The sequence below is a fragment of the Spea bombifrons genome, chromosome 4 (genome assembly GCF_027358695.1).
Source record: "Spea bombifrons isolate aSpeBom1 chromosome 4, aSpeBom1.2.pri, whole genome shotgun sequence".
Classification (NCBI taxonomy): Eukaryota; Metazoa; Chordata; class Amphibia; order Anura; family Pelobatidae; genus Spea; species Spea bombifrons.
In genome coordinates, this window is record NC_071090.1 from 30,907,142 (window position 1) to 30,974,443 (window position 67,302).

A 67,302-nucleotide genomic window follows, 5' to 3' on the forward strand; every position below is an offset into this window, starting at 1 on the left:
TTGCCCCCCAGGCCGCCCTGAATCTACATTAAACGGCCGCGCGGCCGCCCATTTAAGTGGCCGATTTGGCCACGCCAGGGCCGTCTTTAATTCCCGCAGCATCCGCGGTGGGCCGGCCAAACTGGCCGGCACACCGAGATGCCATTGCAGCCGATGTGGCTGTGACACTTAAAGTGGCCGTAAGACACGCTGGCCACTTTAAAATCATTAAGCGGCCAGTGTGCCTGCACAGTGCCGCCCAGTGTCCTGTTCCAGCGTCAATGTGATGGGTCACTCAAGGGGGCGGAGTCACACGGAACAGCTTCTCGTGACAGGGAGAAGAGCATGCTGGAGGACAGCAGCAGTGAATGATGGCAGCAAAAACGTAAGTATTAAAAAAATAAAAAAAATAGTTGGGGTAATAGGCGGAAGGGGAGCCATATTCAAAGGGGGGGCTGCATTGGGACAAGAATTAAATGCAAAATGGGGGTGGCTAGGGGGTATAAGTACACAACAGGGTGGTTGGGGCGCCACATAAATCATTACACAAAGGTGGGGGTGGGTAGCTGGGTTCAATATACATGGGTCATTGACAATGCAAAGGGGGGCATCAATACACAAGTGAGGGGGGCTGGCCGGGGACATCACATAAATCAATACACAAGAGTGTTGGGGCATAATGTTCAAAGGGGGCTGGCTGGGGGCACAAATCCACATGGGGCAATACACAAGGGGCATAATGTACAAAGGGGGCTGGCTGGGGGCACAAATCCACATGGGGCAATACACAAGGGTGTGGGGGGAAAATACATTAAAACCAAAGGGGGGGGCTGGCTGGGGCATCAATACACAAGGGGGGAAAACAAACAAACAGCAAACCAGTGTGGAAAGCATTTTGGATGTGGGTGTCTGTGTCGCAGAGCCTGTCCTGGTGTGTGTGTTTGAGTGTAGGTGTGGCAGAGGCTGTCCTGGTTTGTGTGTGTGTTTGGATATCAATGTGGCAGAGCCTGTCCTGGTGTCTGTGTGTTTGGCTGTCTGTGTGGCAGAGCCTGTCCTGGTGTGTGTGTGTGTGTGTGTGTGTGTTTGGGTGTCGGTGTGGCAGAGCCTGGCCTGGTATGTGTTTGGGTGTTGATGTGGCAGAGCCTGTCCTGGTGTCTGTGTGTGTTTGGGTGTCAGTGTGGCAGAGCCTGTCCTGGTGTGTGTGTCAGGGTGTCGGTGTGGCAGAGCCTGTCCTGGCGTGTGTGTGTTTGGGTGTCGGTGTTGCAGAGCTTGTACTGGTGTGTGTGTTTGGGTGTTGCAGAGCTTGTACTGGTGTCAGGGCGGGCTGTTTGGGGACAAAATTGGCTCACGCTGGGCTGTTTGGGGACAAAGTGTAAGGACTTACCTGCCTCTCCGGCCCCGCTCCATGGCTGCTCCCATGACGCTTCCTCAGGCGGCTTCCCGGGCAGTGAGTACCACCGCTACCCGGTCGGCGTCTTCACCGCATGGCCGACCACGCGGTAAACGGGTACCACAGCGCCACCGTGTGGTCAAAAGTTAATATTGCACGTTACATTTGTAACATGCTTTTATAACCTTGGCTGACCTCTTAATGCAGGACACGCCTCCTCCTCTCCCTATTTAAACCCGGAATTCCTCTTCTGGATCACCCTTGGTTGGTGTATTTTGCTATTTGCTTGTGCATTGCTTGTGACTACTGCTCCGGTTTGACTTGGCTTGTTGACCTCGTTCCTGTCTCCTGATTCGGCTCCTGATTCCTGCTCACCTGGTATTGATTCGGCTTGTTGACCTCGTCTCTGGATTCTGATTTGGCTTATCCTGATTACCTGTCTGACCCGGTTGGTTCTCTGACTTTCTGGCTCCTGTTTGGCCTGGCTACCTCCGCCATCTGGGGTCCTGCCTCATCATACCATTACAGTACCAAGGGTCACCATGGACCCCGCGGAGATTGGCCAGAAGATGTCTACCTGTGAAGCCCGTATTGAAAGTCTGGATCATCGCATGGACCAGTTTGCTCAGGCTTTGCAAACTAGGGCTGCAACAACTAATCGATAAAATCGATAATAATTAGTTGAATCGATTATTATCGATTATAAAATGAGGGTTTTTTCAGAGCAAACGCTCTGAAAAATACCCCTCATTATATAATAGTTTAGTCTGACTCACCGTCTCACAGCAGCAGCTCCTACTTACTCCCCCTCCCTGTAATCACTGTGACAACTGGCCCCGCCCCTTCCTTCTCCCAGAAGGCCAGAACCACATGGCTGTGACACTCATCTAACTGTAAGTATAATATTAATATTTGGGCTACTGAAAGTTAGGGGAGGTGGGGGTTAATTTAGGGGCAGTTATGGTTAATGGGGTGTTTAGGGGCAGCTATGGTTAATGGGGTGTTTAGGGGCAGCTATGGTTAATGGGGTGTTTAGGGTTAATTTAGGGGCAGCTATGGTTAATGGGGTGTTTAGGGTTAATTTAGGAGCAGCTGTGGTTAATGGGGTGTTTGGGGTTAATTTGAGGCAGTTGTGGTTAATGGTGTGTTTAGGGTTAATTTAGGGGCTGTTGTGGTTGACAGGGTCTTTAGGGTTAATTTAGGGGATGCTGTGATTAATGGGGTGTTTAGGGTTAATTTAGGGGTAGTTATGGTTAATGGGGTGTTTAGGGTTAATTTAATGATGAGTACTGTGGGTTAATTTAATTAATTTAATAAAGTTAACTTAAGGTGCAGTTAGAGATAAAGGGGGGCAGACTAAGGGAAATCTAAATCCTGGGGGTAGTGAAGATTAACCCAGTACTTATTTATAAAAGTATGGTGTCAGTGTGCTGTGAACAGGTCTGTGACTCTGAGGGGACTATGAGATATCGGGCATATCTGGGGAGGACAGAGTGACATATCTGGGGGTATAAGGCATATACAGTATATAAGGCATATGTGGGGAGGGCAGTGTGGCATGTCTGGGGAGGACGGAGTGGTGTATCAGGGGGTATAAGGCATATCTGGGGCCACAGTGGCATATCTGGGGGTAGAGTGGAGTGGCATATGTGGGGAGGGCAGCGTGGCATGTCTGGGAGGCAGTGTGGCATGTCTGGGGAGGATGGAGTGGTGTATCAGGGGGTATAAGGCGTATCAGGCACAGTGGCATATGTGGGGGTGGAGTGGCATATGTGGGGGTGGAGTGGCATATGTGGGAGGCAGCGTGGAGTGGTATATGTGGGAGGCAGCGTGGAGTGGCATATGTGGGAGGCAGCGTGGAGTGGCATATGTGGGAGGCAGCGTGGAATGGTATATGTGGGAGGCAGCGTGGAGTGGCATATGTGGGAGGCAGCGTGGAGTGGCATATGTGGGAGGCAGCGTGGAATGGTATATGTGGGAGGCAGCGTGGCGTGGCATATGTGGGAGGCAGCGTGGAGTGGCATATGTGGGAGGCAGTGTGGAGTGGGATGCAGTATGGAGTGGTATATGTGGGAGGCAGCGTGGAGTGGTATGTGTGGGAGGCAGCGTGGCAAGCCTGGGCTCAAATGTGCATAAATTGGGGGGGCTGGTTGGGAAATAAAGACAAGAAATGCATTTTATCAAAGTTTTTTTTTTATTCTGCCGTTTGTATTTAACATCATTTGTTTATTAAATTATTTTAAATAAATGAAAAATTTACATTAATTTTTTTTATCCGATTAATCGATTAATCGACAAAATAATCGGCCAACTAATCGATTATGAAAATAATCGTTAGTTGCAGCCCTATTGCAAACCCTCCTGGCGAGGACTGATCCAGCACGTGGTCCTCCTCCTGTGCCCGCTGCTGCACCTGTTGCTGTTCCACCGCCTGCTGACCCAGGTCTTCATACCCTCCGTTTACCTCCTCCTCCCAGATATGGAGGAGATCCTGCTACCTGTCGTGGATTCCTCAATCAGTGCTCCATTCACTTCGAGATGTCTCCCTACTTGTTTCCTTCCGACAGAGCTCGTGTGGGGTATGTCATCTCTCTACTCACTGACAGGGCTCTGGCCTGGGCAACTCCTCTTTGGGAACGCAACTCTCCAGTGGTCAACAATTATAATGACTTTGTAACCACTTTCCGTCAAGTGTTTGACAGGCCAGGTCGCGGCCATATTGCCTCGTCAAGTCTCTTCTCATTGCGTCAGGGTACACGCAGTTTATCGGACTATGCCATTGAATTCCGTACCCTGGCTGCAGAAGTGGCATGGAACAACGACGCCTTGGTTGCTGCCTTCACTAATGGCCTGTCTGACCGCCTGAAAGATGAAGTAGCAGCCCGAGACCTGCCCACGGACTTGGAAGAACTCATCGCCTACATTGGCCACATTGATCTACGCCTCCGGGAACGCCAGGTACAGCGAGATCGCCAAAGAAGGGGTCCAGTGCGTTTTGCGCCACGTCTCGCTGCTTCTGACTCTGCTTCTCTTCCGCCTGAAGAGCCCATGCAGATCGGCTCCACACATCTCTCCGAGGAGGAGAGAACCCTCCGGCGCCAACAGGACCTCTGTATGTACTGTGGCAAACAAGGTCATTACGTGCGCTCCTGCCCCGTGAAGCCGGGAAACTACAGGGCCTAAGGAGGATTGGGGAGTCTCCTCTAGGCCTTCCTGCTGTTTTTCCCCACGACCGGACATCGCGTATGTTTGTGCCTGCTGCTCTCACTGTCCAGGAGAGAACCATTCTAGCCCCAGCCCTTATTGACTCTGGGGCCGCCGGAAACTTTATCGACCGCGACTTCTGCAGGCTCCACAACATTCCCTTGCAGGAGAAAGCCTCTCCAGTTTTTGTGGAGGCAATCGACGGGCGGCCTCTCCTACCTGCAGCGGTGACCCATGACACTACACCGCTTCGTCTCCAAATAGGGGTTCTCCATAAAGAGACTGTGGTTCTACACGTAATATCTTCTCCGGCTGCTCCCATAGTGTTGGGCTACCCTTGGCTGCAGCTACACAACCCAGACATCAATTGGTCCACCCGTGAGATCACCTCCTGGCGGTGTACCACTTGCGTTTCACCTCAACCCTGTGTATTGAAGGTTGCCTCCTTAGGTACCACCATCTTACCTCCACAATATCAGACCTTTGCTGATGTATTCGACAAAAAGGAAGCTGACTCCTTGCCCCCGCACCGTCCTTACGATTGTCCCATCGACCTGCTTCCTGGCACCGTACCCCCACGGGGTAGGGTGTATCCGTTATCCCCGGCTGAAACCGAAGCTATGGAGACCTATATCCGTGAAAATCTCCTAAAAGGCTTTATCCGCCGCTCCACGTCTCCCGCCGGCGCGGGATTTTTCTTTGTTTCCAAGAAGGATGGAGGTCTACGTCCGTGCATCGACTATCGAGGTCTTAATCGAATCACCATAAAAAACACTTACCCTTTGCCACTCATCTCTGAGTTGTTTGACCGTCTAAAAGGCTCAAAAGTTTTCACGAAATTAGATCTACGGGGTGCGTACAACCTCATTCGTATCCGTCAGAACGACGAGTGGAAGACAGCTTTTAACACCCGCTCTGGTCACTACGAATATACAGTAATGCCATTCGGGCTCTGTAACGCCCCGGCTGTTTTTCAGGACTTTGTAAATGACTGTTTTCGGGATTATCTGCACCAATTCGTTGTCATCTACCTTGATGACATTCTAATCCATTCACCTGACCTGCTTTCACATCGAACTCACGTAAAGAAGGTCCTGACACGTCTTCGTGAAAACCGGTTGTACGCAAAACTAGAGAAATGTGAATTTGAAGTCAACCGTGTATCCTTCTTAGGTTACGTCATTAGCGGTACAGGGTTCGAGATGGATCCTGACAAGCTCCAGTCCATTCTGCAATGGCCTCAACCACAGGGACTTAAAGCCCTACAGAGATTTCTCGGCTTTGCCAATTATTATCGCCGATTCATCCGGGACTTTTCCAAAGTGGTAGCTCCTTTGACCGATCTCACCAAGAAGGGAGCTGACTGCCATAACTGGCCTACCGCTGCAGTCCAAGCGTTCCATACACTAAAGACCCTGTTTGTGTCCGCTCCGCTCCTCATACATCCTGATGTATCTCAACCCTTCGTAATCGAAGTAGATGCTTCGGAAATCGGGGCCGGAGCAGTATTGTCCCAACGCAAAACGTACGAAGGGCCTCTACACCCCTGTGGCTTCTTCTCTAAACGATTCTCTCCTGCAGAGAGGAACTATGACATAGGCAATCGTGAACTACTGGCAGTGATTCTCGCCCTTTCTGAATGGCGTCATCTTCTGGAGGGCTCCCGTATTCCTGTAACCATCCTCACGGATCACAAGAACCTCCAGTATATTGGCGATGCCAAGCGACTAACGCCTCGACAAGCACGATGGTCCCTTTTCTTATCCCGCTTCAATTACATAATCTCCTATCGTCCGGGGTCCAAGAATACCAAGGCCGACGCATTATCACGTATGTTCTGTACTGCCTCTGAGGAGAAACCTGACCCGGAACCCATCGTACCCACTAACTGTATCATCTCTGCTGTCACTCTTGCCGTTTCCTCTCCCCTTCTGCAACGAATTCAAGCCAGTCAACCCACTGCTCCAGCCCAGACCCCTTCTGACAAGTTGTTCGTGCCCCCTGTATACCGTGAGAAGATACTCCAGTTGCACCACACCACAAAGTTTGCGGGCCACCTTGGTCTCCGGCGCACCTGTCAGGCTCTGGGCCGTAGTTTTTGGTGGCCCTCCTGGAGAAAGGACGTTGCAGACTTCCTTAAATCTTGCCACACTTGTGCTACGACCAAGACCCCCAGGACTCCCCCTTCCGGTCTGCTATTGCCCCTTCCAGTACCCAGTCGTCCCTGGACCCACATCGCCATGGACTTCATAGTGGAGCTACCTTCCTCTCATCGCTACACCACTATACTTACTGTTGTTGACCGATTCTCCAGGATGGTTCATTTCGTGCCTCTCGTCAAATTACCGACAGCTAAGGAGCTTGCAGTCATCTTCATCAGAGACGTTGTACGACTCCACGGCCTTCCCCAGGTGATTGTCTCCGATCGTGGAGTCCAGTTTGTTTCCCGTTTCTGGAGAGCCTTCTGCAAAGCTGTGGGTATCACCCTTTCCTTTTCCACGGCTTATCACCCCCAAACCAATGGAGCGGCTGAACGATCCAATCAACGCCTTGAGCAGTATTTGCGGGCTTTCATTAATGACAACCAGAACGATTGGGCTGACCTTCTTCCACTCGCGGAGTTCGCCCTAAACAATGCGGTACAAGGCTCTACCCAGCATACACCTTTTTACAGTGTCTATGGTTTCCACCCGACTGTACTTCCTGCGGTATCCCCTGATTCGAGTGTTCCTGCGTTGGATGATCATCTTAAGCGGCTAACTTCAGTTTGGTCCTCTGTCTGTTCTGCGTCCATTGCTGCCTCTCAGGATCAAAAGAAGTACTATGATCGCAGACGGTTACCAGCCCCCACTTACATGCCCGGGGACAAAGTCTGGCTATCAACCCGACATATACGCCTACGTACTCCCTCCAAAAAATTGGCTCCTTGCTTTATTGGACCTTATTCCGTCCGCCGTCGTATCAACCCTGTTACCTATGAACTGGACTTGCCTCGCAACCTCCGTATTCCTCGTACATTTCACGTTTCCCTCCTGAAGCCGGTGATATTTAACCGTTTTTCCCGGACGCTGGCCAGTCCTGGTCCTGTTTCAGTCTCCTCCATGGATGATTATGAGATCCGTTCCATCCTGGATTCACGCTTCTTCCGGGGTACCCTCCAATACCTTGTACACTGGAAGGGATACGGACCGGAGGAAAGAGCCTGGGTGCCCGCCTCTGAAGTCCACGCTCCTCGTCTGGTTCGTCAGTTTCATGTCAGGTACCCCCGGAAACCCAGTGGGGGTCCTGGTCGCCCTTTGGGCGACTCTCGAGGGGGGGGTACTGTAAGGACTTACCTGCCTCTCCGGCCCCGCTCCATGGCTGCTCCCATGACGCTTCCTCAGGCGGCTTCCCGGGCAGTGAGTACCACCGCTACCCGGTCGGCGTCTTCACCGCATGGCCGACCACGCGGTAAACGGGTACCACAGCGCCACCGCTAAGTTAATATTGCACGTTACATTTTGCACGTTACATTTGTAACATGCTTTTATAACCTTGGCTGACCTCTTAATGCAGGACACGCCTCCTCCTCTCCCTATTTAAACCCGGAATTCCTCTTCTGGATCACCCTTGGTTGGTGTATTTTGCTATTTGCTTGTGCATTGCTTGTGACTACTGCTCCGGTTTGACTTGGCTTGTTGACCTCGTTCCTGTCTCCTGATTCGGCTCCTGATTCCTGCTCACCTGGTATTGATTCGGCTTGTTGACCTCGTCTCTGGATTCTGATTTGGCTTATCCTGATTACCTGTCTGACCCGGTTGGTTCTCTGACTTTCTGGCTCCTGTTTGGCCTGGCTACCTCCGCCATCTGGGGTCCTGCCTCATCATACCATTACACAAAGTTGCTCACTCTAGACTGTGCATCCTGTGATCTATGCCTGTAATTTAGGGGGTTTTATCTATACCTTTAATGCTTAGTTGTTATGTGATTTCCAGTTGATCTATACCTACAAAGCTGGGTTTGTGTGTTATTCTGTTGTTCTGTATCTGCTATGCTATGTTTCCATACATTATTTATGTATACCTGCAAATACAGGGTTTGTATTTCTTATTCAGTTGATCTATACATACACATGCTGTTTACATGTGTTGTTTATTTGATCTATACCTGAACTACAGGGAGTAAGTAAAACAGAGGTGTGGCTTAGTGAATGAGGGACAAAGGGACTCTGGGGATGATTACAGGCAGGGGCCCAAGGAAATGCCTAGGGTCCAATTTTTCCATATTTAAATTTTATTTTGTTACAAAGATTAGCTGTTTTTTATTGTATTAAACATAATTTTTTTTACTCCCAGTCCCATCACATTACATCAATATGCGTTAGAAAATCAGGAAAAGATGGGCGTGGATGGTGTGCTGATTCGGTGGCGCAATGGGCCACTTGACTAGACTTACCCCCCAGGCCTTAGGCTGCCAGGCCTCCCCTGCTGCCACCACCATGCTTCACTGTGGGTATGGTGTTCTTTGGGTGATGTGCAGTGTTGTTTTTGCGCCAAACATACCTTATGGAATTATGGGCAAAAAGTTCAACCTTGGTTTCATCAGACCATAACACATTTTCCTGCGTGCTTTTGGGGGACTTGATGTTTGTTTTTGCAAACGTCAGCCGGGCTTGGATGTTTTTCTTTGTAAGGAAAGGCTTCCGTTTTGCCACCCTAACCCATAGCCCATTCATATTAAGAATACGACAATATATATTATATAAGAGATTGTTGTCACATATAGCACACAGCCAGTACTTGCAGGGCTGGCCCTGCTATGGAGCAGAGTGGGGCAATTGCGGCACTTTTGCGGCCCCAAGCGCCGGAGCAGAGAGAGGGGCCCCGAGTGGTTTTCGCTTATCAGTACCGGCTCGGCGCCCCTCTCCTCTGCGAGCCCTCTAGCTCGGTCTCTGTGCCGGCTTGTAATGCTGAGTGCCAGAATAAGATATAATTTCCGGCGCTCAGCAGTGAAGCAGCGCACACCGAGGCAGAGCAGGGAGACTCTCGCCGCAGGACTGCTGGAAGGTAAGTGAAGTACAAAGGGGGGGGATAGGGTAGAAAATAGGGAGGGGGTAGATTGTGAGAAGTTAGGAAGGGAGAGGGGGTAGGTTATGGGGAGGGAGGGAGAGAGGGGTAGATTATATTGAAATATATTGAAATGAATAAAGAGTGAGATTGAGTGAGAGAATAATACATGAATTAGTGTGTGGATGAATTGTCTGAATGAGGGAGTATGAATTAATGTGCGGATTAATTGTCTGAATGAGGGAGATAATTAATGAATTTGTGAGAATGCATTAATGAATATGTGTAAATGATCTGTGTGAGTGAGAGAATAAACGATTTTGTGAATGAAAGTGTGAATTAGTGAATGACTGTAAAAGTGTATCATAGATGGATTTGTGGAAGATGGCACAGGCAGTGTTTCTGTGACAAAGATGGCACAGGCCGGGCTGTTTGGTGACAAAGTCCATTCGCGCTGGGCTGTTTGGGGATAAAGATGGCAGGTCCTATGTGCGTTATCTGGGTGCTTGTCAGGTTCTATGTGGGCAGTGTGGATGCCAGGGCTGGCTTTTTGGTATGCAACCTGTGATCTATGCCTGTAATTTAGGGGGGTTTACCTTTATTGCTGAGTTTTTATGCTAATTCCAATTGATCTATACCTGCAAAGCTGGGTTTGTGTGTTTCTCTGATCTATACCTTTAGTGCTGAGTTTACATGTGATTTCCAGTTGATCTATACCTGCAATGCTGTTTCCATGCATTATTATTGTATACCTGCAAATACAGGATTTGTTTGTCTGATTCTATGCATTCAGTGCTGAATTCGCATGTGAATTTCAATTGATCTGTACATGCAAAGCTGGGTTTGTGTGTTAATGTGTTGATCTATCCCTGATGTGCAATGTTTCCATACATTATTCATGTATGTTTGCGTAGGGTCCAATTTTTTCACTATAAAATGTATTGTAAGGTCTGATAGTTTTTTTTATATATATATATTTATATATACATATTCACACTTCGCCCCAGGCAGCACAATGTCTTGGTCCAGCCCTGAGTACTCGCCAGAAATTCCTCCAGTTCTTTTAATGTTGCAGTAGGCCTCTTGTAAGCCTCCCTCACCAGTTTTCTTCTCGTCTTTTCATAAATTTTGGAGTGACGTCCAGTTCTTGGTAGTCTTTGTTGTGCCATATTTTCTCCACTTGATGATGACTGTCTTCACTGTGTTCCAAGGTATATCTAATGCTTTGGAAATTCTTTTGTACCCTTCTCCTGACTGATATCTTTTAACAATGAGATCCCTCTGATGCTTTGGAAGCTCTCTTCAGACCATGGCTTTTGCTCTGACATGCAACTAAGCAAATATCAGGTAAATCCTACTAGAACAGCTGAACTTTGTGATTAATCAGTCACTTTAAATTATGGCAGGTGTGTAGTGACTATTTACCATGAGTTTGAATGTGATTGGTTAATTCTGAACACAGTCACAGCCCCAGTTATAAGAGGGTGTGCACACTTTTGCAACCAGGTTATTGTGTTTTTTCCCCCTCAAAGATTTCAGTTTGTTTTGTAATTGAATTGTTCACCTTATCAGTCACATTAAAGGTGGAAAAGGTTCTGACATGGTTTATCTTTGTCTCGTTCTTTAAAATCACAAGAACCTGGCATTTTAACAGGGGTGTGTAGACTTTTTATATCCACTGTATGTTTGTATGTTTTGGGGGGGCGGAGCTTCCAGTCACACCTGTTCCCCTGATTGAAGTAACAGGAGTAAAGACTCCAACAAACAGAGACAACCAGATAAGGTAGAGAGACATTACGAGTGAGAAAATATATAAAAGACATAAATTAAGGCTTTCCGATGGTCAGATGAGCTGACAATCACTGATAAAAGAGGTGGGTCTCTGAGCACGGTAAAAAGTTTCAGATTGTGTTCAGCATAGCTATGTGCTATGGGTCCCTTGGCTGACCAAAAAGAACCAGATGGAATATAGGCCGTGAGGAGCTCTTTTAACTACAGCGGCCCTAGAAGGTCAGCAGGCCAACGTTTAAATATGTCCGCTCTTTAACTGGAAGCCAATGCAGGGAGTGGAGAACAGGAACCGAGTATAAATGCACAAATAACAATACACGTTTGTGAAGAGACAGCTTTATTAAATAAAGGCAAACAGAAAAAAGGTAACAGACTGAAAAAAGAAGTTTGGAATTTATTACATTTTTTACAGTATTCTCGTATTTGCATTATACACATATTTAGTTCCAGCCACAAACAGAACTGCATTACCATCCTCATGTGAGCTTATATACAATGGGCAAAAGAACTCATACGGAGGTACACATGTCTGTATACATCACTGTACATGTACATTAACATACATAGAAAATTGTACAACTATAAACATGTACGTTGACAGGATGTGGCAAACAAAATGAACGACCCTTGACTGACAGAGGAGCCTACACCTGACCCAAGTACAGTCTCGCAGACTCTGGGAGCCAATCATTAAAACAGGTTTTCCCCAAAGTTGTTCCTTACGCCTAACCATCCAATAAGTTTCTGGAGGGGGTACACTGGTAGCCCAGTGGACTGATTAAGAGCCCATCAAAAAAAAAAAATGATGACATTCCATACCATAAAGTGACGCTTAAGTACAATGACAAAGGTTTGTTTCATCAGACAGTTATGTAGTTGAACACTATTTTTCATGGGCTTTTTATATGCAGAATTAATACCAATAACATGGGTATGCATCAACGGATTAGTAATAATCCAAATAATAATCCAAAAGACCCTTCTGGCGATAAATTTCAGTGTCAAAATACTATTGCATGCTTATGATTAAAAGTCATAAAGCATGGAAAAAAAAGTTTCTTTGTCCTGTATCTCCTCTTATATTGTATTCCATTGGCTGAATAATAAAGCTAATTCAAAGACAACTATTGCATGGAGCTTCCATTGTTGCCTGGGAACGTGCCTCCTTTCTATTAAGTACCTTATCATAATTTAAGTATGTTCAGAGAGCACCGCCAACGGCAAGAAAGCGACAAGACATGCAGCGCGTCTTGTTCCGTTGTTATATATGCCAAAATACTTTGCTTATAAACGGCCATAAAACAAAAAAGGTGGCGTGCTCATCATAACCACCAAGTATACCCATAGCAGCAAAAAACCATAGCAAATATCATCACTTTCTAATTAGTTTACAGTATTGCTGTAAAAGCAGCGGTGCTGTCACTATTATTTTAATCCAGTCCAAATTTCAATTCCAAGTCCCAGTGTTCATCCAGGGTCACTGAAATTCAAACTACAGTACAAAGAATGAAGAATGCTTGGAAAGCCAGGTTTGGACTACAATCTTACAACATCATGGCGACCAAGATAGCTGGTCATTCTCTGAACATGCCGTGAAGGAACATAAGTCACCAACTGTGTCAACTGTGCACAAACATCTGTTGGTGGAAGCCATATGTTGAAATGGAAGGTTCACGAGACCCAAACAGAACATGATCAACATACAGATCTAGAGTGTGTGTGCGTGTGTAGATTTATTAACAATTATTTGAAAATAATACTTCATATTGCAGTAAGATTGGTTTTATCAAGGAAGTTTTTGTCATCCTTACCCGCTACCTTTCCATTCCACGTAACAATGAAAAGGTGCCCAAGTACCTTCTCAGTGCAAAAAATAACCCAAGACTTTCTTCCTTGACCCACTACCTTAGGTAGCATGCTTTGCGTGAGATGAAGCTGTATCGCTCCCAAGCAGGGGAAGCCAACCCCAGATGGGACACTTCTTTTAGTTAGTTCACGTCATGCACAGAATGAAGTTTTTTTTTTCCTGAATGGTCCGAAGATCTGGGCCTAGGAGGCGCCCAGGCTAGTATTCAGAATGTACAAGTAAGGCACAGTCATAAAAGCCACATTATATACACACGGCAGGCAAGGAAAACGCATTGTAAAAGTTACGCTAGAATGAAGAAAGTACGCTTCTATGTTTATCCCAACATACAGAAAGACATTTATGAAATGTCAAATGTGCACGATGGGAAATAAAGAATACTGGAACAGACAGTGCTTAGAGACCGCTGGTTAATGACGTCCCAAGTACCTTTACGTTTTACCGCATTTATTAGGAAACGTATACTGCAGTGACCACGCTTTTCACAATCAGATCTATTTCTAATAAATATGAATAGAGCTGCCAACTATATAATCAATCCATGTGGTCACAATCTCGATCAGGCATGGAGACCAAGGAAACGCTCCATTCCGCCTGAGACACCAACTTCAGTGACATGCGTACGATGTGCAAAAAGGGGCCAGTAGAGCAATAGGAACTAGGAACAAGGAACAAGGAACAAGTGAATTACACGTGATTTAGAAGCCGCAGGAGTCGGAGCGGACCTGCAGCTGTGCAAGTAGCTGAAATCTGGCTCTCCAAGTACATGAGGAACACGCAATGCAGAAAACAAGAGATTTATATATATATCCATACAAGTATGATTTTACTTATACACTTAAAACATTGTTTTTTTTCATAACAGCAATAACTATACACTAAACAGATTTATATTAGATATAATGTATGTAATATATATGCATATATTACACACATACATACACACATTTTACATGACAATAGAGGAAGCAGAATATTACTGGCATCAAAGTAAAACCATATCTAGACTGTATTTTTGTTTAAATACCACAGAGTCTCCTGGTTAAAGTGTAAAGCCGCACAGCTTTCCTATGTCACTCTTTCATTGTGAGGAGGGTGCAAGGTGGCTCCTGGTAGTCAGGACCATAGACAGACAGTCTCATAACAAAATCCATCTTCCCAAAAAGAAATGGGGGAGAAAAAAAAAAATCTCGGAGTCATAATGGTCCCAGAGAAAAAAAACGTAGAATTTCAAACTTCTATAAATCGAATTGACTTGCGATGATCTGAAAACACATCGTAAGAATCGCAGGCTTTCCGCTAAACTATGGTTTCCATGATCTTGCTTGGCCAAGGACCACAAGAGATGCAGCTTTTTTTGTGTAGAACACTAAAGGCTAGAAGCTGCAGCCTCGGGAATGCAAACAAAAATGAAGGTACCCAACGATACTTATAGTCACCATTTTTAGTAGTAGAAAAAAAAAAAAAGTTTCTACAGATAATGACTGGATGCCACGATATTTTCAGGACCTGGCACGAAAGAACATGTAGGTTTAGGACTGTCTGACTATGCTCCTGATGACAAGAGGTCGCATGGCCAACCGCGTGAGTTAAACACGACATCAGGCATAGTTTCCCCTCTGTATCCTACTGCCAGCGGTTATTTCAGGTCAAGTAATGCCGCAGCATACAGAGGCACCCAGGAGTTATTAGCAGCAAATTGTAGGAAAAATATCTACGTAAAAAAAAACCAAAAACAACAAGATTCGATTTTTCATTTCTGAACAAAGTGCTTTTCTGAGATACTCGTATAAATTCGTAAAAAATAAAGTGTCAGTTTGGGAACAAGAACCCTAGTAATGTCAACGCCTGCACTCTTGAGTCAGGGAGCCTTAAGAGGCAGAAGTGCTACGCCTAACGGTGGGGACAACGAACACGGTGCCTGAACAGTAGACTTAGAAGTGCCGAAAACAGGGGGAGGGGATTACAAATCTGCAACGTTTTGGTGAGAAAACACTTTTCACCCCGGCGCAGAGGCCAATGTTGCCACCAGCGGCAGAAAGGATGAACGCTGTCCTAATGGCGCAGTGACATTTGTTGGATCATATCTCTTGGAACAAGTCCTGCTGATTTTGAGATCATTAACCCATGAGAGAAACCGGCTTACAAAACTGCTTTGAATTTGTCATGATAAAGCTCCGGGGGTTTGTCGCACGATTGTCTGTAATGTGGTTTGCCTTGTATTAACGAATAAATATCCAAGTAGCAGCAAAAGGGTTGTTGTAAGGCAACGGCACAGATGGACTAGATAGATAAACGTAAGTGCATTATTCTCATTATTTTAGTTGGACATTTTGGTATCATAAACCACAATCTATGATTTTTGTTAGAAATTCGCTACAAGGAACCTCTACAGAAAACCAGGCCCATCTGTAAAAGGCCACCACCCTGAGATACTTATAATATCAGACCAGAGACGATAACAATTGTGTGGAGTTGGCAAACCATCCTAAGGTTGCAAAGGAATTGTAGGAATCCGGATTGAAACTAATCTGGGAAATCAAAACACTTCATCCCAAACGGAGATGAATTAGATATATGGCCTAAGGTATGGGTTAAAGATGCTTTTAAACAGAATTCTGCGAGCCGGTTCCACCGAACCGTAGAAGAAGTTCAGAACCTGGGATCTGGAAATTTCCATATATATATATATATATATATATATATATATATATATATATATATATATATATATATATATATATATATATATATATAAATCCCTTTAAATATTAAAATACATGTTTATGTTAATGGGCACTTCTTCAAGTAAAGGGTTATTCAGACTACAAGATGGATTACCTCCTAATTGAAACATAACGCACTTTACAGACTCACGCAGCCAAGTCCACCACCTCGAAACTGGGATTTCCGATCATTCCTCAACAAGGCCCTATCACGCACGAAAGCCGTACAGATTTGCTGCTATACATTTAACTCTTTTTATTTTGAGCAGCCACTGAAATATACTGCTGGCTTGTATAAATAAGTTTCCTGAGCCTTACAAGCCTATTATTCAATTGTGCTTTGAAGGAAAGCAGAGCATATTCATTTGTGTGACGAAAAGCATAGGTAGAGAGAAGTTTATCCCATTCACCTTTACAAATAACTGGCACGCTTGGAGTGTTGCTAGCCCTGTTCATTATAAAGCAGATGCAATTAAAGAGGTCAAGATTTGCTGGAAGTCGGGATGCTTCTGTTGGTTACAGTCTACTGTTGAAATGGCTTGGAATATCGTTACAGTAGTTAAAGTCGGAGACGTTACAGTACATGGAAAGGACCCTCTTATTGTGGAAAGTGGTAAAGGGTTTTGGCATAACTGTGCATTGATAAACCCTATCACTTCATGCAAATAGATCTTATTTGCCTTCAGTTTCAGAATTGCCTTAAAATACCATTGAGGCAGAGGTCTTCAAGAAAAAAATAAATATTTGTACTCAAACACCTCTCGTTTCTCAAAAAAGGCTTTGGAGGAAGAGACTGGGAAACACAATTGTTGATAAGGCACTCCGAAACTCCTGCCAACTCCCACCTTAGTAATCACTAAAATAAAATAAAATAAAATAAAAAAGATTATTTTATTAACAGAGGGTCTGGCCTTCTACTGGACAATACGAGTGCAATAAAGTGAACAAGCACCTTCCAAAAATGTAAAATTAAAACAAAAAGAAAACAAACTCACTCACTCAACATAGCAGCAACTGAAGAGTAATACTAAGACTAAGTCTTCAGTTTATGGGCCAAAGGCATATACATATTCTTTTAAGAAACAACCCGGGCTTTGGCTAGGATTTATCAATACATCATGCGATCGATTACATGGACGCTGCATAATAATATCTGCCGCTGATGTCTAGGTAAGGTATTGTGAATTATAAGCTAGATCTGCAACACTGCACTTCTACGAAATCTAACTATGCAACTAGAGACAGAGCTATACATTAGCAACGAGTCGATAGAACGAGAAGTATTGCTACACCAGGCTATCAAACGGTCGAGAATCATTTAACTTTCAATCACAACATAACACTGACTAAAAGGTGCGGACCCCTGCGCCTGACCTCGGTTTCCAATGATGGACAACAGGGGCACACAAAGATGTAAGTAATCTCTTTCTGTATCCTATATAGCACCACTACACTATAGGAGGCAAACTCTTTTATCCTGCATTAAGCAAAAATGCTAAACAACTATGTGTCGCAGCTAAGCACAGGTCATGTAATCCAGATCTTACAAATCTATAGGAAAGCAGGGGCGAGGGAAAGAAGCAATAAGTGTACTCATGATACGAATATACAGGTACACAAGGGGGATACTTCAATAGATATTATATACTGAATCATTTGCCACACTGGATTTTTTTTTTTTTTTACTTATCTATATTACTTTAATAAACACTATTCTATATTATGACAATCCACAGAATATAGTGAATTTAAAGAATATATTTATGGACTTGAAATGGACCATTCAGAGCTCCGTTTAAGGCATGTCAGGGTTGGGTAAGATTTCACCTTGGTGATGCTCGAGTGCCTTGTGAATCATAAATATAAACTAATATAAAGGGGAGCAAGAATATATATATATATATATATATATATATATATATATATATATATAGGTCTAATTATAAAGATTCACCTCTCCATATACTCTGTAATTATATAAACAAAAACCTAGAAAGTAAATAAAACTGGGCAGAAGAAAACTCTGTAACCGGTCAGGCCACAAATCTATAGGGAATGAAATGAGACTGTTAAAGATCAATCCCTTTAGTGCTGCAACACAGCTAGGTTATCACAAACCAACACTGACATCTAGATTATTTCCATCAGTTAATTACTAAATGCAGGATAAAACAAATTCACCTCAACAAAAAAAATAAATAAAAATCAAGTTACCAAGTAAGCAATTCTTACAGAACAGGTACAAAAATATATATAGATTTTTTTTTTTGATTTTTTTTTTACTTTTTTTGTTTTCATCGATCTAAATTACTTTAAATATTTGAAACTATACCATGCTCTGTATCGTAAAGAAACAAAAAATTGGCAAATAAAGTATTGGACTCTTAGATCTTTCTCGATATATCCAGGTGCATGTTACAATAGCAAAAATATAGATATAGTATTATATATATGTATATATATAGATTTTGTATTTAATACCCAAGAGTGCCAAATGGTTTACATTAAGCTGTACACCTTCTGGAAATAATTCAGATTCTGGAAGTTTATTCAACTATTTGAAATGTAGCAGCTCAACATATTTCCCAAATATCTGAAAATATCATATCATAGCATATAAATAGCTTGTGTATACACATGCATGTAAAATACATGTATATACTTGTTCTCTATATCTACAAAAGGGAAAGAAACACTCTTTACCATAGACACGAGATTGTGAATGCACCCTCCATTATACATGTATACATACTCGTATAAATTGGACCACTAAGTAAGAAAAACAAAATATTCACAGTTTGGTATCCCTCTCTGCTTACCTCAATTATATATATATATATATATATATATATATATATATATATATATATATATATATATATATATATATATATTCTTTATATGTATTTGTTTACATTCATTACAGTATGTTATAAGCTGTGCAAAACTTTACTTTGACAGGCAATCTGCCACCTCAATTTGTTTGTCTTTGGTAGAAACCAAAAAAGAAAACAATCAAAGTAATGTGCAATTTTCTAGATTTTTTTTTTCTCTTTTCCGGCTACAAGTACCGAAGGGAACGTTTAAAAAAAAAAAAAAAAAAAAAAAAAAAAATTAAACAATATTGCGGCTAAGAAACTTCAAGAGCCACCATTTGTATACTTTTGTCAATTTTTCTCTTTTTTTCTTTTTTTTTTTTGTTTTGTTTTAACATCTATACAATTCACAGACTCTGTGGCACGTATCTACATTTGTTTCTATGTACATTCAGAAAAAAAAAGGATGTCACAGGGAGTTTGCACACTTAAGCTTTACCCTATACTTATATACTGTATTAGGAATTTTTGCCCACTACACTACAATTTTTTTTTTTTGTTGTGGTTTTTTTTCCACTTTTTTAAAAGCATAGAAAAAAACAATTTTAACGGCTTTAAGCTGTAGAAGTGTCTTCCCACTCCAAATAGTACAAGGCACGAAGATAAGTTTTCTTTAAATGATAGTGTTGCTTGCGACAAACATTTCCATAATCGCAAGAATTTGACGCTCTGTATTTAGTACTAGTTTTTACAACAGCTGTACTTATGCTAGACTATATGACGTTGGGCCCTTTAGCTAAGACCTTAAACCAAAAAAATAATATATGTCTTCTGTGGACAGAGTAGATTTGTATCACCAAAATCCCAGCAGAATCAGGTGTGAAATAGTGCCTTCCACAACAACAAAAAAATTGTGCTCAAAAGCATCCACTAGCTAATTTTGGCATTAGCTCACTATAGTAACTTAATGCATCAGTTTCTGAATCTAAAACAGAAAGAGACAAATATAACAAGGCTTTTTCAGTTGTTGACCTTGTGAAGAACGACTGTTTCATGCATGGAGTCCTCCCTGTATGCTTATATTTTGTTTAACTTGCTTTCTAAGACTATGAAGTCTGTCTACAAATAATAATAATAAATTAACCATAATAACTGACAGGAGGATATACATGCAAAAAACTGAATGAAAAATGTTACACTAGAGATTCAGAAGACTTGGGAGGACCGGACATCGATGCTGGCTGTGATGGGAGGTGGTCACACCTTTGAGGTGGGTATACGCAGCCCCACAAGGCCACCAGTTGGGTCTCCTTCGGAGGTCTTCTCCAAAACCTGATTTACAAATTCAGAGGTCTGACAACCAACTGGTGATCCTGAAAAAGATACAAATTAACAAGGTTTAAGTAAAATCTATACACCTATGGAATAGTGTGGTCTACAAAATTACATTACAAAAAAAGGTACTGTGTGGGCAATCCAGAAAGAAGAACACACATGACCTTACCCAACGTATCTTTAATAAGCATCTCCAGTTTCTGTTCCATGCTGGAAGACCATTCCTCCCAAGGAATCTGAATCCGGCTCATGATTTCCTGCTTGATTGTATTGATCACATACAGCAAGTTATCTGCATAAAGGGAATAAAACAATATTGTATGGAAAATGGACATCATTTGCAGCAGATGGCGACTCTTCCACACCTAGTCTATACATATACTTATACTTTGTTTTGCCATTAAAACGTAACTCGAATGAGACAGAGGATTAGAATCAGCACTGGTATTTTAATGACACACATGCCACACGCTACTTGACACGGCTGCAAACTAAAAGGATGAGACTGGCTACATGAGCAGCATAAAAAACGTACATGGGGGGTGCCTGGACACAACAGCACGTGCCCCACACCTCAGTACTAAAGAGATTACAACATTACGTACACACACATGAGAATTATTAAAACAGAACACCTCTAAAGTCTCCGGAAGGAAGAGACTAGGGGGTGGGCCAGCCTATTAAGCAGTATTTAAACACAACCTGTTTAAACAGATGTACCAGTCAAACCCCTCACCGAAGGCTAAAGATGCTCCCCTGATAACAAGGATGGGTGACAAGTCTTTCACACCCAGTAGCAGGACAATTATTCTAAGTAATAGGTTATTATTTGAACAAAAAACGCACAGGCACAAAAAAAAATATCAGGGAAAAATAAAAACCTACTAATTTTGCCTTGGAGTTTTCCAGGGGTAGGTCTATAATCATGGTCTAAGCTCAATTAGAAAAACAATTATAAAAGTGTTATAAATGATGATCATACGTCACTGGAAAGTTACAGGAAATGGCTTTAACACACGTGAAACATTAAAGCTAAGCAAATCTATCCCAAATTCAAACAGAAATAGAACACCTACCATATTCAGTATTCAGACCCCAGAGTTTGACTTTGTTGGCCTCATACTGAGCTTTCTTCTTTAGACGACAAGCTCTGAATACGATGAGTAGCAGGGAAGAGAAAAACACCGTGTTTCATACAGTTAACAAGAAGTACAAATAAAACACAGAAAACTAACAGTCTAGTCGAAGCGTAATAGTAAGGGTGGGCAAAAAATGAGGTTAGAGCTGCGCTAGATAGCAAAACGGTACAGTATGGAGGCAATACCAGAAGAGACCGACTTACACTAGACAAACGGTCTTATAAACGTACATAGAGATCAAGTATCAAAAATAACCCCAACGTTAATGTCAAAACACAGCAATGTCCCAAAACTGATGAACGCCACAAAAGAAGCTCATCAAAAGCACATCCAGCAAAATGCTTTAGACCACTACCAATGGAAATGTGTAGTTGTGGAATTAGTAACTTCACTGGAAGTACCTTCACTGGGCTATTTTTTGTGGAACTCACACCTCCAAAATTTACATATCAAATATTTTCCTTGTTTACCTTGAAGCCAGCTTGTTTTTCTCCTTGCGGGATCGTGGCCGGGCATTGACAGGAAGTTCAGACACAGGCGTCAGGTCACTGATAACTTTGTTTAGTTTACGCAACTCGCCACCAATCTGCAGGAGCTTCCTTGGGTTAGGAGTAAGGTCCTCGACATCTGTCCTGCGAGACTTCTTCACGGTGTACTTGCCTAGTAAAAACACAAAGAGCTATGTATAAGAAAAAAGAATTCTAGATGTCTACATCTAGGATTTATGGTAACATAAATATGGTCTGCATAATTCAAGATGCATCAGCAATCGCATTACATTAATATCTTGAACCAAATTGTTGAGATTGACCTAATTACACAGAACAGGTACAGGCAAATTCAAGAATGAGCTTTTCCCATAGTTTTCCTATAGTTAAATACCATGATGCAAGCCGTTCTTCTGGTACATGTTACTGGGGAGGGTATCCCTATTCCATTCAGATGGTCTCAGCATCCCGTCCTGATGAGGAGGCAAGAGCTGCTCGCTATATTCCCAGAAGTACCGCCTCTTCCCTCGTTTCCTTGAAGACACAGCAGTGATCCCTTTCAAATCTTCCACTGCATCATTTTCACAGCCTGAAACAAGGAAGAAAAAAAAAAAGGAAAAAAACACAACTTCATTTCCCAGAGTGCAATAAAATGCAGAAAAACATAACATGCAACATCCTTACGCGCAGGGGGGCGAACCAGAAGCCGTCATCTCGGTTAAACCCCCAAAACACGGTCAAAGCGAGTGTGCTATCCTCACGCTAAATCCTTTTAGTACACAATTGGAAACAAGTTTAAGAAAGTTATGAGAATAATACCGCTAAATGCAAGACTTGCACACATCGCTATGGAACGGGAACAATAACAAAAGGTGTTTAAAGAAGTGAAACTAGCGACCGTTTGGTGATTTCGGTGTATGGGACGTTTTAAATGGCAGCACATCCTCCACACAGACGTCTCAAGTCTCTCAAATATTCACTCTCTATCTCTGTGTCTCCCTACCTTCTCTGCCGACGGCTTAAGTGTCCCTGCCTCCGTACCCAGAGCTCCGCTTTGTCTCTTGCCTCTTCTTCTTTTCCCAGTGTCGTCTTTCTTCGTCCTCTTCTCCATAAACCAAGCCTCCCAGAGCACTTTGACACAGGAACAGCATCTCCCCATTCCTCCAATCAGGGGTCCCTGGCGTATCCACCCGTTTGCGGAAGTGCTTAGAGAGGCCTGGGTCACAGAGAAGCAGAAGAAGAAAGGGGACACAGAGAGAAGCGAGAAGAAGAGTCAAGAGGAGAAGGAGCAGAGCTGAGGGAAAGGAGACAGGGACACAGAAGTGGTCAGTGGAGAAGACAGGACGTGCGCGAAAAAGTAAGAGCATGAACGTTTTTACATTTTAAAAGTAGGGGGCGGCAGGGGGTGTGAAATATAGGATCCACCCCAGGTGCCAAAAACTCTAAGTACGGCCCTGGCTTTTATTTTACCAAACTTATCAGCTTATTTTAGGAAGTATTTTGTAAATAAGCAACGAACATTTTTTTCTTGGTAATGGGCAATTATACACCTTCACTAACTTAAAAGATGAATAATAGAAAGAGAATGAACAGGCGCAATCACAGAAAGCATATTTCAGAAGAGGATCTGAACTAAGTTCCAAAAATGTCAACAGCCTCTAATTTTTAAGCTTTTCAGTACCGAGTTTGTAATTTCCAAACACAAAAATGCTTTGGGTATTGGAAAGTTATTTTATATATAGAAATGAATTACAATACCTGCTTCAGAAAATGTATCACTGATATCATCCTTATCATCCTCATAGTCGTCTTCTTCTTCCTCCTCTTCCTCCTCCTCTTCTTCATTCTCTGATAGTTCGTGCTCACTACCAAATCCCTCATCGTGATCTTCCTCATCAAAATCAACCTCCTCCTCATCCTCTTCATGCTGTGGGCTCTCACTCTTGACTACTGACTCTGTAAGCCCCTCGGAGACAAAAAGGGAGTAGTTGTGCTCCTCTTTTTTTTGCAAGGGGTCAGAGACTGAGGCACCTACAACAACACTTCCATCCCCCACACCAATTGTTGTCACATTTGGTGGTGGGCAGAAAAGTTTTTGAGTCTCTTTGAAAGGCAGAATAGCACAACTTTTTCGTCCAAGTGAGAGCTCCCCACTTGTCTTCTCCTGCTTTTTGGGCACGGCACCACAAAAGCAAGTATTTTCTTTGGCTGCATCAGTTGAGACGACTGTAGCCGACAGCTGGCTAGGAAGCGCTGGACTAATTTTGACCTTAGCTTTCTTCACATAATCTTTGCACTCTCCGTGGATATTTATTTTCTCTTCACATGCATTAGTCTTCACCACCATCTGGGTGGGGGCCACTGGCTTAGCAGCCTTTTGTGACCAGTCAGCCAATGGCACGTCTACAACAGTAGCTTTGGATGAACACACAGGAGCAGTGGCCCTGGCAGATGCAATTTTCTTTGCTGGCAAAAAGCTCATCTTGGGACATGAGAATCCATCTGTATTGTAAAGAGAGTCAGCGACTGATTGAGAGTCCTCACTGTTAAGCTGTGCAAGTGTGGGTGTTTTGCTGATCACCTCCTCATCCTGATATGGACTAGAGAAGTCATCAAGGCCAAGGTAATCCACCTCTTTGGTTCCCCATATTTCACAACTTGTCAGCTTTGTGTACTTGGTCAAGTCCTCGCAGTATGTGTCCCACTGCTCCCAATTGGAGCACAAAGGTGGACTGGTTTCAAAGAGATCTGTGAAGGAATCCAAGTTTTCAAAGTCTCTGCAGTCCTCCAGTGTCAGCAAGTTCTCTGTTGGACTTTGCTGATAGCCCAATTCTCTATCCTGAAAGAAATTCAGAACATTAAATCAAATCAAAGTTCCTTCAGCTCCAAGTTGAACACTTTGTAACTAAACACTTCCCAGAAAAAGCAGGCACTGTTAGGTTGTTGCCATAGAAATTGAAAAGACAAGTTAAAACTCTTGTGTTATTGTACAATTAACCTTTCAAGGGAAAGAATCACAGGTATCTTTTAAAGATCTGAGAGTGCGCAATTAATATTAATCTAAGTAAACCAACAAATAAATATCTTTAAAATATCTAAAGCACACTTTCCCATATTTCAGCAACACAACTAGAAACCAAGCATAGATTACCTGAATACGGAACTAATATCTAACTATACATGAGTGTTAACAGTCAAAACTGTAAATTGGAATATTAAGGACACGTTACAATTTGTTTCAGAAAACAAATTTTTAACTATAGTCGCTGCCAATAAACATTTGTCTGTTACACATGATTCAATCCAGCTAATAGGAAGAAAAAAAAACAAAAAAACAGAAAACCCATTTATTTGTCCTTTGTCCAATCTGTACCTCAATGCATCATGGTAAGGGGGGATTAATTTCTCCTCTAATCCATATTGAAGATGGATCACCGCAGGGACTGCTCCAGTCCCTAGAAAAAAAATTATTCACCATCCAACTTGGCCACCCTCATGAAACAAAACTATACATTCTGAAGTTAAAAGGGGTACAAGAAACGCTGATAAATCAGAAAGGTGTAGATTTACGGACTCCGTAGGTCCTTCCTGGATACCATGAAATCCACAGCATTAGCTGTTGTCAAAGTTATAAAGCATTTTCACATAGTAAAATTAGAGGTTTAACGAGATTATAATTGTAAAGAAAATCAAGCATTAATTGAGGAACAGTACCAGTAAAGCCATGCATCCATAGTATTATTGTCAGGTACCATTTCATAGTCTAGCCGTGTTCCATAATGAAGCTAGGGGAGCACAGATGTTGATGTAGGCTTACCAGTTCATACATGAAGTCTGGATCCGAGCTACTTGCCAGTAGATCAGTGCTCATCAAAGATTGCTCTGCGAATGCAGGGCTTCGAAACGCATCCCCGAAAGGAGGGTCCATTCCGCTGATACTGGGCTATGGGGAAAACAGAGTGATTAAAGCAAGGTACACAGGAAGATTCCCATTTTGATATAAAGGAAAGAGAAAATAAATCTGCAGTGCCATATCAATGAAAAGGTGTGGTTAAGTTTAAATGTCAGTTTCTGAAGAAGATTTACCACATTTATCAAGTCTAGCTTACTTTAAGTGAATTTCACTAACGCTGACCAGTAGATGAGCAGTGACAAGATGCAAGGAAAGCACCTGGGGGGGGGGCAGGCAAATGAGCAAATGCATAACTGTGGATTTTACAAAATTACCTCCACACATTTGCAAAAGGGAACAGCATAACCATCTTAAAGAGAACATGCACCTATCATATGCAATAAAGTCCATAGCACAAACATGAAGAAAAGTTCAAGCATAAGACACCGGATGGAAAAATGGGCATGCTAGATGGTCCTTCTCTACTTTCTTGTTTCTCATTCATCTATTGTACCCACTAAATGACAAGAATGCATGTTGAGCTGAAACAGCCTCAATAAAATATACATAAAAACAAAGGAATAATAGACAAAGTTCAACTCAAAAGGTAAAACTACAATGAGATACATGAGACTTTTTCATTGTCCAACATGTTTGAGTTTTCATTTAATAGAAAACAACTGAAATAATTACCTGAGGCATCTCAAAGCCCAGGTCTTCCAGACAAAATCCTAAATTCCTTTTTTGCCTCCCCTTGGGCCTTCTTTCCAGCTTTTCCTTGTTATCAGTGGCAAGAAAATTATACATGCAATAAAACGTCGCCGTATGCCAAATACAGGAAAAAGGAGTCACAGACGTCCCATCCAAAGAATATGTTTTACGCGGTTCCTAAAGAAAGACAAAAAGGCAAGGTATAAAGGCAAAATTGAATTCCTCTGGAAATAAACACAAAAGTTTGGTTATGGTATATTAATGCATTGACAGAACAAGCAAATTACCAGTTTATGATACACAAGCAAAAAAATGATTTAATAGCTGCTTTGTTGTATTTAGAATAGAAGGCACAAGCACTTCATAGGAGATCATAATGTTAAGGCATGTGTTATCCATTTATTAACAAATGCTGCCCTCTACAGGCCTTCTAGAAAACCAACATGGTAACTCCAATAACCGGTACCAGAGCATTCCCTTAAACGCCCATACCTGCCTAGTGTCTCACTGAGCTGCCTTACTGCCCAACTTTTGCCAGTAGAAAGGAGCTGGTTGGGGAAATCAAAAGGGACTCCCTTGACCGGCCCCACTTAGCTGTGAAATCGAGCAAGGTCTGTGTTTTTGCCTTGCTTTTATTTGATTTTTTTCCCATTTTTCTTACATTATTTTTGAGAGGAGGGTTAGAATTGTGGTGGGGCAGCTGTGACATCCCCCCACTCAGGAATCAGGCTTTATTAACAGCGTGCTAGCCGACTGATCTTAATCTCTCTTATACACACACAGCATCTGTAACCATGTGAACAGGCAGCAATATTGGCTGCCTGCTTCACGGAGCGATCTCTGCCTAACAGCAGGGATCGGAACGTAGTTTAGTTTTTTCATATACTTAGAGACATCTATGACAGATCTGCTGTAAATCCAGTGCACAAACAGCAAATGGGTGAAGCATGCCTGCTTGTCATATTCTGCCTGCGGCAACCCTACCTGCCTGTGAAACATAGCATTACCGGCTGTGTTTCTTCTCATTAAAGCAATGTGTCAAGTAGCACATATAAAGCCGCTGACCCAGTCGTTCATTCACACACACATTTATAAACGGGAAAGTTCAACATTCACCGCAATCTCTTGTCGGCAGCCTGCTTAATTACAACAGTAGGCATTTAGTACACGGAAACACTAGATGTGAGTACAGCAAAATCGCAAATGCCAAGTCATACTCCAAACAACAACAAAAAAAGTTAAGCACTGAAGTTGTGCGGCTTTATGCAAAACCAGGTCCAACGTCGTAAAAACTATTGCCCAACCTTTATAGGGGACCAATTTTACCCACTCGTGCCAAAATGAATATGTCATGGTGGCACTCTATGATGTTGCCATGGAGACAATCTTTGAATGGTCTCCCTGGTACCCTAGGATTGAACCCTGCTGCTGACACCTGCCCAGCACATTACCACGCTAGTCTCCTGGCTAGCTGTAAAAAGAAAAAAAAAGGTAGAGCCGCGACAGTAAGAAGAAAAGACGCATTCATTTTTTTTTATTTTTTTTTTAAATGGCATTATTGTTCCTTCAATGAAAAAAAAAGATTTCGAATTAACGTAGGGTTAGCGCAGAGGGCCCGATTCTGCGGATCACACGCAAACAACACGCACAGTTGAAAAACTGGAATTAGAGGCAAACCTGGTTTTACAACCATCTTTGTAATAACACCGTCCCCAAAATAATCAGTCATGGCCAGCAATCACGGAAGCACAACACTCAAAAAGCACACCAGCTTCCATAGGGGAAAACATACTAAATGCAACATTGGGCAACGGGGTTATATTTAAAAGGTGACTTGGTATGAAATACGTTATCGTCGTAGCAACCAATGAACGTTTAGTTCCTGCCAACTGCACTATTTTCATTGGTTGCGATGTTGATAGCGTTCAATCTTTGTTTTAATACGCAAAGCTAAACGGTTTGTCTTAATGAAAAACTGCCAAGGATTTGTGCAGCCATAACCCCCGGCAATTACCTAGGGGCAATGCAGTAAGTTTATTAACACAATATTTATATACACATACATAGATGCATAAAAACACACGCAGAGGTCACTTAAAAAACATCCTTGTTTTTTTTTTTAAGAAAAGCAAACTTTGCCAATTAATATAACATTAAAAAGGATCAGAAATACAGTGCAGACGTCGCTAATGCTGTGAATCACTCTTGTAGCTGGAAACGGCTGATGTTTAATGGAATATCATCATAGGTGTATCCAGCCCCTTTTCACTCCCATCACTCCTGTGTTCCAACGGCACACTGTATTCGTTAATCCAAGTCTAACTTTAAAAGGTTAATTGATCATTAGAAAACCCCTTTGCAATTACGTTACAGCTAGAAATCTCTAAGTGACCCCAAACGTTTGAACGGCAGCCCTTCAATAAACACATTTTAATCGTGGCCACTATACCCCGACATTTGTTTTCTTCTGGTAGCATCTAAGCGAACATAAACAAATTGGGTTTTTTCCAGGGCGTTCAGAGAATGCCAGTGGCGCCCTCTCATGGCCATTTTGTAAAGTGCATCAATACACATTACGTGTGGCATTCGCTGTTGATTTGGAGCCCTGCTTGACATTAGGTCATGAACATGACCTAACAAGAGAGAACAAGCACTCCATGTGGCATTATTGCAGCTAGCGAATGATCTCACCGGGCCGTTGTGACATCCACTATGATAGAGCACATAACAGTAGAAAACGCAACCCGTATTTTTGTTAAGAAGCTACCGCACCCTCCAATTAAACAAACAAACTCAACCGCTTAATAATTAACATCTCACATTCCTTACCAACGTATTTCACTAGATTTAAATCTTATGTGTAGAATTTACAGCCACATAACATATACCCAATTTACCTCATGAAGAAGAGGATGCCCACATTTCAAACAAAATTAACCGTGCACACCCTGCAGGATATATTTTAGACATGTTTTTTTTAGCCCCTTTCTGCCTGAAAAGTTCTTAAATGTCATTTGGACCAGGCCCGTGCCACATTGCAAATACCTATACCTCAGAAAGTCAAGTCTCTAGCGTGCCACGGACAGCAATTAAGACACGACACCGAAAAACTTTGGTACAATATTAAAGCAAAAAGCAGCAGCTACTCGGTAATTCTACGTTTTTAATTAATACTAGACTGAAGGTGAGCAGACAGCTCGCTAAATAAAAATAATTAGACTCTTCTCACACACCCCTTTTCACTGTACACAGCCAATATGGCCTCACCTCCTGCACAGTGACAGCCTAACCAGCTACTAGCGCCTGCACGCCTTCTCATTGGACGAAGAGGAAAAAATGCCGGCCGCGATTGGTCAATTACTACTGCCACTCGTCAAAATCCCGCCTCTTTCTCGCTGCAAAGCTTCTGTGCGTCGACATGTAAACAATCGTCAGCTCCCATTCAGAATAGGGGGGCGCGTGTTAGGGAAGGCAGGCTCCCGCCTCTCTCCATGGATGACGGGGGCCGGGGAGGCCTGTGATGGTTTCTGATAGTTGGGAATATGGTTATGTAAAACACAGGGGCAGGCTCCACCCCTTTAGTCACACCCCCCTAGATAGACACAGCACAGGAGACCCCTCTACCCAGCAACACGCTCCCCTGCACGTCTAGTCTGTAAACAAGGAACATGGGGGTTCAGAGCACCCGCAGTATAGCATACGCGTACATGCGCTACGAAGCGCACCCAGTACGTTAGTGACTGCAATGGAAGTAAACAGGGGTTATGCAATCACCAGGGACGGGGCCAAAGATGCATCAACACTTAAAATGCCCCAGAGGGGGCGTGCGACACATTAGCTTCCAATCCCTTCTGGTACCCAGAGAGTTAATGAAGAACATCAATTAAATAAACAAAAAAAAATACCGATTATTCCTTTGCATTAGTCACCGATCCCCCCACCCGTGACATACTAGGATCCACGTGTTTCATTTAGGAGCAGACATGCCCCATATATGCAGGACTGAGGACACTCCGCCCACTCGTCCCCAGTAGAAATGACACCCGCTTCCAATTTTTGCTTTAACTGGAAGTTTCTATCGGGAATGGGGGAGACAGCATTCATCCCATCGGGAGAGATAAACAGATCTCCCTCTAAACCCCGCGCGCTAAAGACACTCGTCCGTGACATCAAAGCGTTAATCGTATCAATTAATGGCCACTGAAGATGTGTTTGTTTTTGTCCTGTCCGCTTTCCCCAACACACCCACTCCTGCAGCTTCCACTGTATCCAAGCGCACCACGCCCCCTATATGCTCCTCATACCACGAGCCCTCCCTGCCGTGGATACAAAAACAGACCCCGAGACCTGCAGAGACACGTTCCAAGCGGGGTCTTTCATTTACATCGCTTTTCATAAACAACCCACTCAAAGCACCGAGAAAGAATCGCGTGGGTCACAAACACTCCACGCCACGATCGCCAAGCACTGGTGACACTGCTACCCACTATACCACACCCCCTATATTATCCGAACTGGTTATGTAAGAAATCACAACGTGAAACTGACACTACCTGCTCGTGGATCTGCACACTATAGTGCCAACAGCCCATTGTCAGTAGTTGGACCCATTCAACAGACTGTTATTATCCCCCCTTTGCTATTCACACCCACTCAGAGTAGTGTATCCTGTTCGGTAACAGCCTCAGCATCCTCTGCACACACCTGTGCATTCCATGCCCATGTTCAGGAATCCCCCTACTTGTCAACACCACCCCTACCTGTGATCACCTCCCTCCCTACCACTTCCCTCACCTGGCAGCAGTGATTGGACCGTCCAGTGAATGCTCAGGGTCCCCGTTGTTGCCGATCAAACCCCAATACGGTCTCCATGCTTTTTGGTTTGTTTTGTTTATTTCCTTCCTGACGGGTTCCCGGAAAGCGCGTGACTCCTCCGCCCATGTGACATACCAGTGGCCCAATCAGGGCCGCCTGGCACCCCAATGTAACCAATCACCGCGCGACTGGCAGGGGTGGGAATAACGAGGCGGGGTAGCTTATTTCTAAGCAGGATGGGGCTGCGGGGAGGCCATAGACATGTAAAAGCGGTGAGGGTGGGGGGCTCTACCGGGAAGGGAAAGTTTTTATTATTCAGTGCATGATCTATTAAAACCCGGCCTGAAATCTATTACTATTTAACCGGGACATGTCTAGAGCGAGTGGCCCCTCCTTATCGTTATAACCGAATGCCTAGTACGCTCGTGCTAACTGGCGATAGTTCCTTTATAGGAGCTATCCCGAATACATAGGATGAGATCGACGTATGAGAATCCGCATCGGGTTGGCTATGTCGGGATAGGGAATCCCTGGGTGGGAGGGGTCGGGACCATGTATTTACATAATTAGGTGCTTTCACGGATTCGGAAGGAGAGACGCGCCTGTCACTGCTGCGCGATACGGAGGGGTGTATTATGCATCGCTTTATTAAAACGTGTGTGTGATGCAGTCACTGATAGGTTTAAACTCATCAGCACGTCCTGCTAATGAGAGGAAACAAGTGCAAGGGTATTGGGAATGTTCAATGGAAGATCCCGTTACTGGCGTTAATAGTGTATGGGTACCTTTGATTATAACGGTAAATACCTGCCTTCCCTTTACATAGGCGATGGGGTGGTTTATTCCCGCTGGATAGAATACAGCGCTGTTAGGAAGGGGATGGGGAGATCTGTTGGAAGAGGTTTCTGTAGTTTTCCGTGGTAATCACGTGACCGCAGCCTGCTCTGCATTCATTCTGCTTCTGCTCTGTTCCGACAAATCTTCATATAAACTGGAATTATGCCATTCACTTTTTTGCAATGGTGGCCAGTAACAGATTTAACGCTAACCCATTTTATCATGATTAACAACTTTTATAAAAAAACTACTTTTTTTCTTTAGGAATGTAATGGGTGCGTAGTTACCATAGCAACCAATGGACTGGTCCCACTGCTTCCTCCACTGTTAAAAATATGCACCATATTTGCTTTGTATACATTATCCCCAAAATGTCCTGCATATACCTGACAACAGACCCTGGGAAGGCCTGTTGGCAGGTTGCCGCGTAAGAACTAAGCATTGCTGCCGCACAAACATTAATTAGCGGTCGCTGGCCTTCAAGTGGCGGGGCTACCTTTCTTCCTGGGTGCAGCAGCCCTGCTTGGAACGGGCAAGACTCATTTAAAGGGGCAAGCTCATTTCAACGTGAAACTATGCTTTCATTTCAGCCTCAAGTAGGACTCACTAGAGAGCAACCCCAGCATGCTGACCAACACACAGGGAAAAGGCGCATGTGGCCGGCGTCTACAATGTACTGATCTTAATAATGGATGACACATCACTCAGCGGTGATGCTCAGCAGGTGCAGCCAGACACCTGTTTTCCTTTGGTGTCAGTGGAGACCAGAGACTTTGCTGAAAATACCGGTCAAATCCAGCAAGTTCCTGGTTATGAATCTGCACTGTTGGGACCTTCAGCAATGTAGCGATGGACCTGATGGTGGTATTATGTTATGCGCAAAGACAGGTGTCAAGTCTACCTGACCACCTGCCTGTTCAGAACCTGGGTTCTGTTACATCATGATGTCCACAATACAAATGAAGCCAAAGTCTCAATCCAGTATAGCCTACAGACTTCGGTTCTTATTGATAAGACAATTCCATAACTGCTAAAATACATACCTTAAAACTAATCTGCGTGTCTATCAGCTCTTTGGTGGACCTTGCTGACTTTAAGGGTAAGTCAAGTGACTTCCACCATGAGCGGCTAATCACATACGCTACTCCCTTCCCTGTAATCAAACAATCCATGCCAGCCATAATGTGTCCAAATGAACGAACATGAAAATATATCTGGAACATTACAAAATAAAATTATAGCTGCAGGCACGAAATGATGTAAAACCAGAACAAATTCATCACATACCAGCTCCCACTCGACCATGGTCATTACAAATGAGACAGTACTATATGAGCCAAAACCTGACTTTATACAGCTGAAAGAAATCTGTTATGGTTTTTCACATTTTTCTAGCCGTATTTTAAGATTTTTCCCCTTGTTTTTCAAGAATGCTAGAAAAAATTGTGTTTATTGGGGTTCAGTAGTCTTTATTTTTGTCAGATGAGTAGAGGATAGGCAGAATTTCTTGATGGGGGCCTTTCTTGAGAAGCGGCGGGGAGACCATTTATCTTGGGAATGGGTGACATGGAACTTTGGGCATAGTATGGAATATATGTGGCCTGTTCACCAAGGGCCAAGTTAGCCAGAAAATACAATAGACATAATTTTAAGAATGTTTACAAGATTCAAGCGCTGGTCCCCAGTTGAATGCAAAGTTGACTTAAACCTGCTTAGTGAGCCCTATAAGCAAATGTGTGGCGGCCGATACCACCCAAGTGAATAAATCCAGAGACTGCATTGACATCTCTGTAGGCATAGAACCAACTAACTAAAATAAATAAATACTTAACAGGCAAGATATAGGCAATAATGTTTTGTAATCTCTCAGAAAATACCACTCGCATTTCCCCAATCATGCCGAAGAAAAAGCAGCACTTTAGAAACACATACAGTCTATCATGGTGAATGTGGACTGATTACCCCCCATTTCTTTAAATGTGAGTAACGGGACAAAGATTAACTTTTAGTAGTGTTGTTACAGTCTGTTCTTTCTATAAATATTTATACAAAGGAACCCGCCGCTACAATGATTTTATAACACAAACAAAGACTAAAGTTTTTATTTTCATGTAAACACACACAAATAAAATATATAGAATGCAGATTTTCCCATCTTAAAGATGACCTTCTGCCACCATACCCAACATTTTTTGGAACAAAGAATTAAGTAATTAATTGTATTAATTAAGTGATAGAAATGTTTTATCTAAAACCTCAATAATTATTTTATTAACCATCATGTTTCACGCAAGTCCTCACCTACCCATGATCTTCTGGCTGTCTTCGATCTTCTGTTCTGCGACCTGGAAGCCTCATGGAGCTCAGAACACTGATTTAAACGTAACGTGTAAGGTAGCATGAAATATAGTCACATACAGAGGATGCAAATAGTGTCTGATGTCCCATATGGAAGTTGCGTAGTGCATAGTCACAAAATACAGGCTTATTTTCAGCAACACACAACTTCATTCATCGGGCATCTGACCATAGTAGAGGACATCATCTCCTCATTTGGTCTGAGGTCTGGCTGGAAGAAGCAATGCTGGAGCTTTGTGAAGAATGATGGTACAGCATAGAGGAATTCAGGAAGTAAGGTGACCCGTGCAAACCTCCAGGTAAGTTTTGTAAAAGACTGTTTCATCTAACACCTACCTACAAAGCATTACTAGGTACCCCCTGCTAACTACAGAACAATGCCACCAGCAAAAAGAAAAAATGTGAGCGTTCCCTTTCAAGGAGCAACAGGGTCCAGGAGTTTCCGGCACATGGCCCATTGATGTTTGTGTTGAGTCCATGGTATGACACATATGGTACATCAGAAGGACCTAATTGTGGAAAGTACCAAGAGTCTAAATATAAAGACCAATTTAGATTTAAATTGGTAAAAGAGGTGCTGTCATCAGAAGCATTCCAGTGGTTGCTAGACTTTTTTGTATTATTAGGTATTGTTACCATTTAAATTACGGTTTCTAACATTCAGTGAATACTTGTTCTTTGGGAGATTTTCTGGAAACCACATCTTGGCTTTTGTCAGATAACTTGATATGAGCCACATGTTATAACCATATTTGACTTTTTCCTTGCTTTATCACTGCCGTACAATCAGATTGGCCAAGAAAAACATGCAGGAACTCATTAAATATGACATGGGGCCCTCATGTCTGGTATTTCCTTCAAGATGCCTGGGATTTAGCAGCAGGTCACTCTGCTGTCGTTTGGGTAACCCACTGCCATTTTTGGTCCTAAAGAAAAGCGTATTATACATCCACCTTATCCAGAAGACGTGTCAGCTCTAGACCTTGTATTATATCTCTCATCGCTACTGCCAGTCCTTCTTGTTGGCGTCTCTCCCACTCAATGTATATTTTTTCCATTGAAGCTCCTGTTTTTATCTTAATCTCTTATATTACCATTTACGTTTTTGGCAATACTCCCGGTATATGGCCTAACTACCGCCATAGCTGTTGTTTTCCAAAGGATGCAAGGGTCAACTGCAAACTTACCAATAGTTCCCATGCGGGCCAACATTGGCCACCAGCATAGTCCAGTGGCTGGATTTACCCGGCCACACGCTTCGTGACCACGAAAATGTTGCCTGCTCCTGCGCATTTCCAGGTGGCCACTGCTCTTAAACTTGTAATCACCAATCTGGGCCTGTAGAATGCTGCCTGCTTGCCTCTCCTACAATAACTAATTAAGCCAGGGTCGGACTTGGGATAACAAGGCAGCCCTGGCACGTGAAGGCCGCACGTTACGTGAATCCTTTTACAGTGTATTTTTTTTCACCTCTGAAGAACCCTGTATTTTATACTTGATGTCAATACCAACTTTTATGTATTGTTTTATTTATATGGTAGTAGCCCAGTACCAATTTGCTTCTACCCAATAAACAGCAAACATATATATTCTCTTCAATCCTGGGATTTCTTCCCAATAAAGTTCTATGGAATATTCAGACGTAACAACTAGTGCATGGTTACTACCAACAAGCACCTTAATGCTGCACACTAATTAAACCAATTAAGCTCGATACTAATGCTAAAACACATTCTCTTATGGTGTTGGCCCATTTTTGTTTCATAGCCTTCAATAAATGTTGGCGTTTCAGTCCCAGAATATTAGAATAGTTTTTGCAGTGGATTAAACCAGTTCATCTGATAACATATACATTTTTGTAATACGTTCTGGATCACATTCTTTTGTCTACTGGCTTGGAGCACAGCTATTTCTACAATTTCAGTATTCTCATCAGTGCATCTGAACCGTTTCCAAAAAGGTCACAAGTGAAAAGCCCATGAAAAGTGAATGCGTCATTAAGGCTTTAATAAAAGAGATTTTGTTTCCCAAGGAAAGACTTTAAAAGGGATGCGTTAGTTTGTGTACAAGTTGAAAATAAGAATATTAGAGGGCATCACAATTGGAATCTGAACCACAATGTCTACAACACTCGCCAGCGAGACATCCGGTGTCGTATTCTGGCATAGGCTGACAAGGCCTAGGGCAGCAGCTCCAAAGGGGGCCGCAGGCCACAGAACATGGAGCCATTTGCACGTGCACACTAGCCCCTTTAATTTCATTAGGTGCCGGCGGCTGGAGGAGGCGGCTTTCAATCCCGCAGCAGGCAGGGTATCGGTTTCGACATCGGAGCAGTTTGCACGAGTACAAGTACTCGTGCAACTGCTGTGTATCAGCATCGGTACTGATACCGGTATCGGTGCATCCCTAGTATATATATTTATATATATATGATACTGGATATTGAGCTGGATACATCTCACAGGCAAATCGGTTATGAGACTACACATGAACACGAAAGACATTGGGACCTTGAGAAGGACTTCTTTAGGAAGGCTCAAGAGCATTGTTGCATCTTTACTGTACAGCATTTATGAATTAATAACAAGCGGCGTGCAATTAATTAATGGTGGAATTACTTATTATTCTCTTAACTCGGTCTATTAAATATTCAGTATTATCGACAGAGGCCACTTTCCCACAATTTTTTTGTTTAAAACAAGGCTGAATGTGGTGGTTGAAAGAAAACACATTTCTGAGCGTGTTTCTATTAATATGCGGCAGAGAAGGGAAAATATATCAGCTACACCTATGATGGAATGAATAATCTCAGTTCCGCAGACCGCAGAGGTTAGAAATGAGTCCTGCGGTACCAGAACAACGTGCCTGAAACATTTTAGGCTGCGGTTGTGACATGTGTATAGCTAATGGTATACAGAATATACAATTAGCAGACTGCTGAAAATCTACTTTGCTCAGTGTACATTATATGTCAGAACCTGACCGTGGTCTAAGAAAATATTGATCATTTTATATATATATATACATATATATATATATATATATATATATATATATATATATATATATAGCATCTTGAAACCTATAACCCATGAGATTATTATGATATTTTTTATTTAATATAATGGGAAGGAATAATCTTGCAAACTGGGTTAAGATGGTAATTAATTACCAATTCATTTAATACTCAATCTGGACATTTGAGTATTAAACTTAAGTAAGTAATGTTTTAACGCAATAGAAGCATGTTATTTAAACTTCTATACAAAGCCACGAAAAGACCTCATCTAGAATACAAAGTACAGTTCTGGGCATCAATTCATTAGAAATATATTCTGGAATTAGACAGAGTACAATCTATGGCTACACATTCAGTAGAGAGAGTGGAAGAATTCAATTATGGTAATTACATAACTAAACTAAATTTATTATTTATGGGGAAGAAATAAGACGAGTCTTTCTCACTCAAAAGACTGACCAGAAACCAAGAAAGAACCTTCCCACAAAGGCAGATAGCCTTTACCGTGAGTTCGATAAAACTTCAGTATTCACTATGAAGGGCCAAAACTGGCAGGTTTCTCCATCTGGAAATGCAGAACTGGCCCTGTATAATGCATCATTTAAATTGAGGAGACTGAAGAACTGATTTAACTATGAATTATATAGGGTCGGCCAAGCTCTTCCTACAGCAGACGCTCACTGGGGTTTGACCTTCATGATGTATAGTAAAGTGGCGGTGTTGAAACCAGAAGACTCTCTTTAGTGAACAAACTCCTAAAACGTGAACAGGATTTTGGACAATATATGAGCAGATCTTTGGAAAGGGAGGTAGTCATCTCAGTAGCCTTTGAGGCAGGAAGGAATGTATCTGTTTTAGGTTGTAGTTACATGTCCACCATGATACATTTTAATGGACAATAGAACGGAACCGTAAATGTTCAAGACCCCTGTTAAGATTTAGAGCTTGGTGCCTATCATTCTAAATACATAGTTCATTATGTTATTGGAGAAAGACTGTCAGATCGACCATTTACTTTACCATTGATTATATTGTTATTTTGGGAATACTGGCAATCATTTGCGCTAGACCCAAGTTTCGACAGAACTGCATTGTTTGATTGTCCCAATTTGATACAAAAAAACACCAGAAACAAAAAGACCTCTTGCAAGGATGATTTCAGGGACCCACCCTCGATTCTCATCCATCTATTCTCATCCCTAGAGTGAGGAGACCAACGGTGGAGAGTTTGATGCTCTCTCAGGTAGTCTTGGTGGCACAATAGATATTTCAGAGACATGCTTCCATATACTAGGGTAGCAGGCCACCAAGTAAGCATTGGAAGAGAGATCATACATCTCATTGTTTTCTCCTGAAAGGCCATTATAGACATGCACCAGGTGCACCAAAGTCAGCCATTTGTAGATCAGGACCCGGTTTAAACCGTCCTATCTGTAACTATAATAGTTAATAAATAATAAAAAAAATTAAATTCCTATAGCCAGGGTATAGTATACATAAATCACAGCTCCCTTTGAGCCTGTAGACGGAAATTAGCCACGTGTACCAAATATATTCAGCTTACAGCAAACTCCCCTTAACCCAAGTCTAGAAAATGAGAACAACAAATAACACAAAAATCCAGATTCTTGCAGTACTGGAATGGGAAATCGGTAAGAATAGTTTTCCTACCTTTGGAGCTTTATGAATAAGATAGTATTAATCCAATAATAGCTCACTATTGTTGCAAAAAAAATGGACATTTTTTAAAAATTTGCATTCATTTTATTATCTTTTGGGATTTGCCACTTTCCTTGCTAAAATGCTATTTCCAGTAATGGTAGAAGATTTCGCAGATAATTTCCCAGTGGAGTAGGAATGTGCACTTCTCAAAGCTGCCCTTATTTTTTGTATCTTTAAACATGCGCTGCCAATCGCTTCGCTTGCAATAGAAAATGCGTCTCTAGAACTTGACCCAAGGCCAACTTCCAACAGATGTTGTATTACAATTCATAGGAAGTTTAACCATTAAGTGTCAAGGGTGATCCAATGTGCCAATCAATTCAATCCTATGCCACTTTACGCCTAGAACCATAAAGGGTGGCTATAATCAACAATGCATGTACACCAGTCTCTACTTTGCATATATGTCCTTTATCACCAGCAGCTTTAGTTCAGATAGGATTTAAGTCATTGGTCGCTAAGGGGCATTATATCTGTATATCAGATATGGTTCAATAGGGCTCTGCTCATCATTCTACCAAGCTGATCCATGCCAGGCCACCACAACACTGTGAACTGTTCCAAGCTACCACCAGATAAATCCATGGATCCTTGTAGACTCTTTGCTCATGATAGCTCCCTCAGCATAAATAAATGTGAAATAAAATCTTTGATAGAGAGACTGAGCCACAGGTCTTATAACACAAATCCCATTGTAATACATGCTGAATGGCAATAAAGCAACCATTATGTCAAACAGCTACATGAGGTCAATGGATACACCTTTTGGTTACATAATGTTTTTTCAAGGCCTAGAAGAAAGGCACCGTTGTTGATGGGATGGCATATACGCCGGCAAGAGAAAGCAAGCCGAAGTCATGTGATATGATCGGAAGATATACAGAAGAACAAAAAAACCTATTACAATGTAATTTATTATAAAATATTTTTACTATTTTCACTTATCAATATGTTCCGGTCTCTTCACTCTATAGAACACATAATCATTTCGATCATTTGACTGGAAAGGTTCTGGAACAAGCGAGTGAAGTTCATGTTTCTGTGACAATATAAATGCATATAAATGAGTTGTTCACATCCACGCAGGCACACCTCAATTTCCATTCACCGGGATTAAAGCGGAACCGTCACAGCTTTTAGCATAACTAAATTCACTCGTTGAAGCTACTTTGAGCTTGTGCCTTAGTCAATCGGTGCAACTGACTTGGATATATTTTATACTTTAGGACAATTTCACATTGAAAGCTGTGATCTGTATAAAAAAAAATTTGGTAGAACTAGCAATTCATTTCCTGTCTGACGTTATTTCCAGAACAAGAGAACTTTTAGTAAAATGAGAACATAACTTCACGGGGGGAGCCGGGTAAGGAAATGGGAAAAAACAATAATCTGAAACCAGTGAACAGGAAGCAAGAATGCTATAACCAAAGAGGTCATCAAAATTCCACACATATTTATAATTACAAATCGAGAGTGCGCTTGTGTTGTGTTGACTAACTTCTTCATTAAGTCCTAGCTTTAAAAAAAGGTCAAAGTAGGCAAGTGAAGGTCGATGTTACATGCGCCAAAACTCATAAAACAGGGCAAAGCAGTTGCATATAGGAATAGTTGTGTGTGTCCACTTCCCCTCACCTTTTTGGTGGAAAAATAAAGCCCAGTTCCCTCACAGTCCAGTAAAAAAAAAACCTGGACATCAGGCAACCACGTTCGTAATATGGCCTCCAGACTATGCTCACCATGAAGGTCAAACCTCTACTAATCACCAGATCTCCAGACTTCACCAAGAATGCATCCAATACTTAAGTCGTGATCTTAGCTTTCTACACCATAAGTTCATGCCTAGCATCTGTCTGAGCTGTCTCATTTCCAAAGAACCCTCTAAAACATGCCAGTCATCAAAGACCAGATCTGCTCCGTAAGGATTCTTTTTCCCGACTCTAATAATATATGTTCCTATTGTGACATCTTCCATCTGGCAACTGATTTCATAATGCATGAAACTTCAGAAGGTACGAATGTGTGGGCTACTGGACATTGATTGCCAATTAACCTGATAAACAGACAAAGGTGATGTCAGATATTTTCTTTTGAGCCTTTTTGGCTCATAAAACTTCAGTGAGTAGCACTATGAAGGTTTAAAGCCCCCTTAAAAGTTAACTAATTTCTAAATAATTTTATTGTTTTTGTCCAAGTAAGGACACCTGTGCAGAATGGCTTAGTTCATATCCTGCTACTAGAAACGGAAGAGCTGGTCGACCTCACTCTCGGCATGAAGAGGTCCGCACGTGCATCTGTATGGACGCCTATAAGGTCAAAACCTCTATAGCGGATGAAGAGTTTGAGATGGCTCTTGTTTGGCTTCCCCCTTGATTAGCACAACCTCATTTCACCAGCTCTGCTCTATACCGAGGACCGTAATCGGGTTTCTTCATGGGCTGCATCAAGGGTTGTCTCCACACATATGCAAGTCGAAACATTTTTACTACACTAGTGATTATATCTAAATATCAACATGTCTACAAAATCCATTTAATGTTCAGCCATTGTAGCTGGTTTGCCTTTGCCCCCCGCCCCCCCCCATCCCTATCTGTATATACAAACTGCCAAATACCCTTAAAGCTCGCACTGCTTGGCAAATATTTACAGATACCTTAGACACAAAAACAATTAACAGCTAATTAGTCTAAAGACGGTAAAAGTTCACGCTGCGTCCCCTGCTGTTTATATCCGTACTTATCGATGTTTCTAAAATAGTCTATTCCATACCCGTGAGCAAAAGGAACAAAATGTGACATTTAAGAGTTTAATAGGATTCCAGGAATAAGCGTTTAAATGTCGCCAGTGCTCACAGCATTATTTTAAGACAAAATGTAAGATTATTATAAGATGATTTGTTTTTTTCCATAGAACCATCTTTTATTGTCATAAAAACAAACACGCATTCTAAGGGCAGGGTTAAAAAGGCACACGCCGAGAAAGAAGGGGCAGAAAAATGGAATGTGTCCGGTGACGGTGACAGGGGTTAAAATTTAAATAAATAGGGTATCAAGAAATCCTGTCAATCAGATGGTACAGACTTTACTTAAAGTTACTTTGCAACATGAAAATAAAACAAATAAATGACAAAACTGGTAAATCCATGCCCTGGTGAATGCAGCGTTTGTGTCCTGGAATGGAGTCCAAGGTTTAAAAGGATTTGGTGCCGTCCCATACGAACAGAATAAAGGTCCCGAGGAACGAAGTGTTGAGATACAGCTGCGTTTTCCGAGCGAGCAGATGTGGTGCTTGGGACAGGAATGCACGACACCGCAGGCTATTCGCGTAGTACAAACATTAAGGCATCTTGGTTCAGATCGGAACGAGAGCAGGAGATTTAAGGCAAAATTCTATTTCCATGCTGTCCTAAAAAAATTAAATTAAAAAAAAAGTGAGTTTTAAACAACATATTCAACTAATAGATGGAAATCAATGCATAAAAACACATCTAGATAATGTTGGAGGGGAGAGATCATAAGAAAAGGGGACCAATGATGAGCTATGGCTGCCATGAATCTGAATCGGTTAAACCGTAGATCACCCCCTGGAAGTATAAAAAAACATAACTAATTATAATAAAAGCCTTGGATCAGAGCTGTGTAGGGTTAAACAAAGATCAGTTCTGATGCAAAGTCTTTAAAGAGGTAGAATCAGCAGGAGTATTCTGTTGGTTGCTACGGTAACTGCACCAGAGGTGCTTTTTAAACCCCTAACTTTTCAGCAAATGACTTGTCTGCAGAAACATCTTCCCGAGCAGAGCTTATATGCAGCTAAAAAGAATGCTTAAAATCGAGTGAAACCTGTAGGTCACTTCGTATGAAACGTATCCATTTACTTGATTATGCTTACCTGGCATTTTCACAGCGGGGTGGAAAAAACATTCAGATCGTTTAAGGCCAGTGGTTTTTCAGATAATAAATTACTTCCGGGCTTAACTGAGGGCCAAACAGTGGATTCAACTGTGCCAGTATAGCAATGAGCCAGCTGCAAAGACAAAGAAAGAGTTAAGGAACAACAACAGGTAAATGCCATTCTTCCACCAGCAGAAAACCACAAATGTATATAACAATTCAGGTTCCGGGAGCGGTTCCTTCTGCACCAGACATGACGGGCCTGTAGCGATCGATACAATGCAGCAGAACATCAGGTGCCAGCAGCGTAATCTTAAAGACGTCACGTCTGCCGGCTCAGTTTGGAAAGCAGCTCCTACAGGACATTGCCCCGGTGTCTTTGCAGACGCCCAACGGGTAGCGCTGGGCAAGTGGCTGCTGGGAAACAGGACCATCCGTTTAGGGCTGAGGAATAAATGTTGGTTTTCTCCAGAAGGTTAAAGGCTGGACGGGATGGTCATTGATAGCACATTAAACATCTGCTGCCAAAGTTTGCAAAATCCAGAGGACATTTCATTTATACCTCAAAGAACAGCATACCTCCCAACTCTCCCACATTTGGTGGGAACATGGGCCAGCTGGGGGGGGGGGAGATCTCTGATCTCCCCTGATGGACACAGGGAGCTGTAAAATCAATGGAGATCTGTACCGTTGCAGCAAAGACCTCCCACTGCGGCTCCCATAAGTGCCGCAACCTGGCTCTTCGGGTAAGCTGGCCATGGCTCCGGCGTGCTCCCCTCCATTTGCACACCTGAAATGTTCTGCAGATTGCACGCCAGCACTCCAAACGTTTTCTGCCGCGATTTGACTCGTTGCAGAGTTTATGAATTGCAGTAAACAAAGACATGAAGACTTTTGTCCTCGCTCTGTCCAGATGACAAATTCCCTGTTTGAAGCAATGCATTCCATCCCATAAATGGGTCTGGTAACAGGGCCGTTCTGCATATATTAATTTAAATTAACATAAAAAAATAATATTATATATATATATATATATATATATATATATATATATATATATATATATATATATATATATATATATATATATATATATATATATATATATATATATATATATATATATATATATATATATATATAAATAAACGGCACTGCCAGTGTTCAGAAAAGTCTAGTCTTGGCACACAGAGGTGATCTCGGGAGGTTTACGTGCTGCGCTTCTCTCCCTGTTTTGTTGCATTGCAGGGTTTAAGAGGAAAAGATGCAGCAAGCCGGCGACTGCAAATCTGCTGGAGAGAAAGAGGTTACATAACGCTGTCCCAGAAAATTCGGCAGCTGCTTGAAATGGATCCCGTCACTTGTTTTCTCTCCGTGAGAATAGAACCGCGCCGGGCAGGTCTCTGGGTTATCTGTCTTCGGTGGCCAAAGCACTTTTCCATTCAGGCAGAGCCGTCACGTCTCAAAATGTAGCAGTAACTGCTACGGCTTTTTCCCTTTTTTAGGAAATATTGGCAATAAAATAGTTTAAGGCCGCATATATCTACCGATTTGCCCCCTTCTGGCTTCAAATATTCACACAATAAATACATAACAAGTCACCGGAAATATCCTTAAAACTGCTTAACCCATTTTAGAGAAGTTGTTGCATGAATTAACTGTCCTCTCTATAATGTAAAATTGTCATTTTATTTTTCCCTCTTTAGTCCACATATAGGCAACAGAGAAGCTTTTAAGAATATTCCTCGGCAACAACCTATCAGTGCCTACTTTTATGTCACATGACAATTAAGTGTTCCCAGCAAAAATAGGAACGAGGCACAATCTTACAGAGAGTATATAATTACTTCTACAGAGCGACTGGGCGTCCAGCAGGGCTCGTAATGATGTTAATGCTGTATTTAGTTATTGGTGTTTCATTCTGCAGCACCTTTAAAAGTAACAGCATTTAGACTACGCTGTAAAAATATTTTGGTAATTTTAACATATTGACAAACCTAGAAACTGGCTTCATAACAATTATTGGTGCAATTTTGGGGGGAAAAGATGACTAAAATGGGTTTTGGATGCACTACTGCTATAGAATGAACGCATAAAAAACATTTTGGCAGAACAGAGACGTTCCAAATATTTTCACATGTACTATCGGACACTTTAGATATTATATAAATATAGAGATATATTATATTATATAAATATAGAGATATATTATATATTATATAAATATAGATATAATATATTATATAAGGTTAAAATTCACTAAAGGTTTTTTTGCTCTTAATATTAAATGGGTTTTTTTTTTTGTTTTTATTATTTTTATTGAAAATCATAGGATTGACAGTTACAATACTAATAAATTATGAAATGGCAGTTTCCCATGGGAACCCCAGCCATCTCCCCGAAAACATATAATATTTGTATACATTTAAAGCATTCCTGAATCCCCCCCGGGGTGAAACAGGCTGGGTGGCCGGTGAGGCAAGGACTATGTAAATGTGAAGTCATTTCAGGCTTTTGGCTGGAACGGTCTTATTTATTTTGTATACAATAACAGGCCAAACCAGACAGTCTGAATTTAAGGCCAAAGCTGTTTACGGGTAAGCAGGGTCCGGCAAAACGCGGCAGGATTACGTCAGCAGGTAACCAGAACCTTCGCTTTATCAGAGTATCTAGAGGTGGGGGTAGGGTGACCTGCAAATTTATTTGGCTCCCTTAAAATATATTCTAGTTCATTCGTGAAAAAACTAAAATTAGTGGTTTAGCTGTAAAAGAAACAGATCGGTATCTTGAATCGTTCGGACATTAAAACCCAAGGTTAAAGCGGGGAGGGAGGTTAAAGCGCCTGCTTGGTATAAACAGGACGGGCTGCCTTGCGTACAAGACCTATTTATACTCACAACAGATAGCAGCAGACCGCGCACGTCACCAGCATCGTGTTAATCACCCTGCGAAAAGAAGAGACAACCGTAATGACATAAGACACAGCTAGCGGCTAATCGGAAGGCGGTCAAGAACTGCAAATAAAAGGTCCATCTCCTAACCAACGCATCAGGTTTACTGAACCATACAACCATTTCACTGCCCGAGTAACCCCCGAATGGGTGCGTGATGCTAAAAGCTTGCACTCAACGCGGACAAAGCAAATATATATCAAAATATTTACAACAGACATGATCTATGCAGCTATAGCACCAGGGATGCGACATCTATAAGGACAGCGTGCGTGTGTGTGTGTGTGTGTGTGTCTGCAGCTGCGTTTGCTTTTTTTGAATGGTTAGGTAAATGTGGCGAGGAACTGGTGTGTGTTTGATAATTAGGATGCAAACAGGGATGCAGGGAGAAAATAGTTAATATAACAGGTGATAAACCGGTCCCTCGTAGCCTTTAAGTTATGTTTGCATGGGCTGCGTACTCAGTAGCCTAGTCCTGCTGAGGAAGGAAGGATCATCACCGAGAAATGGAAAGGAGGCATGCATTCGATTATTCTACAGGGACTCAAGGGCATCTGTAGGGCATACAATATACGGTACTGGAGATGTGCATATTATGTTGGGTATCCAATAATCACAGCTGACCCGTGTCAAAATCCCAGACCCTGATGGCCCTAAACAAACCAGGAATTCTGCAAGTCCTCATTGAACACAGGTGTAATATTTATATATATATATATATATATATATATATATATATATAAACTTTATATGAATATTATTGGTAAGATTTTTTTTTTAACCCTTCATCAGTTTAAGATCTTTTAAAAACGCAGTTGATTAAAGGGACACCACAGCAACCATGGGTACTTTAATTTTGCGGCGTCTTTAGATAAATACAATATTTGTGAAGCTACTTCTACTGGAAAGGAAACACTAAACATTACCTTCACGGCTTATATCATGAAATAGCAAGTCCGTTATCGCTTTGCTTTCCCTCTGGCATGGCATGTGTTAGTATACTGATAGAGAAGAGAAAAAAAAAGGAGGAAAGCGAGGGAGAATTTGTCAGTCAAGTTAAGGAGGAAGAATACGCAAATGAACAGAGATATGAGAAGGAAGGAGGATAATGGAAACGATGGAAAAGCACAAATTTATCATGTTCTTCATTAGCTATACTATGGAATAAATGGTGGCTGCCATTCCTAAGTTGGCTCATGTCTCCTGCAAGATCATCTGTCCAAAGGACTATGGAAAGTATGACTAATAACCAGTCATGCGCATATTAGGATCTCAAGGTTTCTCTAAAATAGCCAACCGTAAACTGACATTACAAGCAATTCTTGGTGTTCAGAGCTCATGGAAGACCTAAAAGCATACGTCAAGACGAGTTAATGAGATTCCAAGTCAAAGATAACAAGAGTTTGAAGTCAAAACACAATCAACTCCGGGTTGCTGGTTTCATCCAGCGCGCGCTGAAACATACAGAACGACTCCAGGAAGAATTGTGGCAACAACATGTAAATAGTGTATACCCTACAAACAAAGAGGGCGGCACGTTTTAAGGGAAGCATCTGTTAAGTTTGAAGCACGTAGCGTAAACAGTCTAGAACATTTACCTAATTAAAGACTACGACATTAAGACTGCCAGAGAGGAAAGCTACCTACTGTGTAATGTATCTGATGTCAGCACTCAGGAAAAAGGAGAAGTAACAAGTTACCCTCGAAAATAGTGCAGTTCCCTTTTAGACGATCATTTTGACCTTCACTATGTTAGTAAAGGGTCGAGAGCAGGATTAGACAACATGGAGACGTAGAAGTTGAGAGCAGATAAGAACCGTTCGGGTCATCTACTCTGCTTGCTTAAACCAGATCTTCTCAGCTTAGATTCAGGATAGTCGTGTGTCTGTCCCATGACCACCATCTCAGTGGAGATTGTCGAGTATGCTTAAAAGAAAGATCTCGACACACATGCGCACACACCAAACACACACACACACACACACACCTAAGAAAAAGATGATACGAAAACAAACTGAGCAAGTGATGTTTCCTAGAATACACAGCAGCACTTAGTGGCTTAGCGTTGGGCCTCCCAAGTATCTCCACTAAAACGGAAGATGAACGTATAAACATAAAAAGATCGTATGTGATAAAGCTGGGTTGTGTCCCAAATCCAAACCAAATCATGGGCAATAGTCAACTAAAAAGAAAGCTGCTTGCGATGGCCATTTCACAAAGTGGATATCCATGCAAAGTCATTACATATATTATCATGTAGAGGAAGGACTAGGAAACTTTGAGAGGTGTTTGTAAACTTAGTAGTTTTATGTTTACACAAATATAGGCTTCTGTTTACAAATAAAATGTTTTCATTGATTTAACCGTTTCATTCCCATCCTCTTCTCCTTTGATACCAGTATGTCTTTACGGGTTATAATTATGAAATTCCTGTACAATTCTGCACATTAATGTTATTATTAATCTTCATTCTGCCTATTGTAATAGGTCTACAGAATCTCCCAGCGTGATATAAATAAAGTGTAAATGAACAGCTTTAGGGGTCTGGCTCGGATATGCTGCCTGTTGGGGTCAACCCCCAGAAATAAAGGGGGTCACAGAACGGTGTTATGGTCTGGACTTGGGATGGGAGTATTGATAATAACGCATTATTATTCACCTGTTAAATGCATTTCGATCTGAGTTTAATACAAGAGTTGCTGGCTCTGGAGTATCGTGGGGGTTAATCAGGGTCAGACTCACTAAGTGTGGTATTATCGCGAACGTTATTCTTCCCCTCACACCCCAGGCCGGGAGTGTATCTGTTTTCTTAGCCCCCATACTCACCCTCGGTTGGGTCCTTTGGGGATAAACCAAGGCAACACGGCTCCGATGAAGCCCCAGAACACGGTCATGACGATGATGGGCACTAGCAGCCCGGGATAGGCCATGATGTCAGCGTTAGGCACAGACACCGAGCACCAGAACGTCCGACAACCGAGACAACTCTGAACTCACTGAGCCCCAGTCAGGTGATCACATAGGCGGTCATGTGACCTCTTCCAGGCCCCGCCCACCGTGACGCTGAGCCTTACCGGTCGCAGACAGAGAGAACTGGGGCTGAGCGAGTTGCGCAGGCGGAATGGTGGCCGTGAGAAGCGGCGGACGCACAATGGAGGACATGTTATCTGATGATAAATCACGGCTAGTGAGGCCTTCATGAACAGTCTACTCAAAACTACGGTGGCCTCATTAGCCGTTATTCCAGGCTATTCGCATAACTGACAGCCCGTGTGAAGTGTTACCCTCCGGGATGTATAAACCAATAGACGTCCGTTACTTGGTTATACATCCCAAAGGATAGCACTTTACCTGTTGCAGTCAGCAAACGGTTAAATCTGTAGGAGTCCCATTGAAATATATCATGGCATATGACATCACCTTTCTTAAAAGATGGACTCGGGGCCAGTTGTCCCGTGAGGTGGCCCACTTTGAAAAAGTGTACGCGTTCTAAGCTTGGGTATCACTTTCGGTTTCACCGTTGGTGCCTTTGTATTCATAAAACAGCTGAAAAAACATGTTCATAGCCTGTAGTCCGGTGCATGCCCGCTTGGGAGGATCTGAAGTTTTAGCAGTCCTGTTTCATTAACATATGAGTGTGATCCTGTCCAAAAGGGCAATCCAGAACTGAAATGTGAAAGACACTAAACATGCACGAGAGACCCGACAACCCCAGACGTACGTTTTGGCCTTAATGGGCCTTGTCAGTGGGGTCCGCTTGGTATCTCACAGTGCACAAGAAAGCAAGGATGTCTGCATGGGGTGGACCGCAAGAGATCCCCAAAGGGTGAAATACCACACAAAACAAGAAGAGCTGCCAAGGTTGCCAAGTGGCAGAAATGGGACAGTTGAGGGTGGGAGAGGTGGCACAGGCAGCTGTTTAGGGAGGCAGAGGTGGCACATATAGGCTGTTTAGGGGGAGCAGAGGCAGGCTGTTTTATTTAATGAATCATTGTTAGCGGGAGTCGTCCCAGACTGCCCATTCGCAAAAGGGAGGAGTCCGACAACTACAGGCCAGTAAGTCTTACATCTGTAGTGGGGAAATTAATGGAAATTATGTTTAAAGTTTTAAATAAACTGCAATCTCTGACTTTTCTCGATCTCAATCCCATTGTTGTTGAATGGATTAGGGAGTGGCTGAGTGACAGAAAACAGAGGGTTGTAGTCACTGGTCTTGTTACCAGTGGGGTACCTCAGGGATCTGTACTTGGACCCATTCTCTTTAATATTTTTATTAGCGATATTGCAGAAGGTCATGGTGGAAAGGTATGTTCCTGAAGGGAGAAGCCAAAGGTCAAATGATTTAGGTAAACTGTAAAAATGGTCAGAGTGGTGGTAACTGGCATTTAATGTGGATAAATGCAAAGTAATGCATCTGGGGCATAAAAACCCCAAGGACAGAGTATAGAATATCTGATACTGTCCTAACTTCAACGTGTGAGGAAAGGGATTTAGGGGTAATTATTTCTGAGGATTTAAAGGTAGGCAGGCAATGCAGTAGAGCAGCAGGAAATGCTAGCAGAATGCTTGATTGTATAGCGAGAGGTATTAGCAGTAGAAAGAGGGAAGTGCTCCATGCCGTTGTACAGAGCACTGGTGAGACCTCACTTGGAGTACTGTGTACAGTACTGGAGACCGTATCTCCAAAAGGATATAGAAATGTTGGAGAAAGTTCAGAGAAGGGCTACTAAAATGGTTTATGGATTACAGTTTAAAACTTACCAGGACCGGTTAAAGGATCTTAACCTATATAGCCTGGTAGAAAGACGGGGGGATATGATAGAAACATTTAAATACTTAAAGGGAATCAACAAGATAAAGGAAGAGTTTATTTAAAAGGAGAAATACTACCATAACAAGAGGACATAGTCTTAAGATAGAGTGGCAAAGGTTTAAAAGTAACACCAGGAAATATTACTTTACTGAAAGGGTAGTGGATGCATGGAATAGCCTTCGAGCAGACGTGATAGATGTTAATACAGTGAAGGCATTTAAGCAAGCATGGGATAGGCATAAGGCTAAGCTAGATATAAGATAAGGACTAAGGAAAGTATTCAAATGTTGGGCAGACTGGATAGGCCGAATGGTTCTTATCTTCCATCACTTTCTATGTTTTAGGGGCAGAGGCCTCAATGTCTGGATTAGCATATAGTGATGGCGGTTATGCTACACTACCATCAATGTCTGGTTCAGTGTATATTGATGGGAGTTATGCTGTACCACTATCAATGACTGGCTCAGTATATAGTGATGGGAGTTATGCTGTACCATATCTGTTCAGTAAATGTTATTTATTTAAACTTAATTTATAAGTTATTTTTTCCAGTTTTTGACAGTTTTTAAACATACAGTTAGCAAATTTGTAAAATAAATATTATTACCAACATTTTTTTTGTGGGTGTCTTTACATTTTAAATTGGGGAAGGTGCCAAATAAAGGATCCGCCCCGGGTGCCAAAAACTCTAGCTACACCCCTGGCTGCAACAAGCCCCCTGAGCATCAACACACCAGGAGTGGGGGAGTGTGTCTGCCCCCTGGTTTTTCCAGCAAGTGGATGCCTGCCTGACATGCCACCCTAGGCCTAAATAAATCACTGGAAGAACTCTTCCTGTAGTAAATATACCTCTACATATCATGTCTTTATTGGTTGCAATTGGTTAGGCGATATTTAAAGGGCCAGGCTTGTCCGTTTTTTTGTTTAATTGTGCATTCCTTTGATTACAACATGTAACTTGTTGCCATGCAGTGTCTGGGGTATATTCATAAAGGCAGAACTGTGGTTGTAACTATCACTTCACTATTCGTTATTAAGGGACATCACAAGCAAGTTTGTCCACCAAGGAGGGCCGAGCTGGCCCTATATAAAGCATAATTCGTGTAAAGACTTTCAGGAACCTTCACTGATTTGATTGTACATTATCCAGGGCTAGCTGCAGCGGACTGTCACTAGGATCGGCTCTTCATCATGTAGGGAAAATAAAGGCACCCCACACTTTACTCCCAGAGGCTTCTAGCTCGATCGCGGTGCAGGCATTTCACGCTTAGTGCTGGAATATGACGTCGTATACCAGTGGTCAGCAGTGAAGTAGTGCGCGACGCGGCAGAGCAGGGAGACAGAGGCCTCGCACTCCCACCGCAGGATCTCTACAAGATAAGTGAACTTCAAGGGGAGAGGGTAGATAGTGAGAAGGGAGGGAGAGGGATATATAGTGAGAAGGGAGGGAGAGGGATAGATAGTGAGAAGGGAGGGAGAGGGATAGATAGTGAGAAGGGAGGGAGAGGGATAGCTAGTGAGAAGGGAGGGAGAGGGGTCGATAGTGAGAAGGGGGTGGTACCAATATTGAAAATAAGAGAGAATGAGTGAGAATGAATGTGTGGATGCATTGTGTGTCAGAGTGAGAGAATGAAAGAATTAATGTGTGGATGAATTGTCTGAATGCGCGAGTATGAATTAATGAATTTGTGAGAATGCATTAATGAATATGTGTAAATGATTTGTGCAAATGAGTGAGAGAATAAATAAGTGGATGAATCATGTAAATGAAAGTGTGAATTAGTGAGCGACTGTGTTTGTGTGGATCATAAATGTATAACTGATTTGTAGAAAGGCAAAGATGGCACAAGCAAGGGTTTTTGAGCATTGGGGACCAAGATGGCACAGTCAGTGTATTTATGGGACAAAGATGGTACAGGCCGGGTTGTATGGGGACAAAGATGGTAAGTCCTATGAGTGTAATTTAGGTGCTGGTCAGGATCTATGTGGGCAATGTGGACGACAGGGCTGGCTTTGGGATGTGCAGCCTGTGATCTATGTCTGTAATTTAGGGGGTTTTATCTATACCTTTAATGCTGAGTTTTTATGTGAATTCCGATTGGTCTGTACCTGCAAAGCTGGGTTTGTGTGTTACTCTGTTGATACAAAGCTGCTGTGCTATGTTTCCATACATTATTTATATACCTACAAATACAGGGTTTGTATGTCTTATTCGGTTGATCAATATCTGCAGTGCTGTTTCCATGTGTTTATTTGATCTATACCCTCAGTGCTGAGTTTACATGTGATTTTCAGTTGATCCATACCTGCAATGCTGGGTTTGTGTGTTATGTTGATCTATACCTGCAATGCTATGTTACCCTACATTATTATTGTATACCTGCAAATATAGGATTTGTATGTCTGATTCAATGTGGAAAATATTTTTTTTTTTGGGTGCGGGAACAAAGGGAGTGAGTGCATGCTAGGGAGCGTGGCCCAACTTTCAGTATAAAATGAATTGGCAACAGAGGCTAATATATATATAGGCATCGGCAGCAGAGGCTAATATTAAAGAATGAAAACTGCCAGTTCAGCCGTTATTTTGAAATTATATTTTAATCATGGTCTTAACTTTAAAGAGACGTACATATTATGTAGTTAAAAATGCATGTCTAACGTGATTGTGTGTGTGTGTGTATATATACAATTTAAGAGCTGAACAATAGGGAGTAAAAATAATGCAGATGCCTAGAACATGGAAATATCCAACTAAGATTGTTTTTTAATTCACATAACATTGATTTCACCTGTTACTGGGGAAAGTCACGTGGTTTTTGGTAGAGTTGTGCTTTAGCTCCTTGTTGTCACTATTAAGTCCAACCCCGCTGAGTTTCTGCTGCAGGAAGAGTTTGGCTAGCCCTGTATAATTATCCAGGGCCAGCGCAGCCTTTTGCTGGTAAATAAAATGGTGAACGAGGGAGTTGTGACCAAAACTCATGTAAATTTTGATTTGTTAGCCAGCGACCCAATGATTGCTTTGGCCATCTCTAGTGTTTCCGGATCTTCTGCAGTCCTTTCAGCTAAAGCATAATGGGCTAGAACATGTCACACATTGGATTAAAAATCAAGGCATCACTTCCACCCAATCTGTAAATCCCACCTCAACTGTGCAGTCCCTCCATGTAACTACACCAAACCAGTAACTTGTATTCAAACGCATCCAAGTCTATCGGAATTGTATCAATTCATAGCACTTTTTCCTGAGTTTGTGTAAGCGGTTTCCAGCCGAGCAATTGTTAACATTGACCTTTAAATTCTGCTCAAAATAAAATGGCCTACCAGCATGAGGCCGCTGAACACTAATGGGCCTTCTAGAACAAATTTACCTCCTAATGCAAGATAGACATTTCTGTGCTATATGCGAACTTACTCTACATTTAAGAGTCTTTTCCCTCAACTCCACTGAAATCTCACTTATTCACACTGGAAATTTACTTTATACATATAAAAAGGTGGATGGGTTTATTTGGTTGGAGGGTGAAGGAACTGTCCTAGAAAAGTAAGGAACAAATTGAGCCCACCTTTTAAAAGAGTCACACTTAAGACACTCCCATGGATTAGACTCACTGCACAAGTTGAGAGCGTTAGAACACAAAGTTCTATGCCGTCTCCATTGCGCTGAACAGGACATAGAATGCATTTGTGAAAAGGAGGGTAAAGATCAAAGTCACATTACCAAATCTTACACACATTGGAAACAGACACCTTATTGGATAGTTAGGACACTACCCGATTCTTCTTTCAGAACCTTATTTTAGGCTGCAATTATCCACGCAGTTGGAGGTCTCAAATGTTATTTTTATAATGTTGAAATTGAACTACAGGATTCTTCCCACAATTCAGTCTGGTGTGTAGTTTCCTTGCTTTACTTGCAAACAAAAGAAAAACAACAGCCTTGATTTGTATAAACTGCACAGTTTATTGTTTGACAGAGTTACTCTTGCATTTTCTCTATGGTTTCCTCCTTGTATTTGCCCTTCTCTTTGCCAACCTGGCGAGACTTGGCCTTGCGTTCCAAGATCTTCTTCCTGTCCTTGTCGAGCTTTAGCCTGGTGATCACCACCTACGGAAAAATGGCGAATGGATGATTAGCGGATACTTTAGAAAGGGAAATGCACTTGTGCCAAGACAGAGTACCCACCCACTACTTATATACCGCTGTGAATTATATATACACTTCTAATAGCCCTAAATGGACAATGATGAGAGGACAGCAGAAAATTTGACACTTAATTACAAGTCCATGATTTGTAATTAAGTCATTAGTTTGTGAGACCATACGCCATTACTATAATAGCCATCAAAGCTAATTTGCAAATGATTACATCAAAACCTTGTTTAGATCTTAGTAGCTTCAAGGGCAAGTCAAAACATTAAAGGGACGCTTCAGACATCATATGCCCTCTAATACATAAATATATACCTAGCCACTGATTGCCACTCAGCTAACGTTGTGCAGAAAGCCGGCCTGTGTGGTCCTACAGTTATATTGTGTTTAAAAAAGCACTTACAGAATACTTTACTTAATTGAATGTCCCTTTAAGGCAAGAAAATGCATCCCCTGCCATAATACTGTACACCAGAATTGAAAGTCACAAAAAACCCCAACATGTTTCAAGAGGTTACTTGCAATTTGATTAGTAGTTAAACAAGAGTATGAAACAAAGGTAATCTGTCGCCAGCGACATCGGTTTGGTGCCAGAATATATGTTGCATTTTATACCGGCTCTGGACACAAGCCAAAGTAGGCCATACATTTAAGTCTAAACAAACCATGCTGATCCAGTGGATGGAGAAACACTGCCCTGATAACTATTCAAAGTACCACTGAAGGACTATATTAAACTAACTGGCTACACCAAGCTACAATCTATCAAGACAAACAGCAGAAGAGCCTTAAGCCACGAGCCATTAATACACTGCATTCATGTTTTGCTCTACAGCAGTTGGAAGCAGAAAAAGCTAATACACGGACATGGTGGAAAACACCAGTTTGCACCTGTGTGGTAGGTATTTGGAAGTATGAATCTAAACATGCATGGCATAATATATATATATATATATATATATATATATATATATATATATACACACACACACACACACACACACACACACGTACATATATATCCTGAACCTTAGACTGAAAGATTTGAGTGTTTAGAGCAGAAAAAGGCAGACTGGATTGGCCAAATGGTTGTCTGTCATCAAATTGTGTGTTTTTGATTAAGATATACAATTTCATACAATGTGCTGAGCCAAAGTGCTTATGGCGCGATTGGGCATCGTGCAGTTGTAGCTCTTTAAATATATTTGCCCATCACTGTATTAAAGTCTAACCTGAAATATTTACATAGTACCAAATTTGCAGTCAGCAACTTTCCTCACCCCATGAAGCCACATTTAGACATCCTATTTATATTGCCGCTTTAGATCTACTGAGACGACTTGGTAAAACTACATTGCAAGGCTAACAAGAGATCACAGCCCCCGAAGGCCACAGAATCAGGATTTCAAGTTAAAAAGGCTACAAAAAGCAAACTTCACAATAATGTAAAGGGGACAAGATTTTTCACATCTTAATGGCCTTTTTAAGGAGTTGCTACAAGGCATGAAAACATTACTACCTGCGATGGATATGCCCTCCTATTGTTCTAGTTACCTATACTATTCCTTTAAGTTTTAAGCTCACAAACCCACCGTACCAGACTAGAACTTTTATACAAAGTACCATAAGGCTAGATGGCAAGCTCACGGGCAGGATTCTCAACTCACGAGTGACATTGTACAGTGCTGCTTACTGTTGGTGCTTAATAAATAACAAAGGGAAAGAATGAAGCCCCTTCTATGCGATTTCACTTCGATTGCCAGAGCAAACACATGAGTATTGATTGTTTTAGACACGTAGCCATCAAAGCATAAAATCATAACGAAAAGAGTTAGTAAAACTGCATCAGTGACTTGTACAGGTAACGGCTTTGGGGTGAGGAATGATGCCTGACTTTAATGTTGGCCTTGGAAGCTGTTGCTTTAGCAGGACTTATGAAAGCATTACTATCGCAATTACAAGTGCTCCCCAAAATACAGTGTGAAGTTACTGCTTTCTAGGGCATGTTTCCTGAGAATTATACACATACCTTGCTGGGGTGAATACCAACATGGACTGTTGTGCCGTTGGCCTTCTCACGCTGCACGCGTTCAATGTAGATTACGTACTTCTTCCTGTATACCTGGACTACTTTACCAATCTGCTGGCCTTTGTAGTGTCCGCGAACAACCTATAAATCATTAGGAAATGTTAGAACCCAGAGGCTACCATACAGAACACATCCAAAAAGAAAGCTGGAATTGCTTGTTCCATCTGCTAATGAGGTGAAACATCACATGACAGACACCGCTCCAGTCAGATGGATTAATCTGCCTCCATGTAAACAACCTTTTACACATTATGCATAAATGGAAAGTCTCAAAGGAGGAGAAAGTACCAAATCACTCCCGTAATATGTAAACGCAAGGTGAGAAATCTTCACAATTCTTTGTGCAATATAAATACAAACTGACAGCAGGTAAGATTGTTTGTTGGGTCGTGTCTGTCCATTTTTTTACGCTTCATGACATACATGTCTCACACATGTGGATCCCACTGAACAGCCTTTACTGATTGCCCATATCTATCCATTCTAAACACAACCTGTGCAGCTGGAAAGCTACCAGCAACCCATTGGAGTATCTTGCATGATGAACAGTACTAAAATTAAACGTAAATCACAACCCTGTTTACACACAGAAGCTCTTAACATGAGCTACGGATGACGCCAACACATAAGTTTGTGCTTTAAGTTTCCGTTTGTTGTAAATCTTGATGCACAGGTCACTTTTGTTAAGTATGAACCAGATCATATACTCTAGTATGACGTATGCAAGCTACAGAAATAGAAAGCATCTTATAGTAGCCAATAGATGCTGACTTTTACAACTACCTACCTTTTCCCTAATTAAACATTCCACTTAATTTACACATCGCTACAGAGCAATACAATCCCAAACAGAGATTTAAGCAGAAACACCGCAGAAGACTGTTTTACCACCTCACGTTTAAGTTGACAGCGACATACAAAGCCATTTGTTAACTTAATGAACAAACCTTAAGGAGTCAGCGAATGCACAAAACGGCATTTAATGTTTCCGTCCCCGTTCGGCGCGACTCACCTGAACTTCGTCGTCTTTGCGGATGGGCATGGAGCGGACGTTGTACTTCTGTCGCAGCTCTTTGGAAAGGGGAGAGGACATGATCTTTCTGCGCACATGAGATGGGGCATTGAAATGCCTCTTGCGATTTTTGCTCCGGTCGGATGTAACGAATGGACTGAACTTCATGATGACTGCGGAAAGCAAACAAACACTGGTTAATATGCTACAGACATACACCGGGCATACATTACATACCGATAATCTATGCTAAAGGAACAAGTTACAATAAATAAGCCAGCTGGGTCACAGGTGATAATACTACAAGTGACAGTAAAGTGCACCAGACTGCGGTTTAACCAGAATACACTTATTTTTAGCTTTAACTATATGGTGGCAGCTCTTTAAAGAAAAGCCAACTTTATTACACGAACACTGCCAGCAACTAACACTAGAACAGCATGCATTTACATACGAGGTCTACGTAAGTCCCGGAGCAGCCAAGGCCCTCGTACAAATCTAACTTAACGATTCAAATAGAAGAATCACAACCGCCAGCTCATGGCTTTAATACAGGAGCGCTTTAAAAACCTCTCTCAGTGCCGGGGTGAGGCCCAGCGTTATGCACACACAGATACGGGGAGGGCGACGTTCTTTCACCTTCAACACTTCATGTCACCCCTGACACCAATAATATGCCTCTTTATAGTATGCCAGGGGTGCCGTCTATCAATCCGCATTACGAATAATACAAACGGGGACGTTAATCACTAGGATGGAGGCCGATTCTATGTTTCACATTTCCCAAGAGCTCCTTACCCGTCTGCCCAGACCACTATGGCCGCCGGAAAAGAGAAATACAAGTTACTTCCGCTCGCATTAGTCGGGTGAAAAGATCCCGCGAGAAGAGATTTGGCGGCGACACAGGATAATGACTGAAGACGTGAGGAACAGTGACCTCTGGCGGCCCCAGCGATATGTGCTGGCCGCTTCATTACAGCCAGTGTTAATAGAGCCGAATGGGGAAAGCATTAAGCTAGAATTGGCCGTGCTGCCATAGAAACAGTTTTCGTCGCTGCTTCAGGACCGGACTTTTTAATAACCTAAGGACCAGAGTGTTTTTTTGTCATTTTTAACATATGCTTGTTAAAACCTTGATCCACCTTTTCCATATTTGATGAACCCGCATAAATGTTACATTATTTTGGTCAGAAGTATAGAGCCTTATTTTAATACATAAAACGTAATAATTTACAAATATATAGTTACATAGTTACATAGTTATATAGGCTGAAAAAAGACATGCGTCCATCAAGTTCAGCCTTTCCTGTATCTGTTAATTTGTTGCTGTTGATCCAAAAGAAGGCAAAAAAAAACCCCATTGTGGCTCTTTCCGATTTTGAACTGACCAGGGAAAAAATTCCTTCTTGACCCCAAAATGGCAGTCAGATTTCTCCTTGGATCAATAAGCCCTTTCCACATAATTAAAGATTATATCCCCAAATATTATGTTTTCCAAGTATCCATCCAGTTGCAGTTTAAACGTCTGTACAGACTCCGATAAAACTACCTCTGCAGGCAGAGAATTCCACATCCTTATTGTCCTTACTGTAAAAAACCCTTTCCTCTGCTTTAGTCTAAATCTCCTTTCTTCCAGTCTGAACGCATGACCACGTGTCCTATGCATAGTCCTGTTTATGAACAGATTTCCACACAATGGTTTGTATTGGCCCCGAATATATTTATATAACGTTATCATATCCCCTCTGAGGCGACGTTTTTCTAAACTAAACAGATTTAAATTAGTTAACCTTTCTTCATAACTATAGTGCTCCATTCCTTTTATTAATTTTGTAGCCCGCCTCTGCACCCTTTCTTGTGCTATGATATCCTTCTTTAGAAAAGGTGCCCAAAATTGCACAGCATATTCAAGGTGCGGCCTTACCATTGATTTATACAGAGACAAAATTATATTTTTATCCCGCGAATTGATGCCCCTTTTTATGAAAATAAAATTTTATTGAGGACCAAGTGTAATAATACAATATCACAGTGCAAGGTGATACAAACATCAGAAAAAGTGCATCAGGATGAAACAGGTCATGGAGATTACAGAAGTACAAGTCCACAATGGTCATTGAAGGAAGTAAAGTGACTACAAAATAGCCTCATGGTCGTTGATAGACTAGACATGGTGGAGATAACACATAGTGGATGCACAATGGTACAGATGCGCAATAAAGTACAGTAAACGGTCCTACATTTTCATTAAAAAGATAAGAGTGTGAACCGAACTAGAACAAAAAAAAACAAAAGTAAACAAAAGGAATCGCATTCTGGGGTATGTACTCAATAAGGCGGAGAAGAAGGCCAGACATGTATCTACACAGCAAACACCAGGATTGACAGAGTGGAGACAACGCCAGGCTGGGAAGCCGTAGTGTCATGGGGAAGAGAACCCAGATATAGGGGGATATGAACCACCCCAAGCCTACACTCACCAAGAATCCCCCCAAAGCCAGAACCTTCATTTAAGGGAAGTGTGTAGAGTAAAGGGAGCTGCCCAACCAGACCGACCACACCCGATCATAGAGGTGAGGCGTGTGATTTGCCAGGTGCGACATTTTTTCCATGACCCTGTGCTTCTCCAGAGTGGAGAGAACATCCAAAAAAGAGGGCGGGGAGGCTGCCTTCCACTTTTTGGCTATGCACAGTTTGGCTGCTAGGAGAACATGTATTACTAATTTCCGTATAGGAGAGGGGGGAGGGTCATCAAACATATGCAGGAGGGCAAGTTCAGGAAGATAATCTAAGTCAATATGACACAATAACGGGAAAAGGGAGAAAATTTGTTTCCACAGAGGCTGTAGTATCGGGCAGCTCCACCACATATGAACCATGGAACCCTCGTATCCACAACCCCTCCAACAAAGTTTAGAATGGCCAGGGACTATATGGGAGAGGCGAGCTGGGGTAAGATTGATGCCCCTTTTTATACACGACAATACCTTACTGGCCTTAGCAACCGCGGACTGACACTGCACATTGTTGCCTAGTTTGTTGTCTATAACAATTCCCAAATCGTTCTCATTTTTGTTATCCCTAATTCACTACCGTTTAGGGTGTAGGTTGCTTGTGCATTCCCTACCCCGAAGTGCATAACTTTACATTTATCTACATTAAATTTAATTTGCCATTTGTGTGCCCAGTCCCCCAGTCTATCTAGATCCCTCTGCAGCACAGTAATATCCTGCTCGCCCTGTATTACTTTACCTAGTTTAGTGTCATCTGCAAACACAGAAACATGACTTTCAACGCCTATTGCCAGGTCATTTATAAATATGTTGAATAAAATTGGTCCCAGAACAGAACCCTGAGGGACACCACTTACCACTTTTGACCAACTTGAAAATTTACCATTTATAACAACTCTCTGTTCTCTACCTCTAAGCCAATGTTCTACCCAAGAACAAGAATTTGCATCTAGACCAATTTCCTTCAGTTTGAATACTAACCTATTGTGTGGAACCGTGTCAAACGTCTCGGCAAAATCCAAGCAGATTACATCCACTGCAACACCCTGATCTACACTTCTACTTACTTCTTCGTAGAATGCAATTAAATTAGTTTTACAGGACCTATGTTTCAAAAAACCTTGCTGATTTTTGCTAATAATACTGTTCTTCCCAAGGAATTCTTGAATATTATCCCTAAACAGCCCTTCAAATACTTTCCCAACCGCAGAAGTTAAGCTCACAGGTCTATAATTTCCAGGCACAGATTTTGAACCCTTTTTGAATATAGGAACCACATCTGCTTTCCTCCACTCCTCTGGTACAATTCCTGAAAGAAAAGAATCCCGAAAGATTAGAAACAGAGGTTCACTTATTTCCTGACTCAGCTCCTCAAGTACTCGTGGGTGAATACCGTCAGGCCCTGGAGCTTTGTTGACATTAACTTTCGTTAGTTGCTGCAGCACCTTGTCCTGGGTCATCCAATCACCGTTTCACTGCAATTTTTTTTTCAGTAGGTTCCATAGGTTCCTTCTTAATATTTACTGAGGAAAAATAGTTATTTAAAGTTTCTGCTTTTTCCTGGTCCTCCTTAACCTCCCATCTCTGTTTTTAGTGAACCTACACTTTCATTTTTTAAGTTATTTTTTTAGAATTTATGTACTTAAAGAATTTTTGGGGGTTACTTTTGCTCTCTTTGGCTATCACCCTCTCATTTTCTAGTTTAGCCCATCTAATCACCCTTCTAGATGCATTATTGGCTTCCTTATATCTTTATAAGATGCCTCCGATTTGTCTGATTTAAATGCTGTAAAAGCCATTTTCTTATTTTTAATTTTCTGGTTTACTTTCCCACTAAGCCACATTGGTTTCCCTCAGTGTTTTTATCCCTAAAAAGTTTATGCCAGTCAATATGTTGCAATATGTTGCAAAGCTGCCCTTAACGTATTGAAATTGGCCTTTTTAAAATTATATGTTTTAGTATTCCCCCACTTGAATGTTAGACAAAAGATCAACATCACCAGATCCAAACAAGAATCCTTTCTAGTTGGTGCTTGTACCAGTTGTGACATGAAGGAGTCATTTAACAGGTTCAAAAACCTGAATCCCCTTGCAGAACTACTAGTCCCTCTATCCCAATTTATGTCCGGGTAATTAAAATCTCCAATAATTAACGTGTTACCCAGATGTGCAGCTTTCTCAATTTGCTCTAACAGCTGCTCTTCCTCATTATTATTAACATTAGGTGGTTTATAACATATCACAACCAGTAGTTCTTTTCCTTTTTTTGCCCCAAGCTGATATCTACCCATAAAGCTTCCACATTTCCCTTGTCACATTCAAGATGCTTAATATTACAATTAAAAATAGGCACGCTATAACTGCTAAAATAAATGAAGATCCTAGGCATATATTTGGGGTTTTTATTTCTCATCTGCAGTGGCTGTGTACAATTTATAACAGGTAAAACTGTTAAACAATATGTTCTTTTTCAAAATGTTTCAATTTTTGTTGATATGTTTTTCATACTAAATGATGATTATATAGATGGCAATTGCTTCAAATCAAGAATCAAAAATATATACAATTTTTGGGGGCACACTAAATTTGAAAGAGTGTAAAAATCCCTCTGTCATGAAGGGGTTAAACATGTATCACTGCTAAAAGTTACATTATTGTGTATACTGTAAATAGTAGAACACGTGTTTATAAATGTAATTGCATCTAAAACAAAAAAAAATATTTCATCTAAATCAGCCTTACTCAGCTATACGAGTAGCTTCCAAAAGGTCGCAGTCACATTAACATTCTTGGGAAAGACCCCCCACAAAAATCTCTCTCTTTTGCTGCTTCCAAAATTTTTTTTAAATTTTTTTAATGCATGTCCGGTTTGCGTGGACACCAATGCATTTGGAAGTTGCATTTCTTAGTTATTTAAGTTATAAAATATGCCGACTTTCCTTCGTTTTCCTTCTCCCCTGGCAGCCTCTCCTAGACTGGGAAAAATAGTTATTTATTATTATTATCTTTTTATTTATGTAGTGCAATACAATACATATATTCAAGGGGTATAACAAGATGAGAATTGACAGACTAAGGCTAGGTTTCCACTTGGTTTTTTTTTGCTAAAAACGCCCATAAAAACGCCAATAGCGCCACCTGGTGTTTTTTTAGTGAAAAAACGCTGCAGCCAGATGTTAGCTGTTCTTCAATAGGAAATCGCAAAATGCCATTTCCACTTGGCGTTTTTCTGTTTGGCGTTTTTTCAGTCCTCTTTGGCGTTTTTCTGCTTTTTTGGGCTCTGTGGCAGTTTTTCAAAATCGCAGCATGTTGACACTCTGGCGTTTTTTGCAAGGAAATCTTGGCGTTTTTCTCCAATAGAAGTCTATGGGAGAGAAAAAACGCCATGAAAAAGCCATGTGGGTTTATTGCCTTGGCGTTTTTTATGGCGTTTTTTCCACAGTTACAATGCAGAGGATGGACCCAGTATCTGTGTGTCCTACGAGAAATAGGCTGAAAACAAACAGTTTCACACAAAACAAAGTCCTGGACTGGTTCATATTGAATTTTACACCATTTGGAACAAACATGCCATTACAAACAAACATACCCGACGCATCAACTGGATCCTGCATGCCAAAAGCAACAGCAAACAATTTGCACCATCATTTGGGGCCAATCTTCCCAGAGGAGCAGACATTCGAAATAAAGCATGCCTTACAAACCACAGAAAAGAGACAAAAAGGTCTACCAAGTAAATGACATCAGGAGGGGGCAGATACTTGCCATTTATCCTAATCCCTTTTAGCTGGGTGAAAGTTCTAACTTGTAAAGGCTGGAAAAACTGCCTAAGGTCAAAAAAGCAATTTCCACAGAAAGGCTAAAACGCCAGAAAAAACTCCAGAAAAAACTCCAGAAAAAACGCCAAAACGCAGGTAAATGCAGTGGCAGTTTTCTTGGCGTTTTTCCTGGCGTTTTTCATCAAGAAAAAAAAACGCAGGACAAAAACCCAAGTGGAAACCTAGCCTAAGACAAACCGATACATTAGGTGGAGAGAGCCCTGCTCGCAAGCTTACAATCTGGAAGGAATGGGGTGACAAACATAAGGCATAGAGAAAGGGTGAGAGGTAATGTGGTGGTTGTATCAATGACAAGGAAGTTCTAGCAGGTAAGATGATATACTTCTCTGAAGAAGTGGGTTTTAAGATGTTTCTTGAATGTTGGGAGGGTGATTGCTGAAGGATTGTTAGGAGTAGATTCCAGAGATATGGGGCAGCCTGAGTGAAATCTTGTAGACGGGGAAAAGAAAGAGGTGATAAGTGAGGAGGAGAGCCTTATCCCATGGGAAGAACGTAAGGATTGAGTAGGAGAGTATTTGCTTATGAGGGTATTATCACAAGATACTTATTCCATCTGTTATTTGATATTGACACCACTGGACTAATACGGCTACAACCTCTACTCTACTACTTATGAGGGTAGAAATGTATGGAAGAGCAGTGTTATGGAGGGCCTTATATGTTAGTACGAGAGTGGGGAAGCAGAAGAGGAGCGGCGTGCAAGGAAGATAAGCCTAGCAGCAGCATTTAGGACAGACTGCAGAGGACAGAGTCGAGACAGTGGAATGCCAATCAGAAGAGTGTTGCAGTAGTCAAGAGGGGAAATGACAAGTGAATGAACCAGAGTTTTTGTGGATTCTTGGGTGAGGAATGGGCAGATGCAAGAGATGTTTTTTAGGTGCAAGTGGCAGGATCTGTGAGGGATGAACGAGATGTAAGAGTCAAGGATGACCCCAAGGCATTGGGCCTGGTTAGTGGGAGAGATAGTTTCAATCGGGGTGGAGATTGAAGGAGGGAAGATAATGAGTTCAGTATGAGAAAGATTAAGTTTCAGGTAGCGTTGTGACATCCATGAAGAAATAGCAGACAAGCAATTGGTAATATGGGACATGAGAGATGGAGAGACAAATCAGGAGAAGACAGGTAGATTTGGGTATCATCTGTATATAGATGACACTGAAGGCCATTAGTTTGCCGAGCGATGAAGTGTAAAGAGAGAACAGCATTCTATCAGAACCAGCAATTTGAGCTACAGAAAAAAAAAAGAGAGAACAGCAGAGGGCCAAGGACTGAACCATGGGGGATGCCAACCGAAAGTGGAAGGGTGATGTCTTGCCAGAGAAGCTGACAGAGAAGGAATGGTTAGACGAATATGAGGAGATCCAAAAGAGAGCTGTCTCTCAAATGCCTGTAGAAACAAGTGAGTGGTGATCAACAGTATCAAAAGCAGCAGAGAGATCCAATAGTATTAGAATGGAGAAGTGACCTTTTGCTTTGGCAGAGTGCTTTGGCACAGAGCAAGCCATTGGAGACTTTTGTTAGAGCTGTTTTAGTAGAGTGAAGGGGTTTGAAAGCTGACTGTAGAGGGTCAAGGAGAGAATTAGAGGAAAGGAAGCTAGTAAGGCGATTTTACACAATCCGTTCAAGCAGCTTAGAGGTAGAAAGAAGCAGAGAGATAGGACGGTAGTTAGACAGATGGGATCTGAGGAAGTATTTTTTAGAATGGGTGTGATTAGCGCATGCTTGAAGGTTGGTGCAGTTCCAGATAATAGAGAAAGATTAAATAGGTGGGTAAGTGATGGACCAAGGGATGGACATAGAGACTTTGTGAGGTGTGATGTGATGGGGTCAATGGGACAGGTTGTTGGGTGAGAGGAAGAAAGAAGAGTGGCTTTCTCTTCTTCAGTTGCAGGGGAAAAAGGTTAGTATGGGATGAGTAAAGAGAGTGGTGGTGGGTGGTGTAAGAGGGGGTTGGGATTATGGACCGGTTATGAATCCTGTGGCCCTGAGAACTGTATAATCAATGGTGGTGGATGCAGTTGTAACACAGACCTCCATTATAGCTCCCACATAATGTAACGAAAGCAGGGGCCACCCCCCAATCCTGCCCACTTCTGGCCCCGCCCCATCCCTTGCCACACCTCCAAAAAGGTCTCCTAATGAGGACGCCTGAAATGCTGCGGGTATGCTATAGGTCCATTTCAAAGTCCATAATAATAATAAATTTATTATTAAATTATTAAATTATATTTCTTAGTTCAGATTAACTAAGTAATCTAAGGCAGAAGTGTTGTTCTTCTACATCCTGCCCACAGGAAAAAAGTAAGGTAACATTTTTGATGCCAGGTCTTCTCTGCCTATTTTTCCTGATGCAGAGACTCAAACCTTAATCAATTCTTGATCTTGTCTTAGATTCAAGTTAGCATTATGTATATCCCATGGATGTTTAAATTTCCTCACTGTATTAGCCTCTACCACTTCTGATGGGAGGCTGTCCCATATATCTACCACCCTCTCGGTAAAGGAGTGTAGGTTGTAGGCCTCTGCAGAACCAAACACAACCCCCAGGTCATGGACTTGGACCAGTGACCTTGTGCTGGTAGGATCCTGCAAATACCTATGTCTTCACCAGGTTCTCTAAAAGCATACCTGCTAACAGTCCCGAATTTTCCAGGACAAATTCGGGTCTGTCCCGGCGTAAAAATACTGCCTTTGCCCAGTGCATAACACTGCTTGTAAATGAACTCCAAACAACCCAGTCTCTGTACAGGGTAGCCTAGAGCTCAATGCTGCAGGGTCATGTACAGTGTGTGGCCTGTCCCATTAGGCCCCGCCCCTTTAGACCCCACCCCATTGTCGGTGAGTACATTTTCTGAAAATTTGAACTGTAATTATTCTTCCCTACACTAGAATAGACTGGCATAACAATGCAAGT

General features: G+C 42.0%; 3 protein-coding genes across 3 annotated transcripts; all 3 read right to left on the reverse strand.

The window, feature by feature from the left end:
• Positions 1-19,173: 19,173 nt before the first annotated feature.
• On the reverse strand, positions 19,174-31,292 carry CREBRF (CREB3 regulatory factor). Its single transcript, XM_053463533.1, has 9 exons — positions 31,178-31,292; positions 26,366-26,560; positions 25,598-25,723; positions 23,539-24,619; positions 22,175-22,369; positions 21,763-21,952; positions 21,230-21,303; positions 20,323-20,445; positions 19,174-20,191 (listed from the first exon to the last, which is right to left on the reverse strand). Exons 2-9 carry the CDS (start codon positions 26,477-26,479, stop codon positions 20,076-20,078), a joined length of 2,019 nt encoding a protein of 672 aa, XP_053319508.1. The 5' UTR covers positions 26,480-26,560; positions 31,178-31,292; the 3' UTR covers positions 19,174-20,075.
• A 10,732-nt stretch (positions 31,293-42,024) lies between these two features.
• ATP6V0E1 (ATPase H+ transporting V0 subunit e1) lies at positions 42,025-48,990 on the reverse strand. Its single transcript, XM_053463534.1, has 4 exons — positions 48,799-48,990; positions 45,919-45,966; positions 43,020-43,154; positions 42,025-42,536 (listed from the first exon to the last, which is right to left on the reverse strand). Exons 1-3 carry the CDS (start codon positions 48,900-48,902, stop codon positions 43,061-43,063), a joined length of 246 nt encoding a protein of 81 aa, XP_053319509.1. The 5' UTR covers positions 48,903-48,990; the 3' UTR covers positions 42,025-42,536; positions 43,020-43,060.
• A 5,736-nt stretch (positions 48,991-54,726) lies between these two features.
• Positions 54,727-58,930, reverse strand: RPL26L1 (ribosomal protein L26 like 1). Its single transcript, XM_053462614.1, has 4 exons — positions 58,835-58,930; positions 58,037-58,209; positions 56,965-57,105; positions 54,727-54,890 (listed from the first exon to the last, which is right to left on the reverse strand). The coding sequence occupies exons 2-4, from the start codon at positions 58,202-58,204 to the stop codon at positions 54,762-54,764; spliced, it is 438 nt and encodes a 145-aa protein (XP_053318589.1). The 5' UTR covers positions 58,205-58,209; positions 58,835-58,930; the 3' UTR covers positions 54,727-54,761.
• Positions 58,931-67,302: the final 8,372 nt, after the last annotated feature.

Bases quoted from the DNA above. Each gene is read 5' to 3' on its own strand.
- CREBRF (XM_053463533.1), bottom strand. From the start codon at position 26,479: ATGTATAATTTTCTTGCCACTGATAACAAGGAAAAGCTGGAAAGAAGG. The intron at 22,370-23,538 runs GTATTGTAATTC...TCCTTGTTTCAG, and splicing joins TGATACATTTTCTGAAGCAG to GCTGTGAAAATGATGCAGTG. The intron at 20,192-20,322 runs GTAAGGTCATGT...TATCTTTTTCAG, and splicing joins GCTTATTAAAGATACGTTGG to GATCACCAGTTGGTTGTCAG.
- ATP6V0E1 (XM_053463534.1), bottom strand. From the start codon at position 48,902: ATGGCCTATCCCGGGCTGCTAGTGCCCATCATCGTCATGACCGTGTTC. The intron at 45,967-48,798 runs GTGAGTATGGGG...TTCTTTTCGCAG, and splicing joins CCCAAAGGACCCAACCGAGG to GGTGATTAACACGATGCTGG. The intron at 43,155-45,918 runs GTGAGTATAAAT...TTGTCTTTGCAG, and splicing joins GCGGTCTGCTGCTATCTGTT to CTGGCTCATTGCTATACTGG.
- RPL26L1 (XM_053462614.1), bottom strand. From the start codon at position 58,204: ATGAAGTTCAGTCCATTCGTTACATCCGACCGGAGCAAAAATCGCAAG. The intron at 57,106-58,036 runs GTGAGTCGCGCC...AATGATTTATAG, and splicing joins GCAAAGACGACGAAGTTCAG to GTTGTTCGCGGACACTACAA. The intron at 54,891-56,964 runs GTATGTGTATAA...ATTTTTCCGTAG, and splicing joins TTGGTATTCACCCCAGCAAG to GTGGTGATCACCAGGCTAAA.